Genomic DNA, 71183 nt, shown 5'->3' on the forward strand with positions numbered 1-71183 from the left:
GTGATTTTTAGCTTGAAGCTACCAGGTTCTCTTACTCCAGGACTGTGTCATCCGATGTCTGGCCTTCAAGCATGTGGCCCCTGTAGCAGAGCCAGGAAATACTTCACTGGTTTAGCTTGCAGAACTACATAGAAGGCCACTTACTGCCCCCTACTGGGCTGAAGAACTCAAGGCAGCACAGATGCTCAGCACTGGAGAGTCGAGCTGCCCTTGAGTAAATGCAATTTCTACATCAGCACAGGGGGACTGGCTTAGAAACAGGAGGCTGGAAAGTGAACAGTGCGATCCTCAAGGAATCACTGCCCAAGAGCAAAGAAAAATTGCAACTCTTATCCCCATGGAAGCCCTAGAGGAAATCCCCAGGCCAATCACTGCGGCTTCCCCCATGTCCAGTCCCACCTGACATTGTTGGTGATCATGAGATACCCAACTGGAGACCAGGGAAAGCTAAGTGGGACTGGAGTCTGCCCGTCCTGGAGTCACAGACTAGACTCAGTCCAGACAGTCTGTGTGGTTCGAATTCTCCAAAGCACTGGAGTCCAGACTATATCCTCAGGTTCGCTTTAAAGAGCTATGGATCTGGAGCGCACTCCTGGAAGGCTGGCATTGTCTACTGTTTCCTCCCAGAACCTTAGAAAATGGCATGTTGCTCCTATCCTTGTCATCCCCCATTGAGATGAAGGAGGCCTAGAGACTTTAAATAGCATGTTCACGCTCACACAAGTAGGCCTTAGTGTTGTGATATACCAGGAAATGAACCCAGGCAGCTGAACCCTAAAAAGTATACCTTGAACATACACCCTAAATTTCAAAATACATGCTCCTACAAGTTAATTTACACTATAAATGATGGTGCATTTCAGTACAGCCATCTGTCCCACCAGGACATAAACCCTTCACTGCCCTGGACAATCAAGCCTTGGGCTGTTGACTCATGGCGGGCCATACTAAGAAATCTCCCCAGTGAGATAACAGCAAGAGAAGGGGGGAAACATGAGAGTGATGTAGGTAAGAAAGACTTTAAGAGGTTTTCACACCATGAAAGATATAGGTGGCTGTACACAGGGCCTGGAGAGCACTGTGAACTGTGAGGCTCCGGGGACTTCAGTGCTGGCTTCAGCTGGGTAAGGGAGAAAGCACGGTCAGGGGAGGAAGACAGAAAGACAGGCCTTAGAGACAATGTGCTCTGAGTGCTGGCTTGGAGAGGGACATACCTACACCATCTTCTCTTTGGCTGAGTTCCAGAGCCATGAGGCTGGCACAAAGGAGCTTGACACTGGACTGGGTAACCACCGTCTTCATCGTACAGACGGCCGTGGCAGAACACCCATCTGAACAGTAAGTGCTGGCAGACCTGAGCGCCCAGGAGATAGCAGTCACGCATGGCTTCCTGATGTGCAGGCCGGAGCTGGAGCTGCAGCCATTCTGCACACAGATTTAGACAAGAACTCTGCATTCCTCATTGAAGCGCTGCTGCCCAAGAAGAAGGACGTGATGGAATTTCTGAATAAAGGAAAAATGCATCCTGTGTGTGTGGGAAGCTCGTGTGGTCATTGTGTGTGTGTGTGTGTGTGTGTGTGTGTGTGTGTGTGTGTGTGTGTGCACGCACACACACACACACATGAGCACTCCAAAGGCATTGAGTTTGCTGTGGGGCTCCTGTCAAGACCCATCTACATAAGAGAACTGTCACCCAGGCCAGAGAATCATTAATCTTGGGCGTCTAGATCCATGTGTATAACAGAGTATAGTCTCCTCTGCATCAACAAGTCCACTGAAGCAAGGGAGCCACTGGGCCTGTGCAGTTTTCCCTGGCACTACTGGCGTCTCTACAGGGCTGAAATGGCCAGTGTCTGACCTTCGTGGACCTGGTACACCAAGGTGTGCAGTACAGATGTTGTCTTATGGTTTATGCTGCAGCACATTGTGGAAGGACACATTCTGCACCCTACTGGGCTGGAGATCCTCATAAATAATGGCGTCACAGATGCCCAACTCTGAAATGCGGAACATGCCTGCTGTAATGGCAAGTTCTATAAGAGTCCAGAGGAACTGGCTCAGGAACATGAGGATGAATGTGTGAATGTAGTTGTCCCTGGGAACCCACTGCCTATGAGCATGGAGCAGTCACCAGACTTCTACAGACACCACGTGTCCTTCAGTGAGGTTGACCCCACGTTGGTCCATCCCGGTGGTACTCTATACACGCTATAAGGCAACACTGTGCTCTGTGGAGACGGGAGCTCATTCTCGTCTAGGATGCAGATCTTTAATGTGTGTTTTGAGGATGAGCCTATCGTCTATAAGGTCAGCAAGCAAACAGCCCTTGCACTGTATGAAAAACATACGTACAGGCATAGAGACCAGATACATGGAGGTAAGCTGGGGACTAGGCCACGTCAGGCACAAGTTAACTCCTGCCATTGACTGTGCCAACACACAGTCACCGTCTTGGATATTCCTCAATACTATGACAATGACAGACCTATACATTACCCAAGACCCTCTGTCTCTTTGAGATGTCCACAGAGATGCCTGTTAAACCCAAGTTTAGCACTAACTTCACAGGCAACTTCAGCTCCTCTGCAGAGCTAAATGGACCCAAGCTGGTGCTGCAGACAACCTCAACAGTCTAAGATTTTATCTTCTATCCTAAGGGCATGGTGGAGACCAAGACACACTCCACTGGCAGCTTCTGCACAACCTTCTACACCCCTGAAGGATGGTTCCATGGCGCCCACCTGCTCACCCACCTAACTGGCAATGTTCCCACCCAGCGATGGCATTACCATACTGACCCGGATGTGGCAGGTAAGGCTTGAGATCAACCCTCACTGTCACTCAACTGCTTCTCACCAAAATGCATCCATTCATTCCACAAGAAATGGGGTTGGAATACAATCAGGAATATTTGTTCAGCCTTCTTTCCCACCAAAACCACACAATACTCATCTGGAAGATGACAGCAGCGAATTGTATCCTAGGGGGACCCTGAATGTGGGGTAGGGTGTGCACCTACCATTGTTGGGGTTCAGTAGAATGATGCATAGAGTGGGGGTGGGGAAGTGTCATGGAGGGTAAGAAATATTATTTCTAACACTTTGGCGTGGGTTATGGAGCTATCGATGGATGTTCTGTGTGTTTCTTGGCTACATGATGTCACCACAGAGGAAGGACAAGGTTGACAACAAATCCAATAGCAGAGCAAGGCCACCAGGACCAAATGGGTAGCTTCTACCCAATCAGTCCCACTTCCTTCACTGGACCAGAGTATAATGGCTTGCAGAAACATGATGAAAACCACAGTAAGCTGACTGTGTCAAAGTTCTGCAGCAAACAGTGTGAGGGTCACCCTGAAGCTGCCACTGTTGCTGTGACTGACCCTTGAGCTGTCCTCAGATTCTGGGGTCTGCTTAACCTTCTGCTGGTACCCAGGGCCTTCTCCCAGCACACCTCCTTTCCATCCAGCAACTGACTGTCAACTTGGTCAATGTTGAGGCTCTTGAGCAGAGCAAGGGAGTTCTGTTCCAAAGATGAATTAATGAATTGACCCTCTTCTCCCCAAGCTTATGGGCACCAGGAACAGTTTCTATAAGCCGCAGACCAGACAGGAACGCATCACTAACCCTGGGAACACAAGACACCATCGGGTCAAATCCACTGAACAGACGCAGTACTCTTTGGAGTGTCAGGCCACCTTCCAGACTCAGCCTCAGTAGCTGCTCTTTACAGCCCCCAAAAAAGAGACCTCAAGGGTCACATACACAGCTGCCGCTCACAGATCTGCCAAGGCTCAGAAGGTGTTACCACCAGAATGGGATGGCTGTGCTCTCACCTGGGCCAAGTAAGGATTTCCAGGGAATCTGAAGAGAAAGATCCAGGTCTCCCCTCAGTGACTGGCTGTGTCTGTCCATGCTTCCTGTCTGGGTTCTATGGGAACCTAAGGAGGGAGTGGAGGGACTCAAGGGCTGCTGGACCTTGGGTGGTGATGGGCAGACTTTCAGATTTGAGGAAACAGCTTACTTTCTGAGGAAGTAACATCTTACTCATTTCTTGTCTGCCCGCAGGCTCTGACTGGCAGTGACCAAGAATAGGGAGTCCAAGAAGTCCATCCCTGACCTATTCAACCAGAACCACCCAGGGAGCCCCCTGAGAGTTTTCTTGAGAACAATGACATTGAAGATGAGGTACTGACCCAGTCCCCCTTGCCCACCCCTGACCTTATCACTAGCCTCTACCTGGACCTGGTCCTGCTTCTCAGAGTGTGGTTTGCCAGATGGTGGGCAAGTTCAGACGTTGTGAAATATGGGCCTACCTCTTTTAAATGGGACTGGGAATGTCTCAGGAAGTTTGTAGACACATCTAAAAATTCCCCAGCCAGAGTATTTGCAAGGGGTAAGTACTCAGTATTTACCTACCCAGTGAAGCCTGTGCCTCTCCCACACAGGATCACTGTGGTTTTCCAGCACAGCCCTGATAATGAAGATGTCCCCAACATAGCTACATCTGGAAATTCTGTAGGCTCCTCGTTCCACCCTTCAACGTTTCCTATGGCATTCCAAGAAACCCGTGAACAATGGCCACAACTGTCAGACAATGAACACCCTTTCAGCTATGATGGGGCCTGCAATCCTGTGTGAAGAGCCCAGCCTCTGGCCCTGGATACTAGCCCCAGAGCCCCACAGAGTCAGACAAACTCCCTTCTAGTTTCCACCCTCGTCCACTGCTCCTTAGAAGCAGGGGGAGGACATGGGACACACTTATGGGTGGGCTTGGGTTTCATTCTTGTTTGTGTACAGAGTCCCCCCACCCAGAGACCACATGACCAAGGCAAAGAAAGTCCATTGGGATAGTAGATTAGTGGGGTTTTCCTGTGTCTGTGGGAGTTTTCGGCTCCCTCTCATGGAGGCTACAGAAGAACTGCCCAACATGAATGGTGGGCATAATGAAGGAAAAGACTATGGGGGAATTAGCAAATATGCTAACAGTCCAGCACCTAACAGATGTCTCTAAGACCTCTCAAGCCGTACAGAAGCTGCGTGTGTGTTGCTGCACTGCCCTGTTGTCTGGAACCTCCTTTCCTTCTGCGGAGATAAACATTTCAGTGAGCTGGGACATAGCTTCTCTCGGTCTGCTGATGGGAAACTGAGTCAGGAAAGCCTGTAGACAATAAGGAAAGCCCAGAGGCAAATATTAAGTAGGAGGAAGAAAAATGGCATGAATAGTAAGCTGAGTTTTATGTAAGGATGAGGAAGAAATAAAAGACCATCATTCCGTGAAGGGGAGGTAGAAGGGCATTTAGGAACCCTGGAAAAGCAGGAGAAGAAAACAGACTTTTCCATCATGGCTTCCTCTGAAACACAGCCCCGAAGAATCCCAGAGCTGGGACTATGACAATGGCTCAGTCAGTCGCATGCTTGCCACACCATCAAGACCTGAGTTCAGATCCCAAACATCCTTGTGGTGCTTGTCTGTAACCCTTTCACTGAGGTGGGGTCAAAGGAGAGAAGCAGATGCCTTGGTCTCACTGACCAGTCTAGAAGAGTCGGTGAGTCAAAAAATGAGGTAGATAGTCAGTTCATATCTGTTTCTGCCCTCCACAGGATGCACACATACATTTATGGGTACCCACTCCTGCATGCACACGCTGTGTATGCATGCACACATGCGCTCATGAGCACACACACACACACACACACACACACACACACCCCACCCACAAAACAAACAAATTCCAAACTGAAGAAGTGTTACCCCAAGACATGTAGAGCACCCTAAAAAAACTAAATGGGTGAATGCAGACATTCCTACCCTGGTGCTGTGTACAGAAGAAAACAGGCAAACAAATAAGGAAGCCGGCACTTCTCTCCAAAGCTATGGTTCTCAGATTATATGGAGCTCTCACCATGAAAACCTGCAAATCCAACACTTAAGAAGGTTTCCCAGGACTTACGCCCAGACACCTCCATCCAGGAGACTGACTTGGGAAGTCTACATTAAACTTCAAAACACATCCCCCAAAGGGTAATTGCATCAAACTTTAGTTCTGAGAACCTATAGGCTTCTTTCTCTCTGCATGTTGACCATGAGTCTCTGTCAGTTACCATCTTCTATAAGGAGAAGCTTCACTAATGAGAATTGAGGTGTGTTCTGCTCTACGGGTGTAATACTGTCATGAGGAGTATAGCTGAGTGATGGCCTTGGGTTGTCCCCTAGGACCTAGGACATATTTAGCCACACATTCTTGACCCCTTTAATGGTGGCAGGTATGGCTTCCATCACACTGGAAAAGGCCTTCAATCCAATGAGAAAATGCTTGGTAAGTCCCATAACGTCTGTGTCACTAAGAGGGGTGAATGTGTTCAAAATACACTTCATGAAATTTTCAGAGACCCAATTTGTAAAATTTCATGGTAGGTCTGCTTCTGCCATTGCCAAGACCGGAGCATCTGTTAGCCCTTGATGACCATTGGGCCGCTGTGAGTCATGAACACCTGACTGAAGAATGTTCCCCCACTTAGATAACTCAAACAGAGGGGGTGTGTAAGTTACCTAAGTAGGAAGGATCTAAGAGATTTTCAAGAAAAGGAGGAAATGACACACACAGGGTCCCAGACAGCTCTGGAAACTGTGAATAAAAACCTGAGGCTACAGCTCTGGCTTCAGCTGGGGCTAGGAAGCTCAGTTGGAAAGATGATGGGAAAAGATAAGCCCTTGCTCTTCACTGCTGTGTTCCAGAGCTGTGTGGATGCTGAGGAGCAGCTGGGCACTGGGATGGGTGACTGTCACCTTGGTGTTTAGGGGACTCCAGTGAACTCTGAATGGTAGGCACAGACGTGAGTTGTCACGGGTTATTTGACCAGTCTGGGGAGGTCAGCTGAGAGGGGGGACAGCTGGAGGGAGGAAAAGGCTTCAAGACCTTTGTCTGGGGTCAGAGGTGAGGATGAAGCTGGACGCTTGCCTTCCTCATTACCTGTCTGTGGCCCCTTCCTATCTGTCTGTCTGCCTGAGATCTGTCTAGCTCCTAGTGCCTTGGGCCACGTTGCAGCCCTAGAGGACACAATCTTGGGCCTCTGTGAGTCACAGTGTGCCTGACGAGGAAATTGTCCCCCACTGAAACACTCAGAAGTTTCTCCAGATAAGAAATAGCATAAGAGATTAGCAGGTGAGACAGGAACTAAATAGATGATCATGGGACCTGGTAATGGAGAAGGATGATGTCACAGCCTCCAGTTCCAGCTTCCGTTGTAGCATCAGGAAGAAGCTTGGTGGGTAGGAACAGGACAAGGCTTAGGGACAAGGGACTCTGAAGGAAATACCCAAGTCCTCTCCTCTTCCAGACCATGGAGTAGCGCAACAAAGTCCTGGTACTGTGGTAGAATACCACCATCTTGGCACCACAAACCACCACAGAAGAGGGCTCCATTGGAAGTGGGCCTTAAATGGCAAGGAGCAGGTGTTCTTTGAACTCAGTGCCCATGAGCTGAATGTCCCACACACCTTCCTGATGAACAAGATGCAGCTGGAGCTGCAGCCATCCAGCACACTGACTTTGGCCAAGAACTTCGTGTTCCTCAATGAGATACTGGCACACAAGAAGAATGACATCTTGGATTTTCTGGATAAAGGAACAAGACATCCTGCATGGGAGCCCATGTCCTATTTGGGATCCAGGAACATGCCACCGTCATTGCGATTACTGTGGGACTCTTGCCACAAACATTCTACATGCAAGAATCATCCCCTAGCATAGAGCACCATTGTGGGCGTTCAGACTCATCTCTGAGGCAGAGTGTGGCCTCCTCTACAATACACTGAAGGAGGCCGCCAAGCCTTTATAGCAGTTTCCTCTTAACATCATCGCTCCTCCCTCTAGGTCTGTAACAGCAAGTGCCTGTCTGTTACAGGCAGGCATGTGGGCCCCGCATGGCATCTAATCCAACCGGTACGAGGTGGCTCATCATGCAGCAGCTGTTTCTGAAATGTCTCCGAACTTTGAGAGTGGAGAAAGGGAAACAATGGTCTTTGTGGGCCGGCTGCCCAAGAACACAGAGCAGCCCCCACTCTTCTCTTACCCAGGGGAGTTTGTCTATGTGGCTGGCCCCCTCATGAACCACTCCCATTGTCTAAACTAGGTGTTGGTGAGTTTGAGTCTAGCCTGGTGTACAGAGTGAGTTCAAGGACAGCCAGAACTACTAAGAAACCCTATCTAGAAAAACCAAAAGTTAAAAGCAGTGGGGGATGGGAATGTCTTACAGCTCTCCAGAGAACAGCCTGCAGTCACAGAAACTGCCGTAGTTACCATGACTGACCCCTGCTAGTCTGTCTCTTAGCCTCTCTGATATTGGGCTGCTTGGCCTCCCTGCCCACACTGCTAGCCTGGTGTCTGCACCCAGCACTTCTTCTTCATGGTGATGACTGTGGATGTGGTCTATGTTTTAGATCCCATGACAGAGGCTGTAACATTAGCATAGGTTCTCATCATCCTTCTCCTCCTTCAAGCACAAAAACAACCTTCAGACTCTGATGATCAGCAGGAAAAAAACCTTCACCCAGCCTTGAGGAGACATAGACATCGCCTAGTGCAGCTCACAGTTCAGCAGACCCAACACTCCATGGAGGGCCAACCCACCTCCTACCACAGAAAGACTCTTCTGAAGAACTTCATCTTTAGCCTTCCTCTACCTTTACCTTTGGAGCCAAAGACACACTTGTAGCCTCAGATCTACCTCAAGATCAAGCTGGTGCTGCCCCTGGCTTGCCAGGAATAGAACGGTTTCGCTGGAGTAGCTGTTAGCTTTTCTATTGTTATGATGAAACACCACAGCCAAAGCAATTTATATGAAGAAGCGTTTATTTAGGTGTATGGTTTTCCAGAGGGTTGAACCCACCTTGGCAAAGAAGCATGGCAGCAAGTGGCAGGCATGGTGACAGGAGAGGAATCTTTAGCTATAAGTACCAAGTAGAGAGAGCAAACAAAGTAGGGTGAGCCTTGAGCTCTCAAAATCCACCCCCTAGGGATGTACTTCCTCCAGCAAGGCCACACCTCTTAAATGTCACCCAAATAGCACCACCAACTGGGCACTAAGTCTTCAAATGACCAAGACTGTGGGAGATATTGCTCACTGAAGCCACCGCACAAAGTAGGGAGATCCAGGGAGTATGGAGAGGAGGGTTAGGGACTCACCTAGGCGATCGCGTGAGTCTGTCTATGCTTCTATCCTTGAGGTTCTGTGTCTGTGTTTGCATTTGGTTGTGCATCCTCATGCACTTTAAGAGGGAGTATTGGGGCTTGTGGGGCTCCTGGCCCGCAGATGGTAATAGGGTCTTACAGACTCCCAGGGTGCAAGGCTCACGTAGGGAAACAATAACTTGCCCATTCTTGGGCCTGAGGGTGTTCCCTGGGAAGGGTTCAGAGTCAACTCCAGAGCCCTCCTGGACTCTTTTCAGCCTGAAGGACCCTGATGGTGGCGATCAAGCACAAGGAACCAGAGTGGTGCTCCGGCTACTTCTGTAACCAGAGCAACCTCAGAACTCCCTTGTGGTATTTGAGGACTTCTTTCAAAACCATGAGAACAACAAAAACAAGGTACTGGTCCAGTGCCCCCCCCATAACTCTCTGACCTTGTCACTGGCCTCTGCCTGGATCTTTTCCTGGTCCCAAGATTGTTGGTGGTGCTTAGATGTCATAACAAGTGGGCCTATGTCTTTTAAAAGAGGCTGAGTTCCTCTCAGGAAGTTTAGGCACACGTGAAAATTCCCAAAACCAGAGTGGCCTCAGGCAGCCTGTATTAGCATTTCCCGTGGTCCTTGTAGCTGAAGCCTTCTGCCACAGGATGTGTTAGCCTAGGTCACAATGGGCTCCTGCTTTCTGAAGATATCCTGAACAGGGCCACATCTGGGAACTCTGTGAGCCTGTTGCTCTGACCCCGTAACGTCCATCATGGTATCTCACAGAAAACCATGACAACGGCCACAAGCGCTTCAGGCTTTTCATCCTGAGGAGACAGCCTGCTAGGGAGAACCTCTTCCTTTCAGGTATAATGAGACTGACCTACCATCTTATATGAAGAGTCTGGTCCAAGGCCCTGTCTAATAATCCAGAGCTCCATAAATACACACAGCAAATCCTTCCATTTCCACCACTGTGTGCTGCTTTTTGGACTTGGAGAGTATGTGGACCACATACTCAGATCAGTGGCCATGGGCTCCATCCATGTTTGTCCACCACAAAAAGTCAGAGATTTCCCTGACCAAATACCACGGTATGTCACAAGAGAAAGGTCTAAACATCTCTTCTCTACCCCTTCGTTCTAAGTGAATCTGAAAGCGATGTGGGGGTGAGAGACTGTACTGTAGGAGGCCAACTAGAAAGGACATGAACTAGAAATGCATGCTTAACTACTGAAGGATTATACTCGAGCCTTCGAAAAAGATGGTGAACGCTCAGTGGCTGGTAGAGGCCACTCAGTGGTTGTGAACGCTCAGTGACTGGTAGAGGCCATTCAGTGGCTGTGAACACTCAGTGGTTGTGAACATTCAGTGGCTGTGAACGCTCAGTGGCTGTGAACGCTCAGTGGCTGGTATAGGCCACTCGGTGGCTGTGAACACTCAGTGGTTGGTGGAGACCAAGGTCCAGGCATCAAGAGTTAACACGGAGACTGTTGACAATTTGGGGAGAGGTAAGAACACTCCCCATCACTGCAGGGCAGTTGCCTGTCATCCCATACTCTCCATAATTCCCGGGATGTTCGCCCAGCCTTCGCACTCATCACGGATTTGGGGGAGCAATGAGGTAGCCCTGTCACTTAACAGTTGCCACACATGGCCCACGCTGACAGATGTCAACAGTCGTGGAGGCTATGGATCCTCAAAAAGGATGGCCTGGATTTTCCAGATAAAGGAAAAAGACATTCTTTCAAGAATCCTGTCTTGTCATCTTGGTAATCAGGATCAATGTCTTGAAGTTTGCTGTGGGGGTCCCGCTGCCACATCCTATCTGCGTGGGACAACTGTCCCCTGTGCCAAGGAACATCTCACCTCTGTCCAAAACACAGTAAGCCATGGTAAGCATCAGGACAGGATATGAGTCTTCTGTCCTGTTATCCTCGTTGGTCTGTTTGTGCAGTTTAAATCTTCCCTGCATTGAGACCAGGCTAAGCACTATTCTGATGCTCTGCGTTGTGCAAAACAGCGGTTTTTCTGGGTGGGCCTTGTCCTAAGAAATTCCACTTCACTAGAAACCTTGACTCCATTCTGAGGGAGAAGGATGACTGCAGCCCCTGAGTTGGCCCAGAAACTTCACGCTGTCAGGCTGGTCAATTACTCACTCTTGGGAGCAGAAAGAGAACCACAAGTCAATTGGCTGGGGTGAACTGAGATGTGAACACATGAGCAATGAAAACCATGTCAGAGAAACCAGACCCAGGAATTTATTGAACATATCAAATCAAGGAAAGGGTGATCTTACGGTGATGGAATCCTAGACCTGTGATGGTGTGGCCCCACACCAATCTGTCACCTGACACCTGGGGTGTGCCTCAAGGATCAACAAGAGGATTCCTCACTGTCCTTGGAATTTGGATCCGCTTAATCCCCTTCCGTTGACACAGCCTGTTCAACTGTCTATCTATTTACTCATCTGAAACTGGACCTGAACCTGAACCCGGCATTTCCTGCCCTTGACCCACAGCTTGACCTTTCCCCTTGTGGTTAGCTCATCTTCTCTCAAAGTCTGGCTCCAGCAGCACAGGCAGCTGTCCCTCCCAGCACAGGTTTGGCTTCTCGTCTTATCGTCTTATCTTATCGATCCAGACTCCTCAGCTCACGTCTTGAACTCTGTTTCAGTCTCTTTAACTTGTATTCATTTTGTAAGCCATATATATTAATACAGATATACATATTTATTTACTGTGTGCTGTGCGATATGAGAGTTGATACTGGTAATTAAGACTCGGGCAAATTAACAAGAACCTGTGTGTACCTTGGCTAGGTTTCCAAAGCAAGCAGGGTCATATGACAAACTGCTGTTATTGACAGCATGAATTTATTGTTCTTCCATAAATTCTGATACTATACAAAGACACAAACATCTTCCTCTATGTTTCTTCCATAGCATGGGCACAACATGGGTGTAAGTGCCTTGTGTTCTAGACAAAAACTTCCAACCACACTCAATATTACTGTAGAATGAGACTATGGGAGATCTTTATTTTGTCTTAATCTTTTAGCTGACCTGATTGCTTAACTATACTTGTCTGGATTCCTAGAATGTCATGTATTTGGGACGTTACATAAATTAGAAATCTGAAGCTTGTTGATTTAATTTATGATTTATGCCACTGTTAAACTTTTAACAAAACAATTGTATATATATGTACTCACTCAAGCTGTAGCGTTAGATTGTCCAAGGCAATCCTAAGACCTGTCTTGTTTATGCAACAAGAGAGTTTCATTCCTCTAACTAAACAGATGTGTCTCCCCCATCCATCAGAAAGGACATGACCTCTGTGTCTGACCCTCTCAAGAATGGGAAGTGAGATGTCTCACAGGGAACTTGTTAGTGACTGAGCAAGGCAGACACCTCTCCGTTGTTCAGGGACAGCACCCCTTTGGAAATCATCCCCTTGTTCTCCTTGCAAAGGCCGGTGATGTCTTCTTCCACCCTTTGTCTTAGCTGCGTTTGTGCAGTCAATTCAGTGACCAACATGGAAGTCATGGTGTTTGGTTACACGTCCAGCTCAGATTCTCTGAGAACAGGGCCTGCTTGATGCCTCCCCCATGCCAGTTACAAGAGGACCTATCGATAGAAAAGAGTCCGATAAACTAGGGCACTTCTGCACGGAGGTGTTCAGGGACAGAAGCGTGTGAGTAAGGACAGTCGGGGGAACCACCATCAACTAAGGGAAGAAAGTGGCAGAGAGTAGAATGTGCTGACTTCTCCGTGTGAAAGCGTTGGATCCGTCTTTCCAGGAATGGAAGGTGGGAGGGATGCCAGTGCCCTTTAAAAGCTGAGCAAAACAAGGAAATGGACTTTTTCATGGTGTCTGCATTAGGAGCTCAGCTCTGGAGAGTTCTGGAGCTGGGATTGGGATCATAGCTGAGTCCATTCAGTGCTCGCTGCTCAAGTGTGAGGTCTTCATCGCAGATTCCAACGCCCAGTGTCACATCCATAACTCTAGTGTTGTGAGAAGGGCTGGGAAAGCAAGCGGACCCTGGGACTGGCCAGCCAATGAGGCAAAGTGAGCTCCAGTTCAGTGAGAGCCTCCATTGCAAAAAATAAGGCGAAAGGCTAGAAAAGACACAGTGCCAACAACTGTCTTGCAAACAGATGCACATACACCTGTTCAACTGCAAAAGATGTGCACACAAGACACAGTCACACGTATGTTTCACAAAGATAAAGAGATGGAGAAGGGAAAATGGTAAAAATACATCTAGAACTGGAGAGAAGATGCCAAGGTGTATGAGCATTGCTCAGAGCACCCTGAAGAACTGTTGAGGTGGATTTAGATTCTCTACCCCACACATGCAGACAGAAAAGCAAACAGGTGGGGAACCCGGCCCTGTCTCTCTAACACTGTGACTCCTAAGACAGTGCAGAGATGTCACCCATGATAAGTCTCAGAGTCAGGGCCAACCCTTAAAAAAGGTTCCAGAAGCAAGAGAGACAGTCATGGAAGCCAGGGAGTGGGATGGCAAGCCAGTGGTTCATGAAGAAAGGAAGGCTGCAAATAGCAAACAGTTTAGGAGCACTCACGAGAGACCATGGTAGAAAACAAAGGGCAAATGGTATATGTGGGCACTGCTCGTGTGTGCATGTGTGTGTGTGCTTCATAGGCTCCTCACACCACTTCTGTCTTTTCCGGCTATCTGCTCATGCTGTGCATGTAGAGGGACTCAGTGGCGTCAGCTGAACGGGAGCACAAGGACACCAATGCAGGGCCCACAGATATGATGGGTCACAGACAGAAGAGGGCTACAGGAAGCGTCCCTGGCTGTCAAGTTTTCCTTTGCCCTCTGTGGTTCCACTGGCATTGCGACCCTCTCCCTGCTGCTCATCTTGGGTAAGGAAAGAGGGTTCTAAACCTCTCTTCCACAAAGAAGAAAGGCATTTAGGGATAGGAAATTGTAAAGTGGAGGTCAGTTCATGGAGAACATGAAAGCAGTGGGAATGTACACTGCTGTAAGAGTTACTTAATAAGAATCCTGAGCTATTAGGCCAAACAGTGCTGTAATTAATATAGTTTCTGTGTGATTATTTGGGTCTCGGGTGGCCGGGAAATGAAAGAGCTGTCTCCATTTACAAATGGCACCCAAACGGTTGGGGCTAACATGCACGGCCTGCCACCCTCCTCAGGTTCAGGTCCTTGTACACCCACCCAGGGTTAGGAGGAAGGTAGCTGAGAGCAGTCCAGAAGTTCAGCACTCTCTGCCTGGGCAACCAGCTGGACTGGATCTGCTAGGTGCACACAGGCAGGACAGCGTGGCAGACTCCTGCAGCGATACACAGAGGTATTTCCAGGCCGTGCTTCAGGGCAGATTTAGTTTTTACTCAGATAAAAAAGGGTCTATGTGCTGCATGCTCCTTTCCAGAGTTGAGGTGGCAGGAGCGGTTCCTACCCAGTGGTCCCAGAGCTGATAATAAACGTACCTCCACCATATTAAAAGGCTGGAGAGGCGGAGCCAGCACCAAGCTGCTTACCATTTTAAAATGTTCCTTGTCAGAAAATGATTACAGATACACAATAAAGACAGATTCTTTTTTTTTTTTTTTGAAAAAAAAAAAGACCTCTGAAAGAAATACTAGTGACTGGCACTTTGAGATAGACTACAATGCTCACTCAGGATACACAGTGAGCTTGTAGCTAAATGATGCCTCCATGGAGGAGTGCATCAGTCAGTAATAGAACAAGGTCCCTAAGACCATATACCTGACTGCCACCCACTCAACCCTTCTTGGTCCTCTGTGTAGAGTACAAAAGTCCTCAGGCCTTCAGCTGCATAGCTTGTCCCTTTTCCAAGGTTAAAACTCCAGCAAAAAGAATAGAGCACAGCCCTCAAATAACAGGCTAGGGTGGTACTGAAACTGCCACAGACCCAAGAATGACCCTTGAGATGTTCTCTCTCTCTCTCTCTCTCTCTCTCTCTCTCTCTCTCTGTGTGTGTGTGTGTGTGTGTGTGTGTGTGTGTGTGTGTTGTCTTGACCTCTGTCTGGCACATACTGCTAACCCAGTGCCTGCCCCAGCCCCATTTCTTCCTGACAGTTAACTGGTCATGGATGCAGTCTAGGTTGAGATGCCAAGCTGAGTTGTTTGTCCTGAAATGATTTCCACCCTCCTTCTGACCTAACCCTCAAGGCCCTGAGAACAGCTTCCAGACACTGCGGAGCAGCGCGGGGAAACTTCACTAAGCCCGAAAGGGCAAGTATGGCCAGAAGATCCACTCCATGCTGGCAGGAGGAACCAGTTGTCCCAAGGGCCAGGTGAGGAGATCCATGAAAAGTAGGGAGTAGGAAAGGATCTACACCAGTGGCTTTATATGTCATACACTTCTGTATGAAGACACAGAGGCCTGTGTCTGTGTGTCTTGGTGGGCAGACTTAAGTATTCAGAGGATCAGTAGCTTTGCCCAGAGCTACCTAACTGGTTCTCATCGTGGAGGTGCCCTGGCATTGGCCAACCATTGGGAACTTGACCTGCATGGCAGCAGCCTAAACCTAAACAACCTCTGGGATCCTCCCAGGGTCTTTAGAGAGTTCACTCAGAACTGTGAACACAGGGAAGATGAAGTACTGGCCCTGACCCCACTTCCTACCTCTGGCCTTCCTTATAGCATCTTCGTGAACCTCGTCCTGTTCCCCAGCTGGTAGCTTGCTACGAGGAGGACGAGTTCTACAGTGATGACGTGTGGGCCTACCCTTTCAAATGGGACTGAGGGCGAATCAGGAAACTAGTAGGCACGTCTGACTAAGTCCCAAGACAGAATCCTCTCAAATGATTGGTTCTCAACACCACTCTGCCCACTGAATTCTATATCTCTCCTATAGAGTCTGGTGACATTGGTGATAGGCTTCCCACACATAACCCATTCTGAGGATTCACGGAAAAGTTCACACCAGAGAGCCCCATGGACTTCTTATTCAACCTTCTTCCGCGAGGACCTGCCCATGGCATCCAGAGACTCTGTGATCATGTGGCCATCTACAAAGGTCACAGCTACATCAGACACTGGATCCCTGGACACGGGCCTGCCTGATGCATCCTCCTTCCAGCTACAGTGGATCACATAATGCTGAGTGAAGAGTCTAGCCCCAGCTCCTACCTAAACATCCCAAATCCCCACAAAGATGGTGTCCACCATTGTATGAACCTTCTTAGAGTGGAGAACTAACATACACAGACATGTGGCCAGGGACCCATTTCTATTTTACTACTGTACCCCAAAAGACCTTTGTGACCTGGGCAAAGAAGTCCATGAGATCCCGGATTTCTCTAGCAGATGGGTTTTTCAATGTCTGAGGCTTCTAGCTCCCTTTCAGGCAGGAAATTGCCTCAGCTCAATGATGGTCAGGCAGAAGGAAACCGCTCTGGGAAGTCTAACAAAATGGCCAAAACCTTCACCCGGTCATTGTTCCAGCATCTAAGATTTACCCCAAAGATCTCTCTTTACACACATTTTAAAAAATGTTTGTGTGCACCGAATCACTGCGGTGCTGTCTGTAGCAATGAGAGCCTGGTAACAATAGACTTTCTGTCTATATGGGGGAACAGGTCAATACGTTAGGGCACAGCTGCACCCCGGTGCCAGGTGATAGAAAAACACCGCACGAGTGATGACAGTCTGCAGACTGGCGGGAAGCCCTGCAGGATACAGTGAGCGGGAGCGGAAAATGGCAGGAGCATCGCCGTCAGGCCAGGATCTGCAGGGACGAGGCCTATGACAGGGACAGCAGTCTGTCCTGTGCAAAGCTAACGTTTCCCAGGAAGTCTGTAAGCAGCGGGGCCAGGCAGGAAGCCTCATAGCAGGTACAAGAAAGGATAGGGCAGCCGGCACTGCGCTCGGTCAGTATCACTAGCAACTCTGCCTCTCTAGCCAAGGAGAACTGGCTGTATTGGCAATCAGGCATGAACTCCCAACTACTAAGGGGGACTTAACTACATTTAGATGGCTGTCCATTGCCCCAAGACTGATGCACCCCGCAGGATGTCTTGTCAGGTCATTCTCTGGTCCTCTGTGGGCTTTTCAGTTGAGGAAAAAGTGTTGATTGTTTCTCTCCCTTGGGAGCCTGAACAGATGTCGTGAAACAGTAAGGCCTGGTCTTTCAGTAGGAGACTTCCAGGCCAGATGCAGCTGGACTCCTTCAAGTCTTGTATCTGAAGAACGCAGCAATTGAGTCTTGCCTTCAAGTTGTGAGAAGCAACCAGTGACAATGGCAATAGCCTACTCTCCTCTGGGAGTCTCTTGGGCATCCTGCTGACCAACGACTCAAAGGGAAGCTTCCCATGCCTGGCACTGGGGTTGTTGCTAGTTAGTCGAAAGCTCCTTGGAGGGGGGGGGGATCACTTTAACCTGGTGTGGTGTAATTCCATCTAAGTGTGTTTGTGTGTGACTGTGTCTATGTCTGTGTTCACCGTGTAGTGTAGTGTGGTGTTCAGTAAGCTTATAAAATGTTTCCCTGTGGTTTTTTTCAAACGTTATTATCATTCCATTCCACCTATATTTCTCTCTTGTATCACTACCCCCTTCCTGTACTATAAACATTTTACCTAAATTTCAGCATACAGTCGACTAAATGATCATTTGTCGAATCAGGAAGGGAATTTTGCTATCACTACAGCCCTCTGGGCCACTAAAACACAGGCCATTAGTAGCCCTTGAGGACCAAGCCTTGGGCTGCTGTGACTCACGGTGCACCCTGCTGAAGAATGTTGCCCACTGTTATAACATCACAAAAAGGAAGGAAGCAATGGGAGATGTCCCGATAAGAAAGAATATAAGAGATTTTTCAGATGATGGAGGAAATAGTGGATGCACACTGGGGCCTGAACAGCGCTGTGAACTGTGAGCCAGGACCCAGAGCCCCCAACGCTGGCTTCAGCTGGGTAAGGGAGGAAGCACAGTTGGGGAGTGGGGCTTAGAGACAGTGAGCTCTGAGTGCTGGCATAGAGAGAGAAATACCCAAGTTCTCTCCTCTCTTCTCCAAAGTTTCTGAGCCATGGGGCTGGCACGAAAGAGCTTGAAACTGGGCTGCATGGCCATCATCTTGGTTCTACAGTTGGCCATGGCAGAGCACCCTATCTGGACGCAGAACGACAAGGCCCAGGTGTTCGCAGACCTGAGCGCCCAGGAGATAGAAGCTGTGCATGGCTTCCTGATGAGCAGGCCGGAGCTGGAGCTGCAGCCGTCGGGCACACAGGCTTTAGACAAGAACTCTGTGTTCCTCATCGAAACGCTGCTGCCCAAGAAGAAGGATGTCCTAGAGTTTCTGGATAAAGGAACGAAACTTCCAGTGCGGGAAGCCCGTGTCATCATTTTCTTTAGTGGCCAAGAGCACCCCAATGTCACCGAGTTTGCTGTGGGGCCCCTGCCACAGCCCATCTACTTGAGAGAACTGTCGCCTAGGCCAGCGAAACATCGATCCTGGGCATCTAGACCCATGTCCAAAGTAGAGCAAAGCCTTCTCTACCACAAAATCAAGAATGCCACCGCACCCTTACAGAAGTTTTTCCGGGACACCACCGGCTTCTCACTAGAGGACTGTCACGGGCAGTGCCTGACCTTCACCCTGGTGGCCCCCCACAGTGTGGAGTCTAGACACCGGGCCACCTGGTTTCTTCTGCAGCGCATTGTGAAAAATCAACTGCAGCCGACAGGGCTGGAGATCCTCGTGGATCACGGGAGCACAGACGTCCAGGACTGGAGAGTGCAGCAGGTCTGGTATAACAACAAGTTCTATAGCAGCCCAGAAGAACTGGCTCAGAAATATGCAGATGGAGAAGTAGACACAGTGGTTCTCAAGGGCCCACTGCCCAAGAACACAGAGCAGCCACAGATCTTTAACAAGCCTAGCAGGGAATTCCCATTGCCCCTTAGCAAGTCTGGCCCCCATGTGGAAAAAGACGATGGTCCCAGCTACAGCCTAGAGGGCAACACTGTGACCTACGAAGACTGGAGCTTCTCTTTCCAGCTTCGACCCTCTTCTGGGCTGCAGCTACTGAATGTGCGCTTTAGGAATGAGCCTATAGCCTATGAGATCAGCGTGCAGACAGCTGTGGCTGTGCATAGAGAAAGCACATCTGCAGGAGATCTGACCGAGACCATGGATCTAGGCTGGGGCACGGGCAGTGTGACTCATGAATTAGTCCCTGGCATCAACTGCCCAGAGACAGCCACCTTCCTAGACGCCACCCACTACTATGACACTGATGGACCTGTCCGTTATCCACGAGCCCTCTGCATCTTTGAGATCCCCACAGGGGTCCCTGTTAGGCCCATCTTTAACACTGACTTTCCAGGCAAAATCAACTTCTTTTCGGATGTAATGGGACACAAGCTGGTGCTACGGGCAACCTCAGCCATCTACAATTTTGATTACATCTGGGACTTCATCTTCTATACTAACGGCGTGCTCTTAGCCAAGATGTATGCCACAGGCTATACCTACACCACCATATACACCCCTGAGGGGTTGGGAAAAGCTCATCTCCTAACTCACCAACTTGTCAACAGTCACACCCACCTTGTGCACTACCGTATTGATCTGGATGTGGCAGGTAAGACTTGAAATCAGATCCTCCCTGTCACTCAGTTGCTTCCCATGATGTTGCCATTTAGCCTCCTTCCCCCCAAAAAAGAAATATTATACATATTTGAGAAATAGTGGCCGTGAATGGTACCCTAGTGTTACTCAGAATATTTGGTGTGCATATGCCTTGTGTCTGAATTCAGGGGTGCAGAGCAGAGGGGAGGAAGTGTAATGGGAGAGAGGAATGGGATGCTATTACCTAGCCCTCTAAGATGGTCTATAGTGCCATCAGGGGATGCTTTGTGTGTTTCCTGGGTATATAATGTCACCACAGAGGAGTGTCATGCCTGTGATGCTTGACATTAAAGTCAACAACAGAACAAGGCCACCAGGATCAGATGGGTATCCGTAGTCCATGAATTCCACTTGTCTTTATGGCCCAGAATATATATATCGCCAGTTCTCAGACCTTCATTAACACAAGCTATTCCTTCTCCAGGGTTAAAACTATGACAAACAGGCTGTATCACAGCTCGCCTGAAAACAGCCTGAGGCACACGGAAACTCTCACCACAGCTGCCAGGGCTGAGCCCTGAGCTGTCCTTCAACTCCTCTAGTCTGGGGTTCACTTAGTTTTGCTGCTCACTCTGCTAACCCAGCTTCTGCTCCAGAACCACTTCTTGCTGGCAGCTGGCTGTGGATGTGGTCTATGTTGGAGATCCAGGGTGGATTGAGGAAGCGTCCACGCTAAGTTGGTTCTCAACCTCCTTCTCCCGTCTTGTTTTCAGGCACCAACAACAGCTTCCACACACTGCAGACCAGGCAGAAAAACACCACCAGCCGACACCACCAGGTCCAAGGTACATCACTGAAGACACAGTATTCCCAGGAGCGCCAGGCCACCTTCCCTTTTGGACAGACTCTGCCTCCATTCCTGCTCTTTAGCAGCCCCCAAAAGGATATCTTGGGACACCGGCGCAGCTACCGCCTACAGATCTACTCCACATCTAAGCAGAAGTTGACCCCTGAAACCCAGGAGGACTTAGCTTTCAGCTGGGCCAGGTGAGGAGTCCAGGGAAGGGGGTGCTTCTCCCTGATGGTGAATATTTCTCTGTGCTTCCGTTCTTGAGGCTCTGAGCCACATGTGGGTCTGGGTGTGTGTCCTCACGAGCTTGGGGCGGGAAGAGAGGTGCTCATGGGGATCTTGACCCTCAAATGGCTTTGGGCACTCTTGAAAAGTCCCGGGAGATGACCACACATTGTGAGGAAGCACTAACTTCCCTGTCTGAAGCTCTGAGGATGTACTGAGCCCTAGCTGAGTCTCAGAGGCAGCCCCAGTGCTCTGAGTCACCCGGCTTCTCAATCTTCAGGTACTCCCTGGCGGTGACCAAATATTGGGAGTCTGAACGGTGCAGCACCAGCATCTACAATCAGAACCACCCCTGGGATCCCCCCGTGGTCTTTGAGGATTTCCTTCAGAATGATGAGCATATTGAAGACCAGGTACTGGATAGTCCTTCCCTTTCTCCTCTGGTCTTGTTACTACCCTCTAACTTGACTGTTGCTGGTCCTAGGAGTATGGCTTGCAGGTGGAGGGCAAGCTCAGAGGTCATGAAAGATGAGCCAGCCTCTTTTATTTTTCTTTTTCTTTTTTCTTTTTGTGAGCCAGTCTCACTTCCAAATTTATTTTTTATTTGTTTGTTTGTTTATTGATATGTATTGAGCACTACATTTTTCTCTTCTCCCCTCCCCCTCCAGCCCTCCCCCAAGGTCCCCATGCTCCCGTTTTACTCAGGAGATCTTGTCTTTTTCTACTTTCTCCTTCCCATGTGGAGAGCCAGCCTCTTTTCAATGGGGCTGAGGCTATCTGGGTGAAGTTTGTAGACACAATTTAAAATGACCACGTCCTACTACAAGAAAACCATAGACTCAACTAAACTGGAATCATAGGGGCTGACAGATCAAACAGCCAATCAGAGAGCTTGCATGGGGCTGATGTAGGCCCTCTGCACACATGATACAGCTGTGTCTTTTTGTGGGGCCCCTAACAGTGGAGGCAGAAGTTGTCTCTAACTCTGTTACCTGCTTTTGGGATCCTTTTCCTCCTACTGGGTTGCCTCATCCAGCCTCAATAGGAGAGGAGGTACCTAGTCTTACTGAAACTTGATACGCCATGGCTAGCTGATACACATGGGAGACCTTTTCTGCCCTTTTCTGAACAGAAAGGAAGAGAGAGAGGATGGGGTGGGGAAAGAGGGGAGGTTGGAGGAAGGGACTGGGAGGGGAGGAGGGAGGGAGAGAAGGAGGGGAAACTGTAATCAGGCTGGAAATGATAAAAATGAATTTAAAAAAAAAATAACCCAGTCCTTCCACAATACCTCCTTGCCCACTAAAGCCTTTTTCTCTCCCTCAGGACTTGGTGGCCTGGGTGACAGTAGGATTCTCTCACGAGCCCCGTTCTGAAACTATCCCCAGAATGGCTGCAGCTAGGAATTTTGTAGGCTTCTCGCTCCAGCCTTTCAACTTCCTCTATGCTACTGAAAGACACCTAGACACAACTGCCAAAGATTTGTCAAAAACTAAGTCGCTGAGGACAAGGTCTGCCTGATGCCTCCTCCTGCAGCCTCAGTGGGACCTACAACCCTGCATCAAGAGTCCAGCCTCAGCTCCAGCTCAACAGTCCCAGAGCCCCACAAGGACACTCAATAAACCCTTGGCCTTCTAACCTTCTGTGTGGCTTCTAGAACTGGAGAGGATGTGGGCCATTTACTCAGATATGCGGGCATGGGCTCCATATATCTAACCTGCTGTATGCCTAAAAGACCTCCATGGCCAGAACAAAGATACTGGGTTTCTCTATCTGCTGGGTTTTTCAGTATCGGAGACGTTCCTGTCTCTCTTAGGGAAACTATGAGAATTGTCCCACCTCACAGCTGGGCATGCAGAAGAAAACTGTTAAGGGGAAATCTACAAGATTACCAACATCTCACTCTGTTGCTGCTGTTTTAGCATCTAAAGTTTGCCCCCAAGATCTTTTTATCAACAGACAAACAAAAAAATGTGTGTGTGTGCTGATTCGCAGTAGAACTGTCTGCAGCAAGCGAAGTCTGGAGACAACAGACTCTGCATCTGCAGAAAAGAACAGTTCAGTCAACTAAGGCCCAGCCCCACTGTGGTGCCGGATGATAGGGAAGGTGTGTGAGCCAGGACTATAGGGAAACACCTAAAGGGTGTACTTCACAGCAGAAGAAAATGGCAGACAATCATGCGCACAGTGTGCCAGCTTCTGTGTATGAGTAGGAGGAAACTAAAAACCCTGTGTAGGAATCAAAGTGAAAGATATATCACTGCCTTCAAACAGTTGAAGGGGACAAGGAAACCGAATTTTTCCAGAGTGCCTCTGTCAGGAACACAGTCTTTAACAACCCCAGAGCTGGAGCTAGATTGGTAGCTTAGTTCTTGCCCTGCAGGTATGAGAAGCTGCAGCAGATGTCCAACATCCTCAGAAGAGCGGGAAGCATGGTGGCCCATGTCCTTTACTGCAGCAATGGAGACAGGCAGATCCTTAGAGTTCCCTGGCCAGCCAGTCTAGCAGAATCAGTGAGCTCCAGGTTCAGAGAGAGACCCTGCCTCAAAATGAAGAGGAGAAAGTCAGACAACAGACTTTATTCACTAGGGAGCCACACACAGGAGCTTGGGCGTACACAAAGGCACAGGCGTGATACACAAAAGAGGAGGAAGAGTCAGCTGTGGTGGTACGTGCCTTCAATTTCAGCAGAGAAACAAAGGCAGGTCTCTGCGAATTCAAGGCCAGCCTGGTCTACATAGCAAGTTCTAGGCCAGCCAGGGCTATACAGTGAAATCCTGTCTCAAACGGAGAGAGGGAGAGAGGGGGGGAGGGGTAAGTGGGGATGGAATAAAGAGCTCCTAATCAAGAACTTGTTACTCAGGGCAGGGGGCATTGTTTAGAGCAACCCGGAGAACTGAAGAGGCAGATGTGGACTGTTCTAACCTGTGGCTGGGAACGGAGGAAAACAAGAACAAACAGATAGAGAAGCCTACATTGTCCTCAACACTATGACTCCAGTGCTTCCCAGAGCTGCCACTCATAACATGTCTCAGAGCCTTCACAAAGGCAGTCCTTCCTATTGTGATTTACCAGGATTTGAACCCAGGGCCACTTGACCCTAGAGTCTGAAATCAAATGTCTGTACCGATTTCAAAAGGCATCCCTCTCAAAGGTAAATTGTGTCCTTGAAAGGTAGTTCTGCTTGTAGTACATCCTTCTGGACTACCAGGAGAGAGCACTTTGTAGCACTTGGGGACCAAGCCTTGGGCAGTGTCCCTGGCTAAAGCATATTCCCTCACTAAGATAACACCAACCAAGGGGGAAAGTGGGAGTTTATCTACACAAGGGATGTGCAGGTGAAGGAGGAAATCGATCGAACTTGGCCAGCACTGTGAACTGTGAGCAGAGACCCAGAGACTCCAGCTGAGGCTACAGCTAGATGCAGAGGAGAAGCTGAGGTGTGGGGGAATGTTTAGGTCTAGCAGCAAGGCTCTGGGAGGTACTGGCTTAGAGATGGAAGTACCTGTGTCCTCTCCTGTGTTCCAGAGCCGTGGGGGTGATGTGAAGGAGCTTAGTACTGAACTGGGTGTGTGCAGCCTTGGTGCTATGCATGGCCATTCAGGTAGAGCCTGAATTTCAAACCCCAGGTGTTGGGGCCTGGGCACTGATGGGTGGAGGTTGGCGCTCACCTCCCTGATGAGTACGAAGGAGCTGGAGCTGCAGCCATCTGAGATAATAACTTCAACCCAAGACTCTGTGCTCCTTGTTGAGATGATTCTGCCCAAGAAGAAAGATGTGCTGAATTTTCCCCGTAAAGAAAGCCATCTCCTGGGGTGGCATCCCACATCATCATCACTAATGCCCAGGAGCACTCCAGGTTTGCCGTGGGGCCCCACCGAGTACCATCTACACAACAGCAATTTCCCCTGAGCCAGGGGGATAGCTGTGAGTGTTGAGTTTCAAGACCCATCTCTTAAGCAAACTATAGCCTCTTCTACGAGACCTCAGAGGGCCAACAAGCCCGTGTTGGTTTGCTTTTCTTGATGCTCCCAGCTTCTTAGTACAAAAACGTTATGGCCAGTGTGTGTCATTCGGCCAGTGTGGCCCTCCCATGGTGTAGAGCTCACCAGAGCATGGCAGGTTCATCATACAGCACTATGTGAAGATGCCATCATGAACCCCAGCACAGACCAGTCCCACTTCCCTCAACACAGCCTAGAGAGCAGCAGCGTGTTGTGTGGAGGCTGGGATGCCTCCTTCCAGCTGAGGTCCTCTTCTGGGCTACAAACCTTTAAGATGAGCTTAGGGGTGAACATGTCACCTACAAGGACAGTATGCAAGAGGCTATGGTATTTATAGGAGACATCCACAGCGGTGTGTATTCAGTCACAGTACATGAACATAAGCTGAGGCCTGGGCATGTTACTAGGAGTTACTACCTGCAGTTGACTGAACCACAGCCACATTCCTAGATGGTGTACACAAGGTGCTGAATTTCTCTATCGGATGGGTTTTTCAATGTCTGAGGCTTCCAGCTCCCTCTCGTACAGGGGAATTGGCCCACCTCCATGATGAGCGTGTGGAAAGAGGCTGAAATGGGAAGTCTAATAAAGTCACCAAAGCCTTCACCTGGACATTGTTCCAGCATCTAAGGTTTACCCCCAAAGATCTCTCTTTAAACACATCTTTAAAAATGTTTGTGTGTGCTGAATCACTGCGATGCTGTCTGTAGCAATAAGAGTCTGGTAACAATAGACTTTCCGTCTGTGTGGGGGAACAGGTCAATACATTAGGGCACAGCTGCACCCCGGTGCCAGGTGATAGAAAAACACTGCGCGAGTGATGGCAGTCTGCAGACTGGCGGGAAGCCCTGCAGGATACAGTGAGCGGGAGCGGAAAACGGCAGAGAACAACGGGCATCGTATGCTAACTCTGGGGAAAGAACGGGAGGATACTGCAGATCCGGGTTACAGGAGTGGACATCGGAAGGGGTTGAGGTGCCCTCCAAAAGCTGGAAGGCAAGGAAACTGATTCTTCTCCTTAGAAACACAGCCTTGATGAACTTTAGAGATGAAGGTGGGACAAAGGTCCAGTTGGAAAAGGCGTGAGGTTTTGAGTTCAGCTCCCAATACAAGTAAAACTGAGCACAGAATGGCATCATTTGAAGCTGACTCAAGGGCTGGTAAACAAAAATAAGGAGAGCCACAGAGTTTTCTGGCAGGCCAGTCTCAAAGAATCAGTGGGCTCCAGGTTCGGTGGGAAATCCTGACCAAAAAATAAAATACAGTGAAGACTGAATAAGGCACGTGATCAGAAAACTAGAAACAGATGGAGGAAAAGTCAGAAGTGGCTGTCAGCCCTCAAGCTACCCTTAGCATATCAGGGTAGCAACAGTCTGTCTGTCTGTCTCTCTCTCTCTCTCTCACTCGCACACACACACACACACACACACACACACACACACACACACGCATGCTACAACGAAACACCATAACCAAAGCAACTTATGGAGGAAAGAGTTCATTTGGCTTACGCTTCCACATCATAGTTTACGATAAATGGAAGTCAGGACAGGAAATCAAGTAGGGCAGGAATCTAGGCAGGAGCTGATACAGAAGCCATGGAGGAGTGCTGTTTACTAGACAGCTCAGCCTGCTTTCTTATGGAACCGAACAGCCACCACAGGGATGGCCCCACCCACAATGAGATGCCTCCCACATGAATCACTAATTAAGAAAATGTCCTCCAGGTGTGCCTACAGCCTGAGCTTATGGAGGAATTTTCTCACCTGAGGGTCCCTCCTCTCAGATGACTCTATCTTGTGTCAAGTTGACCTAAAACTAGCCACCTCACTACCCCTGCTAATCTGGGGGTAGCTTGGGGACTGAAATCCACCATTCACCTCTTCCTCATGTTTCATCAGCTTTCTAGTCATGTTGTACATGTTTGGTACACTCAGTGGTACTTGTGAGTGGGGACAGTAATGTGACAGAGCAGAGGTCCCAGGGGCATCTGATGGCAGGGAAAGGGGGTCAGCAAGTGGAGCAGTCGTGGTGTGAGGGGAGCAGAAATAAAGGCAGAGATCAGGAAGAGAAGAGACCAGAAAGAGGCGGCAGGTGGCCTCTCCAGGTCACTCTGGAGGAATGCAGAAGGTCCCTATGAACAGGTGGGTTAAAAGGAGTGGGTATGCTTCCTGTCTGCAACTGGGAGAGTCACTTACTGCCAAGTTCTGCCTTGGCCTCTATGTCTCCTCTGTCATTTGTCCCCCAGCTACCTCCTCATAGCATCCTGCTGCTCCTATTACCTCACATCTCTCTCCAGCATCTCCTTCCTTCCCAGGGTGGGGGAACGGGTACTCGTGGATAAGAGATTGTATAGCAGGAGGACACCAGTCATGAGGGACATGAAGACACAAGAAATATATACTGCCCACTGCAGGATTATAGCTATGCCTTCTAGAAAAACAAACTATTAGTACATGGCCCAGATACAACTTCAGAGAGGGAGGAACAGGGAAAGTTTGGAAGACTTGGGGGCAGGTGGGAGCACTCTGGCATTTCCATGGCAGGTGCTTGTCACACACCTTTGTCATCATCCTCCGGACGCACAGCAAACAGGAACCCTGGCATTCAATATGGATCCTGGGTGGTAAATGGATATTGTGGCACATGGACCAGTGGGTGGATCCTGGTAGCTGGGGAGATGTAAATCCAGGAAGAGAACAGGCAGGGCTCCGGGCTTCCTGTTCAATTTGGGTACAAACTTGAAATGCCTCTTAAAGCAAGACTGCAAATGAAGTCTAGGTCTGCGTGACACTGGGATGATTAGCACACTGTTTGGAAGGAAGAGGAGCTCGTGTGGACCCTTCCATCCTAGAGGGTTTGTATAACTATAAAACGCTTGATGAAGGAAAGAGACCTTTTTTTACAGGGGTGTTGCCTTGGGAAGATTGCTCATGTTCACATCTACAAACCCTGGGCCATGATTAAGCAAACAAACTCATGAAACTCATCGAGTCAGAAAGAAAGAGAGACATGAAAATTGTTGGTTTGCTAGTTGGGAAGAGGAAGGGAATTGGCAGGAGAGGAAAGGGGACAACAATGGGTGGACATGATCAAAACATATATGTACCCATATGAAAGTTTCTAGTATGTATAATCAATATATGCTAATAAAAATCATTTTTAATCTGGAGGCAGGATAGTTGGTTCATTTATGTAAGTACTGGTCTTGCAATAACCAGGACTTGTCCTCCATCCTCAGAATCCAAAAACAAAAAAAAAAAAAAGAAAGAAAACAAGGTTTGGTAGCATATACTTGTAATTCCAGAACTGAGAGGCAGGCAAATCTGTGGCACATCCAGGCCAGCCCACTGGCATACTGGTCTAGTTCTGGGACAATAAGACACTCCATCTCAAAGTTATAAGAGAAAAAATCCAGGTGTGGTGGCCCACACCTGTAATTCCAGGACAAGGAGGTAGAGGCAGCAGGATTAGAAACTCAAGGCCATCATCAGCTACATAATCAGTTGGATTCCAGCCCAGGTTAAATTAAAGCCTATTTCAAGCAAAAGAGGAGGAGGAGGAGGAGGAGGAGGAGGAGGAAGAGGAGGAGGAAGATGAGGAGGAGGAGGAGGAAGACAAGGAGGAGGAGGAGGAGGAAGAAGAGTAATAGGAGAGGAACCAGAACAGTGAACAACACTAAAGAACAACGCTGTAGTGGCATTTCATTTGTATTTTAATAAATAAAGCTTGTCTGAGGATCAGAAAAGTAAAACAGCCACAATGGCCAGCCTTGCAGAACAGGCCATGATGACTCACACCCTTAATCCCAGGAGCCACAGTAGTTTGCCATAGAAACCAAGCAGTAGTGGTGCACACTCTTAATCCCAGAACTAGAGAGGATTATAAAACGGGAGGAGACAGCTCTCTGTCTCATTCTGAGAATTCCTGAGGCAGGATCGCCATTTCAGACTGAGGAAGAGGTCAGAGCCACTCTGTTTGATTTTCAGACCTTCAGGTTGAAACCCAATTTCTTTCCCTGGGCTTTTATTATCTGTGCTTTGTTTCACACTTAGTTTTCTTCTGAAATTCATACCCAATGTGCATAGAAACAACATGCCTCAGCAAATGCACACTAGCACACACACAAGATGAAGTTCACTTTGCTTATCTAAAAAATAAAAAGCAGACTTCTAAAGGTGGAAAGATGACCCAGATGTTGATAGCATCTGTTGCTCTTACAGAGGACCCAAGTTTGGCTTCCATTAGCCACATGAAAGCTTACAGCTGTCTATAACTCCAGTTCCAGGGTATCCAATGCCCTCTTCAGATTTCCATGGTAAACTTAGATGCTATGTACATACATACCCTCATGCACTGACAAAATAAAGTAAATCTTTTACATTGTTTTTCAAAATTAAATGCTGAAATCAGAGCTGAGCTCATGCCCTGCTCTGTCTATGCTATATAGACTCACCCACTCCTGTCAGACTGGATACTTAAACCATAATGAGTTGTGGGTCACAGGCCTTGCCCCCCCAACTCCAAAAGGGGAGAAGTTTCCAACCGAGGGAAGTGCCCAGGCTGGGACATTTCCTCAGAGTCAAATAAGCATTAGACTTCACAAGTAGAAGGCCAGGACGGTGAAAGGACTTCTCAAAACATCCCATGACTATGAACACCGGGGCCAGCAGACACGAGGAGAGAATGCTGAGGCTCCCAGCAGCCCAGCAACTCACAGGCGATGGGGCAGGTGTAGCACACACCTTTTACTTTCAGGAGATCTTGTTCTCTATAAACTAAATACCAAAGTGCCAAGGGGCGGTGAGTGGGACATAGAGTCAGGTCGAGGACTGAGACAGAAGGTCCCTTGGCAGAGGTTCTAGCCAACTTTGACCTTAGCAGCAGGGATATAAACTTGGTGTAAAGAGTCAAATGAAAAAAAAAAAAAAAAACCTTCCTGTACAGAGGAAGCCAACAGGAAAACTGGGCCTTTTGTGAGCACTGCATTGTGTTCCCTAGACTGTGAGCAGGGCGTGTGACATAGGAACACACATTTTCTAACAGGAGCCGTGGTGTCAGCGATTCTCAGACTCCGTGCACAGCTCCCCCTCATGTCCCTGGTGGGTGCCTACGCCTCCCTTTGCCTACATCCTGCTCTACAACTGGGTTTTAGCTGAAGTGCACTCAAGTCCTCACCTTCACGGGAACTGCTGGATGCACCCTGGCTCCCTGGCATAGGCCCAGTAACACAGACCCCTGAGGCCCCTCACTGAGCCTCCGTTGCCAGCTTTCTCTCCAGAGGTTTAGGAGCTGGGTTGTAGACATACCAGGTGGGAATGGTCACGCCAAGATCACATTTTCTCTGTATGTTATCAGTTGTGGATGTCTGTAACCGCTACCATCTGTTTCAGCAGGAAGTTTCTTTGGTGGGGGTGAAAGCTATATTTATCCATGAGCATAAGGGTAAGTATTTAGAATATAGTTAGAAATTATATTGATTTAGGAAAATGACAGTAATGAGTTCTCCTTTAGGGTCTATGACCTCAAATCCATGGGTAGTTGGTGGGATATACAATACCAAGTGTGAATTACCTTCTATTGTGGAAACCTTAAGTCCAATTAGATAGTTATTGTTTACTCCAAGATAAAAATGCCACTATTGCACCATCAGGCATATCTTGACAGGCTGGTCACTCTGAGTGATACAACGGCTCTACAGCTGGGTAGGACTTTAGATTGCTTTTCTCCCTTGGCAGCTGGAATTGCACCTTTGACACTGCGGGAGCTAGTCCTCAGGTGTGGGTCCATTCCAGCTCGATTCCTCCCAGTCCTGTGTCCAGTGTATGAGTGTATTCATCACTAGATTCTGACCTTCAGGTTATAGGAGGCAACCAGGAGCAATGGCAGTCCATATATTATTTGGGGAGTCTCTTTGACCACCCCGACAACAACTTGAAGGATGGTATCCCATGTGTCTTGTCTTGGTTAATATTGCTGTGATAAATGCAATAACCAAAACTAACTTGGAGAGGAAAGATTTATTTCACCTTACAATTTACAGTTTTCCAGGAAGGAAAGTCAGGGCTGGAACATGGAGACAGAAGCTGAAACAGAGGCCATGGAACAGTGCTGCTTCCTGGTTTGCTCAGACTACTCTCTTACACAGCCAGGGCCAACTGTCTACAGGTTGCACCATCCCTGTAAGCTGAGCCCTCTGACATTAATCATTAATAAAGAAAATGCCCTATCAACTTGCCTATAGAAAATTTGATGGAGGCATTTTTCTCAATTGAGATTCCTCTTTCCACATAGTTCTAGCTTATGTCAAATTGACAAAAAAAAAAAAAAAAACCAGCTAGCACACTGTTCCTACACTAGAATTTTTGTTCGTGTGATATTATTATTGGGGAAGCAATATCACCTCAGGTGACATTAAAGTCCTGAGCCCCACTAGGACAGAATCAGTTGGGCTAGCCTTGAGTTACTATTACTCGTGGTACCCCTACATCAGGAAAGCTTTCCAGTTGTTAGGAAACTAAAAAGGAAGGAAGCAATGGGAGATGTCCCGATAAGAAAGAATATAAGAGATTTTCAGATGATGGAGGAAATAGTGGATGCACACTGGGGCCTGAACAACACTGTGAACTGTGAGCCAGGACCCAGAGCCCCCAACGCTGGCTTCAGCTGGGTAAGGGGGGAAGCACAGTTGGGGAGTGGGGCTTAGAGACAGTGAGCTCTGAGTGCTGGCATAGAGAGAGAAATACCCAAGTTCTCTCCTCTCTTCTCCTAAGTTTCTGAGCCATGGGGCTGGCACGAAAGAGCTTGAAACTGGGCTGCATGGCCATCATCTTGGTTCTATAGATGGTCATGGCAGAGCACCCTATCTGGACGCAGAACGACAAGGCCCAAGTGTTCGCAGACCTGAGCGCCCAGGAGATAGAAGCTGTGCATGGCTTCCTGATGTGCAGGCCGGAGCTGGAGCTGCAGCCATCGGGCACACAGGCTTTAGACAAGAACTCTGTGTTCCTCATTGAAACGCTGCTGCCCAAGAAGAAGGATGTCCTAGAGTTTCTGGATAAAGGAACAAGATGTTCAGTGCAAGAAGCCCATGTTGTCAGATTTACTGGTGCCCAGGAGTGCCCTAATGTCATTGAGTTTGCTCTAGGGCCCCTGCCACTGTTCTTCTGCCTAAAAGAACTGCCCCCAGGCCAGTGAAGCAAGAATATTGGGCACACAGACCCATGTTCAAAGCAAAGTATAGTCTCCCCTAGCATGGAGTCACGGAGATCACCACAGCCTTGTTCATTTATACTTTACACCACCAACTTTTCACTAGAAGACTGCACTGGGCAGTGCCTGACCTTCACCCTGGTGGCCACCCACAGTGTGGAGTCTAGACATCGGGCAACCGGGTTTCTCTTGCAGCACATTGGGAACGAACACCTACTGCAATCTGTGGGGTTCGAGAGCCTTATGGATCACGGGAGCACAGACGTCCAGGACTGGAGAGTGGAGCAGGTCTGGTATAACGACAAGATCTACAGCAGCCCAGAGGAACTGGCTCAGAAATACGCAGATGGAGAAGTGGGCATGGTGGTCCTTGAGGACCCACTGTCCAAGAGTTCAGAGAAGCCGTGAGTTTTTAACAAGCTTGGTGGAGAATTCCCAAGGCTGGCCCTATGTGGAGCAAGCCAATGGTCCCCGATACAGTCTAGTAGAAAACACTGTGACCTACCAAGGCTGGAGCTGCTCTCCTTGGGAATCAGCATATTCCTCTGAGGTCAATGTTCAAGAGACTATGGCTGTGTATACTGAAGACACACCTACAGGAGAGCTGAACAAGACCACAGACATGTGCAGGGGTCTGGGCAGTGTCACCTGTGAATTAGCTTCCCTGCCATCGACTGTCCCAAGACAGTTACCTTCCTAGAATCCACCCACTATGGACACTGGTAGCCTTGTCCATTATCCATAGTTCATCTTTGAGAAGGCCATAAGGGTACCTGCTAAGTCCATTTTTAACACCAACTTTACAGGCAAATTAGGCTCATATGAGGAACTGAATGGACACATTTCGTACTGCAGACAACTTTAGTAGTCTACAATTTTTTTACATTTGGGATTTCATTTTGTGCACTAATGTCGTGATCAAAATACACACCTCCAGCTAAGTGCACACCACCCCATACACCAGCATCTACAACCAGAACCATCCCTGGGGTTCCCCCCCATGGTCTTTGAGGATTTCCTTCAGAACAATGAGAGGATTTAAGACCGGGTACCAAACCGGTCCCTCCCTTCTCTTCTCTGGATTCATCATTACCCTCTAACTTAACCTGTCCCTAGTCTTAGAAGTACAACCTATGGGTCATGAAAGATAAGCCAACCTCTTTTCAATGGGGCTGAGGTCACCTGCAGAAATTTGCAGACATAACTAACAATGTCCCAGCTATAGTGTCCTCGGTAGTCAGAACTTCCTTGCCCACTAAAGAGCCCTTGTCTCTCTCACAGGACTTGGAGGACTGAATGACAATGGGCTTCTTCCTACTGAGGTTGTCCCCAACATGGCCTCACTGGAAACTCCATAAGCTTCTTACTCCAGCCTTTCAAAATCTTCTCTATCACCCTTGGGTACAAGGTCTGCCTGATGTCTTCCCCTTTCAACCTCCATAGGACCTACAGCCCTGGGTCAAGTGTCTAGCCCCATCCACTGTCTAATAGCCTCAGAGCCCCACCAGGGCAGACAGTTAACCCTTCAGCTCCTACCACGTGTGCTGTTTCCTAGAGCTGCTGAAGACGTGGGCCATATACTAAGAAGAACGACTGGGCGATGGATTCATGGTTTTCTAGGGCGCCTCAAAAACCTCCATGTCCAGGGCAAGGCAAGCCAAACGAGACACTGAATTTTTCACTGTCTGAGGTGTTCAGGTCCCTCTCATGGAGGCTGTAGGCAAATTTTCCCACCTTAATGATGGTATACCTAAACAAGTTGTATGTGTGCAACTACTTGTGTGTGAATGTATGCATACATGCGCGCGCATGTGTGTGTGTGTGTGTGTGTGTGTTGCCACTCCAGCTACATAATGGATAGCTTGACCAAAAGCCACCTCTGCCTTTACCCTGTCTTTTCCCAGCTGACCAGTGGTGCTATGCGTGCAGTAGGGACTCGGTTATTCTTGCTGACTGGGGGCGGAGTCCGTTGAAGAATTGCTCACGGGCCCACGAAATAAGACACCAAGGGGCTGCAAGAAAGCCGGAAGAACAAAGGAACAAGAAGGTCACTTCGGGCATTCTGAGGGCCCAGACAGCACTGCCAGGAGGTGGGTTGCAGGGAGTGGACATGTCTCTGACCTGAAGCAGGGAGAATCACTGCCTGCTAAGTTCTCCCTTACCCTACGGCTCCTTTGCCACTGTGTCCCTCCCCTTGCCACCCACTTACGTCAGAGGAGAGGGTTCTAAACTGACCGTCCTCATCTTCTTCCTCCTGGGCAAAGCAAAATGTCATTTGGAGATAAGAGATTGCAAAGGGGGAGGTCAGCCGTGAAGGACATGGAGACACAGGGAAAACATGTTCCCTCTGTAGGAATCGTGCTATCTAGAATGGCTGCGACAATCAGTGGTTGGCAGAGGTGTGACTGCCGGAGGGAGAGGACACTCCCCAGCCCTGTGACAGCAGGTACCTGTCATTACACATTGGTCAGGGTTCACTGGATGTATGGCAAAATGAACCTTGGCATACATTATGGGTTTGGGGTGGCAATGGTGTGTCTCTATGGCTTGGCAGTTGTCACACATGGACCATCCTGGTGGATGCTGATAGTGGGAAGGCTCGGGAAAAGGGTCAGAGACATGGAGTAGCTCTCTAATTCCTCCTCCTCAAACAGCCATGATGCTAAAACTCCTCTAAAAAACTTACATGTATGGACCCATAAGCATACTCGCATAGGAGGAAGAGGGAGCAATAAGGCCCATTCGTCCCCGGGGATAATTACCCTGAAAAGTAAATAACCATCAAATGTGCTTGTGCAAGTAACCTCATTAACCCAGTGAGCCACAAGAAAAAGACGCAAAAGTAAGAAAGGGATTTGTTGGGAGGAGAAAGTTGCTTAGCTGGAAGTGGTGCCATAGGAGGTTCCTGGGAGATGGCTAAAGTAGATTTTATAGAGATGGGAAATTGTGAACAAATAAACAAACTTTTAAAAAAACAAGAATTCTGAGTTGGGTATGGTGTTGCATGCTTTTAATCCCAATATTTGAGAGGCAAAAGCAGGCATATTCCTGTGAGTTCACAGCTAACTAGATCAATATAACAAGTTCCAAACTAGTTAGGGCTATATAGTGAGATCTGTCTCAAACCAAAACATGAAGTCTCGGTCTTTATGAAATCTAGCCCATGGAAACCCTGTCATGGAAGGAGGGAGGACCTCATTGGGACACAACATCCCTAAGAATAAGAGAAAGAGAAATTTCTTCAGTCGTATATCCTCCATCTCCCATGCCATTGTAAGCAACTGTAACAAAACTCACTGGGTCACTAAAACAAAAGGATATAAAAGTAGAAAAGGCCAGTTGTAGAGTGGAAAGGGATGTACAGGAGTTAGAAAGGAAAATAAATTTAAACATTATGTATACTATTTTATATTAATTTGTATATAAATTATATTATGTATTTGTAGAATATATTTACCAAAAATATATGTTTATGCATATATGATGTTTTTAAATCAAATCTACTTTCCTCCAAATCTTTACCCCATACCACTACTCTTTCTTCTTCATGTGCCCTTTGTTTTTAACACATACTGGGCCGCCTTAGTTCTCCTTGTGTGTGCATGAGTGTGGGATCCTCTACTGGAGCATTGGTAGCTTCTCAGGGACCACTTTCCAAAAGATAACTGGCTCTCCCCTCCCCAGCAGGCATCAGTTCCTCATGTAGTGGTGGGATTTCATGAGCCCTCCCCTACCTATGCTAGGATTTGGGCTGGCTTGATTTTGAACATATCTTGTGCATACATGAACAGCTGATGCGAGTTCATGTATTCCATGGTCCCCTCATGCCCAGTAAATACTGTTTCTCTGAAGACAGCTACTCCCTTAGCTCTTACAATCTTTCTGCTCCCTCTTCCAAATGGTTCATCACTTATAGCAAGGAAGTGTAATATAGATGTTCATTTCGTAGTCTCTTCTTCTCTGCATGTTGACAGGTGTGGGTCTGTATTATCACCATCAAATGCAAAAAAAAAATTCTCTGATGAGGCATGAGAGATGCACTAATCTATGATATAAAGACATGAACTTAGGGGCCTATGTCTATTTAGGAGAACAGGTTTCTCACTAGGGCCTATGACCTAGCCAGTCATGGGGATTTGACCCAGTTAACAGTATCAGGCATAGGATCCATCCTGAACAAGATAGCAAATGTAAGACCAGTCAGGGCTATGTGAGACAGTGACTCAAAAAAACAGAAAACAGAAAGGAAGGGAGAGAGAGAGAGAAACAGAGAGAGAGCGAGATGAAGAGAAGAGAAGAGAAGAGAAGAGAAGAGAAGAGAAGAGAAGAGAAGAGAAGAGAAGAGAAGAGAAGAGAAGAGAAGAGAAGAGAGGGGAGCTTGGAAACCACACCTGAGATTGTCCTCTGACCTCTGCAGACACACATAAAGTACAAATGCCCCAGTGCAATATGCACATATGTACACACAGAAAGAGAGAGAAAAACATAAAGAAATGAAATATAGTTTTAAATAAAAGAAAATCTTTCCAGAGCTAGATAGTAGACTCACAGTGAAGCTCATGGCCTCCCCTGGTTCTGAGTTTACCCAGAAGCCTCTTATCTCATCCACTCCTGTCAGACTGAACCATCAAAGCATAAGGTAATATGGGTTCCCTGAACTTTCCCACAAGAACCAGAGCAACAGAGGGCAGTCCTCAGGGTGAACTATTTCCAAGAAGTCAAACAAGCATGGTATCCCAGAGGTAGGAGGCTAGGAGAGTACAAAAGACTCCAGATCAGCCTTGACAGTGAGCACCAGAGCCAGCAGACACAGGGACAGAATGCTGAGGCTCCCAGCGGACAGGAGGACAGGATGCTGCTGAGGCTCCCAGCGGACATAAGGACAGAATGCTGAGGCTCCCAGCAACCCAGCAGCTCACAGGCGATGGGACAGGTGCAGCACACACCTTTCACAGTCAGGAGATCTCGTTCTCTGCAGACTAAATACCTAAGTCTTGAGGGACAGTGAGTGAGACGTGGACAGAGTCAGGTCCAAGGTCAGCACAGGGAGTTCCTTGATAGAGTAGGGTTTTAACTAATTTTGAAATGGTATAGGGTGGGCCAGGTGGTGGTGGCACATGCCTTTAATTCCAGCACTTAGAAAGCAGAGACAGGTAGATCTCTGTGAGTTTGAGGCCAGCCTGGTCTACAAGAGCTAGCTCCAGGACAGCCAGGGCTGTAACACAGAGAAACCCTGCTAAGAAAGAAAAATAGAAATAAAGGAAGGGAGGGAGGAAGGGAGGGAAGGAGGGAGGGAGGGAGGGAGGGAGGGAGGGAGGGAGGGAGGGAGGGAGGGAGAGGATAGGTCATAAACTTGGCATAGAGAGTTAAAGGAGAAAGCTTACCTGGAAGCAAGAACCCCCAATTAAACTGGGCATATAGGCTTTTTCCTGACATGTATGAGAGGTTCATACAACACAAGACATTTCTAAACAGAAAACACAAAGCATCCATGATGCCCAGTTCCTGTGGTCCGGGTCCTCCCTCATGTTCCTGGTGAATGCCTATACTTCCCTTTGCTGAATTCCTATCCTGCAAGAGCTTTTTAGGGGAAATCCACCCAAGTGGCCACCCCTGTGCCCCATGCTGATGGAGAACACACAGCAGCATGGAACTCTGAACTTCTTTCTGTGTCTCTGTCTCAACAGAAGAGAGAGCTTTCTCCAGATATCTGTCAATTGAAGAAACTAAAGGCAGTTAACCTGTGACAGCAAGGATCTTCCAGAATCCTTCCATCTGCCCTGAGGACCAAGCCATAGCCCAGGCCTCTGGGCTTCACAAGCCTGCAGGAAAGGGGATACAACCAGAGACCCAGAGGAACCACTGAGTAGGGTTGCATGGTCAGAAAAAGTCATGTGGAGTCAAGGACAGGTTGAGGTCACTTCTGTGTAGATAGGTATACACGAAAAAGTTTCCTGGGGGCTCAGCAGCATCCAAATCAGGTTAGAAGCTGGAAAAACCAGGGCTGGTAGCAGTAACCGCATGCACACAAGAGGCAAAGGCTCCATGCGTTCTACATACAGCATGACTGGACAGCCCACCTCAACCACAAGGACAAGGAATGGCATGACAGCCAGCACGGCAAGACATCCTTCACTCTGCACACACAAAGTAGATCCCCGTTGTTTGGGGGACTTTGTCGAATAGTAAAAACTCTATCCACGTCTTCCCTGATGGAAGGGGAGGAAGGCACACCCTGACTTAGTACCTGGGCTGACCTGGGTAATCCCAGGACAAATAGCCTTGACTACCCCACCATGAGAACAGGGAAAGCTGAGCAGGGCAGAACTCTCCCTATCCTTGCGTCACAGCCTAGACTCAGCCCAGCCAGTGTACAGGGCTCAGAACCTCCAGTCATGAGGTCCAGACTATCATCAGGCTTCCCTTTAAAGAGAAGCATGGCCAACATGCCGTGTGTTCCGGAAGGCTGGTGCTGCTCCACACACTCACACTTACTATCCTCTTTCTCTCCACAGCCTTAGGGACGTGTATGCTGCGGCTATCACTTCCACTTCACAACTGAAGACAATGGAAGCCCAGAGATTTGAACAAAATGGCCACGGTCACATAGTAGCTCTGTGTTGTGGTTGTCCAGGACTTGATCCCAGGCAGGTAGAGCCCAGAACCTGCACTCCGAATAGCCACACTGAATTTCAAAATGCATCCCGATTGAAAGGAAATTTGTTTTAAAAGGGCAGTTTTGCTGTCAGCACAATTGGAGACCCTTCCAGGACAGAAGTACTTTGTAGCCAGTGAGGACCAAGACTCTGCCGCTGTGGCTCACTGTGTCCCTGGCTGATAAACGCAACCCCACAGAGACAGCGCCGATAGGAGAGCATTATCTCGATAAGAGGGAGTATAAGAGACTTAAAAATGAGAGAGGAAACAGCTATATGCACAAAGAGAGGCCTGGACCGCACTGAGAACAGCGCTGGCTTCATCCGGATAAAGGGAAGAAGTTCACCTAAGAACGAGGTACTCTGAGGCCTTAGCTCTGCGTGGGCAATACCTAGGAGCTCTCTCCTCTGCTGTGTTTCTGCCATGAACCTGCTAGGAAGGAGCTTGGCTCTGGTCTGGATGACTACCATCTTGGTACAGATGTCCATGGCATGGCATTCCAGGTGGGCACAGAATCCCAAGCCCCGGGTGTTATGGGACTTGAGTGCTCAGGAACTGGAGGGCGTGCACAGCTTCCTGAGGAGCAGGAGGGAGTTGGAGCTGCAGTCATCCAAGGTACTGACTTTGGCCAAGAACTCTGTATTCCTCATTGAGATGCTGATGCCCAAGAAGTATGAGGTACTGGATTTCTTAGATAATGGAGCCATTCCTCCTTTACGGGAAGCCCGTGTCCTCATCTACTTTGGCGCCCAGGAGTATCCCAATGTCACAGAGTATGCTGTGGGGCCAGTTGAACAGCCCATGTACATGCGAAAATTGAGCCGCAGGGGAGGCCAGGAGCTATCTTGGGCATCTAGACCCATGTCCAAAGTAGAGTCTGCCCTCCTCCTCCATACTCTGAAGATAGCCACCAAGCCTTTACAAGAGTTCTTCTTTGATACCACTGGCTTCACATTACATGACTGTGACGGCGGTTGTCTGACCTTCACCAATGTTGCCCCTCGTGCTATGACATTCAGAAAGCGCCGTAGCTGGTTTCTCTTGCAACGCTTGGTGAATGGCTACTTCCTGCAGCCCACGGGGCTAGAGATTCTTTTGGATCACGGGAGCACAGACATCCAGGACTGGAGAGTGAAGCAGCTCTGGTATAATGGCAAGTTCTACAGCAGCCCAGAGGAACTGGCTCAGAAATATGCAGATGGAGAAGTGGACACAGTGGATCTTGAGGATCCATTGTCCAAGATTACACAAGAGTCAGCACAGCTCTCAACCAACAGGCCCAGTTCTGAGTTCCCCATGCCCATCAGCAAAGGTGGCCCCCGAGTGTTCCAGCCCAGTGCTGAGTTCCCCATGCCCAACAGCAAAGGTGGCCCCCGAGTGTTCCAGCCCAGTGCTGAATATCCCACCAGCAAGGGTGGCCCTCGAGTGTTCCAGCCCAGTGCTGAATCCCCCACCAGCAAGGGTGGCCCTCGTGTGTTCCAGTCCAGTGCTGAGTTCCCCATGCCCATCAGCAAAGGTGGCCCCCGAGTGTTCCAGCCCAGTGCTGAATTCCCCACCAGCAAAGGTGGCCCTCGTGTGTTCCAGCCCAGTGCTGAATTCCCCGTGCACACCAGCAAGGGTGGCTCTCGAGTGTTCCAGCCCAGAGATGAATTCCCCACCAGCAAGGGTGGCCCTCGTGTGTTCCAGCCCAGAGCTGAGTTCCCCACCAGCAAGGGTGGCCCTCGTGTGTTCCAGTCCAGTGCTGAATCCCCCACCAGCAAGGGTGGCCCTCGTGTGTTCCAGTCCAGTGCTGAGTTCCCCGTGCCCACCAGCAAGGGTGGCCCTCGAGTGTTCCAGCCCAGAGATGAATTCCCCACCAGCAAGGGTGGCCCTCGTGTGTTCCAGTCCAGTGCTGAGTTCCCCGTGCCCACCAGCAAGGGTGGCCCTCGAGTGTTCCAGCCCAGAGATGAATTCCCCACCAGCAAGGGTGGCCCTCGTGTGTTCCAGTCCAGTGCTGAGTTCCCCATGCCCACCAGCAAGGGTGGCCCTCGAGTGTTCCAGCCCAGAGATGAATTCCCCACCAGCAAGGGTGGCCCTCGAGTGTTCCAGACCAGAGCTGAATTCCCCATGCCTATCAGCAAGGGTGATCCTAGTGTGTTCCAGTCCAGTGCTGAGTTTCCCGTGCGCACCATCAAGGGTGGCCCTCAAATGTTCCAGTCCATTGCTGAGTTCCCTGTGCCCACCAGCAAGGGTGTCCCTCGAGTGTTCCAGTCCAGTGTTCCCCAATATAGCCTAAAACACAACACTGTGCTCTATGGGGACTGGAGGTTCTTCTTCAAGCTGCACTCCTCTTATGGGCTTCAACTCTTTAATGTGTACTTCGGGGGCGAGCGCATTGCCTATGAAATTGGCGTCCGAGAGGTTATGGCACTGTATAGAGGACAAACAGCCGAAGGCAGGGAGACCAAGTACATAGACGTGGGCTGGGGCCTAGGAGGCATCACTCGCCAGTTAACTCCAGGCATTGACTGTCCCGACACAGCCACCTTCCTGGACGCCATCCACTACTATGACAGTGACGGCCCTGTCCTCTATCAACGAGCCCTCTGTATCTTTGAGATGCCCACGGGAGCTCCCCTTGGGCAGCACTTTAACTCCAACTTTAGATATAGCTTCAGTTCCTCTGCCAGGCTGAATGGGCCTATGCTGGTTCTAAGGACAACATCGACAATCCACAGTCATGATTACATCTGGGACTTCATCTTCCACCCCAATGGCGTAATGGAGGGCAAGATGCATGCCACTGGCTACATTCATGCCACTTTCCACACCTCAGAAGGGCTGGTCTACAGCAGTCACCTGTACGCCCATTCACTTGGGAATGTCCACTCCCACCTAGCACATTACCGCATTGACCTGGATGTGGCAGGTAGGACTTGAGGCCAGACCCACCCAGGTACTTCATATTTCCAATAGCTTCATAACAAGAGATTGGGATACAGCTCTATAGTACAAAATAAGTCTACACACATAAAGAGACACGGCTGTACCCCTAAATTTGGGGTGTGGGTTCCCCTTGTTGGGTCTGAGTGGAATGGTATACAGTATTGGGGGAAGACGTACCATGAAGGGTAAGAAATGCTACTTCCCAGCACTAAGACATGACTATAATGCCATCTGGTTGTTCAGTGTGGCTCGGGTAAATGATGTCACCAGAGAGGCATGGCGTAGCTATGATGCTTGACATCAAATCCTATATCAGAATAATGTCTCCAAGACGGTTACCAGGACCAGATGGGTAGATGCCACCCTCTCAGGCCTACTTGCCCTCCGTCCCAGAGTATACCAACAGTCCTCAGGCCTGAAAGACATAGGCTACCGTGTCTACAAGGTTAAGACCACAGGAAGCAGACCGGAGCTCTAGAAAACAGGCTAAGGTCACCCTTCGGACACAGCGGCCATGACTGGCCCTGGAGCTGTCCCCAGCTCATCTGTTATGAGGGGGCTTGGCCTCCCTTCTTCCTATAGTGTATCCCAGTGCCTGCCCCCAGTGCCCCTTCTTCCTATGGGCTGCTGTGGATGTGGATTAGCAGGGGGAGCATGTAAGAAAGAGGAGGCTTCTATCCCAGCCCTTGACTCTCTCCCGCCTTTCACAATGCAGGCACCAAGAACAGCTTCCAGACCCTGAAGATGAGACTGGAAAACATCACCAATCCCTGGAGCCAGAGAAGCCAGCAGGTCAAACCCATACTCGACAAGACTCAGTACTCCTGGGAGCGCCAGGCAGCCTTCCACTTCAGGCAGACTCTGCCCAAGTACCTGCTTTTTAGCAACGCTGGGAAAAGAGTGTTGGGTCACAGTCGCAGCTACCGCCTGCATATCCCCTCCATGGCTGAGCAGCAGCTGCCCCCAGGCTGGCAGAACTCACCAGCTTTCGCGTGGCCCAGGTGAGGGGTCTCAGACAAACTGGTGAGGAAGGCCAGGAACTCCCTCAGTGACTGAGTGTATCATCAGACTCAACCACGAGGCCATGTTTGTGTTGGCCTCTGGCTCTGCCCCCTAATGCCCTGAGGGAGGGGAGCTCACAGGAATCCTGACTGACAGGTGGGGATGGCCAGTCTCTCGGATTCCTAGGAGACAGTCACTAGTTTCTCTATCCTTGGCTCTGAGGGCATTTCTATGGAGCGAATCAGAAGCAGACCCTAATTCTGGTGTTCCTTGGATTCTTCTCTGCCTGCAGGTACCAGCTGGCAGTGACCAAGTACCAGGAATCTGAGCGGTTCCACAGTAGCCTTTACAACCAGAACCACCATTGGGCTTACCCTATGGTCTTTGAGGACTTCATTCACAATAACGAAAACATTGAAGACAAGGTACTGATCCAGTCCCCTTCGCCCACCTCTGGTCTTGTCACTCATCAATGACTGGAGCTTTCCCTAGTCCCAGGATTGTGGCTGCTGGGTGGAGGGCAGGTTCAGAGGTCAGGACAGATGGGCCCACCTCTTTTTAAATGGGGCTGGGAAAAATCTTGGGAAGTTTATAGACCAAGAATCCTTGGGCAGTCAGTATTCAGCACTGCCCTGCCAACTGAGGCCCATGTTTCTGCCATAGGACTTGGTGGCCTGGGTGACAGTAGCCACACAGCCTCCACACAACCTCCAAACTGAGGATGCCCTCAACATGGCTGTACCAGGGAACTCTGCAGGATTCTTGCTCCAGCCATTTGATTTCTTCCACGGCTTCCAGCGATATCCAGGTACAAAAGTCACAACTACGTTAGGCACTAGATCCTTGGAAAGACCCACTCTGTGCCTCCATAGACACACAATCTTGGGTGAAGTCTCTGGCCTGGCTCCTGCCAAATATTTCCAGAGCCCCACAGAGACAAACAGCAAATCCTTTACTTCATATCATTGTATGCTGCCTCTTAGACGCAGGGAAAGGGCAGGCTCACATGCTCAGATGGGTAGCTATAGGTCTCATCATACGTCCCTACTGTACCCCAAAAGACCACCACGAGCAGGGCAAAGAAAGCCCAGGGAGATTCGGATTTCTTTCAGGTGAGTTTTCAGTGTCTGCAGCTTTCTGATCCCTCTCAGGGAGGCTTTAGGGCAGTGCTTCCCAACTGTCCTAACACTGTGACCCTTTAATATAGTCTTCATGTTGTGGTGACTCCCAACCATAAAATTATTTTTTTTGCTACTTCATAACTATAGTTCTGTTACTGTTATGAATTTTAATGTAAGTTCCTGATAGGCAGGATATCTAATATGTGACCCTCCCCGAAGGGGTCCTGGCCCACAGATTGAGAACCACTGCTTTAGGGGAATTGTCCCACCTCAATGATGGATATGCAGAAGGGAGCCGCTACCAGGAAATCTAAGAGAATCACCCACATCTCTGACTCTAGCATCTCTCTTCTAGCATCTCTGACGCATCCCCAGTGTGTGTGCTGATTCACTGTGCCGCCGCCTGTACGCTGGAGATACTGACTTTCCATCTGTAGTGAAGAATAGTTCAATAAACTAGGGCACCACCCCACTGTGCAAGAGTTCATGAGTCTTCCAGTCTGTGGACTACAAGAGAACCCTACAGGACATAACAAGTAGCAACGGAAGACGGAGACTAACGTGTAGAGTGTGAAAGAGGTAGATGTAGATATGTGTGTATACACACACACATATATATATATATTTAATACATACATATACGTGTAAGGATGGAAGGAGACTAAAATTCACTTTTTCAGGACTGAAAGGTAGATGACATACATACAGGAGCTCATGAAGAGTGGAAAGGGGCAAGGAAACAGATTATTCCCCGTGCCTCCTTTAGAAACACAGCCCTAAAGAGCTGCAGGGCTGGAGATGGGACAGAGGCTCAGTAGGTAATGCGCTGGCACTCAAGCATGAGGACCAGAGTCCAGATGTCCAGCACACATAGAAAGGGGGGTGCATGGCCCACGTCTGCAACCCAGCACTGCTTTTAGGTGTGTCAAAGACAGGAGGTCTCTGGAGCTTGACGGCCAGCCACCCTAGAAGAATCCAATGAACTTGAGTTCAGGGAGAAATCCTGCTTCAAAAAATAAAGTGGAGAACAAGACACATAATATTGACTGCTGCTTGGCACCCCGAGGCACATACGTCAAAGAACACACTGCCTCACGTGTAAGATACACAAACGCACATATATAGCACACACAAACGAAAAGATGAAAGAAGTGAGAGCCCCTTCTGCTTGTCCTGTCATTCCCTCGCTATCTGCCTGTACTGTGTGTACAACAGCATTCAGTGGCGCCTGCGGAATGAAGCAGAGGCAGACAGAGCAGAGCTCACTGTATAACCAAGGGGGCACTAAAAAGTCTGACAGGGAGGGGTGGGAGGAAAGGGACCCGGTATGATGCAAGGGACAAGAGAACAGAAGATGCAGAGACCACGAAAGCAAGAACCCAGGCCAGTGGGGACAGAGGACGGCACTGTAAATAAGTGTATTGGGGGAGGGGGGTAGGTATGCCTCCTGCCTACAGTAAGGAGGGTCAGTGGTGGTCCCATTGCCATTGTGTCTTTCCCTGTGCCTACCCATGTTATTTTGGAAGATACTGTTCTCAACCTCTTCCTCTCCTTCCTTCTGGACAAAGAAGAAAGACATCTGGGGAGAAGAGATTGGAAAGCAGGAAGCTAGCTATAAAGAATAGGAAAACATTGGAAATGCATGCTGCCCGATGTAGGTGCCAGCCCCCTTCTGGAAAGACAGCAAACATCAGTGGGAGGTAGAGACCAAACTCCAGGCAGGGAGGAGTGAGGAGAACTTGGAGAATTGAGGCCCCGTGAGAACACTCCCTGGCATTGCAATAGTGGGTGCCTGTCACACACCTCTGTGTGCCTGATCCTCTGAGGGCACGGCAAGTGGGTGCCTGTCACACACCTCTGTGTGCCTGATCCTCTGAGGGCACGGCGAGTGTGTGCCTGTCACACACCTCTGTGTGCCTGATCCTCTGTGCGCACGGCAAGCAGGAACTCTGGACTGAATATGCCATGGACTCTGGGTAGGAATGGAGCGTCTCTGTGGCTCAGCATTTGTGGCACACAAACCACAGAATGGATGCTTAGAGGGGGAGATGCATAAGGAGTGGGGAAGGGATGAGGGTGATGCTCTACACCTCCTCCTCAGTGTGACCACAAACCTAGAACAACAGCCACAGATGAAGTCTGGGTCTGTACAAGATTAGGCCCAGCAACACCTTGTCATGGACAGGGGTGGCTCATTGGCCTCAGTGGTATAGCCCCTGGCAAGTCACCCACGTTCGTGTGCACAAAGCCTCACCCATTGTCAAGGCCACACTAATGAAACCATTGGATTAACAGAAAGGATAAAAAGAAGGAAAGAAAGAGGCATGAAAGTAGGAAGGGCCTAGCTGGGAAGAAGAAAGCGAGTCAAGTCCTTTGAAAGAGAGGGTAAGGTGGGAGCCCGCGCTGCGTCCATACATAAAGATAGCAGCACAAATTATATATAATTAATATTTTCTCATGAAAATATTTTACATGAAGTCTAGAGATAGGACAGTTGAATTAAGTGACATCCTTGCAAATAAGGACAGCACCCTAATAGCCAGAGCCCAGAGGACCGCAGAGGGTGTGGTGGCTCACACTTGTAATCCGACCTGGGGAGCCAGGCACACACACAGGTACCTGGAGCACCCGAGCCACCCGGCAGGCCTGTCAACCTCTAGGCCAAGAGATCCTACTCCAAACGGAAATAAAGAAAAGTATAGTGTGGTGGTATTTATCTATAGTCCCAGAACTGGGGAAAGCAGGCGAAAAGCACACAGCTAAATTAGATCCCAACCTGGCCCACATGATACGGTCTACAAAAAAATAAATAAATGAATAAAAGAAAGTAAATAAAAGGAACAAAAATAAGGGGAGTGGGGAGTGGACGGTGCCTGGAGATCAAATCCTTTGTCTCCTGACCTTCACACATGTGTGTATAACAGTGAATGTACAGCAGTATACACATACATATACACATATACATGCACACACTAGTGGGGGGGGGGGTGAAATCCAGTTTATAAAATTTTTCTAAGAGCAACCAGTACGACCAAATTTAACTACAGCTGATGCTCTTCGCGCTGTCCTCCTGACTTTGGATTTACCCAGGCCCCTTGTCTCACCTACTCCTGCCAAGACGAACCCTGAAAGCATGGAGCATTGTGATTTTTTGATCAATAACAGAGCAAGGCAAGGTGAGCAGAGCTGCAAGATGAGAGAAGAGAGGAGTTCCTGGAGCATGTGATGTCCATGGAGACAAACAACCATAACGATCCTCAGGTAGGGGGCCAGGAGAGTGCAAGAAGCCCCCAAATAAGTCTTGACAAAGACCACCAGCGCTAGCAGACGTGAGGACAGGATGCTGAGGCTACCAGCAGACAGGAGGATGGGATGCTGAGGAGGATGGGATGCTGAGGCTCCCAGCAGACAGGAGGACAGGATGCTGAGGCTCCCAGCAGACAGGAGGATGGGATGCTGAGGCTCCCAGCAGACAGGAGGACGGGATGCTGAGGCTCCTAGCAGCCCAGCGGCTCACAGGCGATGGGACAGGTGCAGCACATACCTTTCACTTCCACAGACAGGATATTCCATTCTCTGCAGACTAAATACCTAAGATCTGAGGAGCAGGGAGTGGGTCGTGGACAGAGTCAGGTCCAAGGTCAACACAGGGAGTTCCTTGATAGGGTAGGGTTTTAGCTAATTTTGAAAAGAGACAGTGTAAAACTTGGCATAGAGAGTTAAGTGCGAAAGCTTATCTGGAAGGAAGAATCTTCCAGAAGATTTGGACCTCTCACGTACACACAGCATGTGTTTCCAGACCCTTAGGAAAAGCATATGGTCAACGAGGAAACACATTTTCAAACAGAAAACACAAACGTTTAGGTTCTGTGGCCCAGTTCCTTGCTGGCATGCCTGATGCGTTTCCCTTGCCTACGTCTTTCCCCGCCACTCATCTGAGGTTAAATTCACCCAGACTCCAGCCCCTATTCCCCCCCCCCCGATAGTGGAAGGCACCCAGCAATGTAGACATCTGGGCCCCTCTCTGTGCCTCTCTCTCAGCAGGAGACAGTTTTCTAATCAGCTAAAAAACAAACAGAACAGCAGGTCCTGTGGGAGCCTTCCACTCACTCACAGCCCCAAGTCAGAAGCCAAGACTGAGTCTCACCCGAGCCTACTGGAGTGAGGACTGCAGCCAGAGACCCTTGAATAGAACTCCACGGTCTACGAAAGCCTTGGTGGCCCCCACACCCCCTGGCACCAAGAAAAGCTCCCAGACCCTTGGAGACATCGCCAAACTCTGGCACTTGAGGCACCACCTGGTCCCCACCCACAGAGCGCTCTCTGGAGCGGCAGGAAGCCTTCTGCTTCAAACAGAAACTGCACCAATTTCTGCTTTTTAAAAGTCCCTTAAAGAAAACCTGGGGCCACAGGTGCAGCTACTCACTACAAATCCACTTCATAAACGAAGCAGTTGTTGTCCCCACCTGGGCCAAGTGAGGAGACCCAGGGAGGCTGGCAACGGAGGCTGGAGCTTTGGTCACTGCTTTACGTCATCTTTGCTTCTGTTCTTAAGGCCGTGGTGTGTGTGTGTGTGTGCGTGTGTGTGCGTGTGTGTGCGTGTGTGTGCGTGTGCGTGCGCGTGCGCGTGCGCGTGTGCGTGTGTGTGTGTGTGTGTGTGTGTGTGTATCTATGTATCTGGATGCTTAGGGTAGGGATGGGAGCAGAGACATTCACACCGGTCTCCTGACCCTCACATGCAACAGAGGGTCTTACAGACACTGGAAGATAAACGGTCCTTGTGGGGCACAACAAATTCCTGACCCTGGGCCTTGAGAATGTTCCCTGGGAGGAATTCATTTGCAGCCACTCTGACTTCAGGTATCCCTGACAATCATCCAAGCGTTAGGAATCTGAGCACTGTAGAAGTAGCCTCTACAACCAGGACAACCCCTGGGATCCCTGGGGTCCTCAAGGACTTCATCAGAACAATGAAAGCCTTAATGATGGGCTTCACACCCTGTACTCCTGCCCACGCTGTCCTCCTCACTAGCCCATACCTGGACAGGCCCCAGGATTGTGACTGGCTGAGTGGAGAGAATGTTCAAAGGTTGTAACACATGGACCTACCTCTTTTAAACAACTGAGGCCATCTCAGGAAGTTTATAGGCACACCTAAAAATGTCCCACAGCAGCGTGTCCTCAGGTAGCTAGTATTCAGTATTACTTGCCTGGTGACGTCTGTGTCTCTTCTGTAAGATTTGATGATCTCGGTAACAGTGGGCTTCCTCCACATCCTGAATTCTAAGGATGTCTCCAACACGGCTACACCTGGAAACTCCATGGGCTTCCTGTTTCAGTCACTTGACATCCTCCATGGCATCAAGAGACATCCAGATATACTGGCTACAACTACATCAGGCAATAGATCCCTGAAAACAGAATCGGCCTGATGCTCCCTCTTTTCAGCTCCAATGAGACCTCCAGTCCTGTGGAAAGAGCTTGGTCCCGGATCCTGCCTAATAACCCCAGACTCCAACAAAGGCAGGCAATAAATCCTTCAGCTTCCACTATGCTGTTTCTTAGAGACAGAGCATCTGTGAGCCGCATATCCAAGTGGAGTGTCCATGGGCTCCATCATGGTTTTCTAGTGTCCCTCAAAGATATCTCCATGAGCAGGGCAAAGGAAACCCACTGAATTCTCCATCCGATGAGCTGTTGACTATCTGGATCTTTCAGCTCCCTCTTGCGGAGCCTACAGGCGAATGTCCACCTCAATGATGGCCATGGAAAAGGGAGCTGCTATGGTGTATCTACCAAAATTACCAACACTCTCCTCAGCTGGCCACTGTTCTGTCATCTCCAATTTACCTCCAAGAACTTTCCACAAAAACAGGAAAATGTGTGTGTGCTGCACAGCAGTACCGTCTGTAGCAACAAAAGTCTGCAGACAGGCAGCTTTCCACCTGCAGGGAAGAGGGGTTGGATAAATGAAGGCACAGCTGCACAGTGGTGCAGAGTGATGGAATATGTTGTGTGAGTGAGGACAGTCTATGGACTGTAGGGAAACCTGAAGAGCCTACTAAAAAGAAGAAAATGACAGACAATAGCATGGATAGTGCTCTGACTCTTGTGTAAGAACAAGAGAAGGAGCTGGAGAGATGGTTCAGGCATAAGAACACTTGGCTGCTCTGGCAAAGGACCTGAACCAGTGACCCACACTGGGCAGCTCACAACTGCCTGTAACTCCAGCTCCAAGGGATCCAGCACCCTCTTCTGGCCTCTGCAGTCACTGCACTTACATGCACATACACACAAACACACACATACACAATTTAAAAATAAAATCAATCACTTTTTTAAAAAGAATAAAAAGAGATTAAAGATTATTTTTTCAGGAATTGAATGTAGAGGGCACATAGGTACCTTTCAAAAGCTCAAAAGGAAACTGGTGCCTCGTGCCTCCATTAGGGACACAACCCTGAAGAACTACAGAACTGGAGCTGGAACAAGGCTTCAGTTGTACAGGAAGCAAAGGATCTGAGTTCAGATCCTTAACAACCATGTGAGGTTCAACACTGTGGCCCATGTCTGTAACTCCAACACTGGGCTCCAGAACAGGTGGAGACAGGGGGATCCAGCCAGTCCAGCAGAATGGATCAGTGAGCTCCATATTCAGTGAGTAAGAAAGGCACACAGCATTGGCCTCTGCCCTCGCTATACATGTCTAAGCTCACCTCTTCATTTGCACCAAAAAAGAACAAGGAAGATGTGGAGGCAGAAAGTGGGCTAGTTAGGGTGGGGGGAGTGTATTGGAAGTAGAAATGCAGTAAGAGAATCTGTAGGTGAATCCACAGTGATCAAAAGGTATTATATGCATCTATGAAAACCCCGTGTGAAACCCATTATTATGTATAATGAATATGTACTGTGGGAGATTTGTTCGTGTTGCCATTCCGAGACTGCCAAAGAAGTCAGACCTTGGTTCGAAGGGCAGAGTCTGCACTAAGCTGGCTGGCGTAGACTACAGAGTTTTCTGGTAGCCTAAGAGGAAGCTAGAAAGACACACAGAGGAGGAAGAAGGAAGGACCAGTGAGAAGCAGTCTTTTCTCAGGGTGGAGGAGAAGAGAGCAGGTGATTTTTTTTCCATCTTTCAGGATCTCTCAGTTTTATTTTCCTAATATTTAACTCCCGAGTTTCATTTTTTTACAAAAGCAGTAAAGGAAGTCATGATACATATGTGCCAATATAAAAACACTTCTTTTCTTTGTTCTTTTAGAGACAGGGTTTCTCTGTGTATCTCTAGCTGTCCTGGAATTCACTCTGTAGACCAGGCTGACTTCAAACTCACAGAGATCCTCCTGCCTCTGCCTCCCTGAGTGCTGGGTTTAAAGACGTGTCCCACCACCACCCAGCTATAAAAACACTTCTAAAAATAAACTCTTGAGACAGACAGAGGTCAGTTGTGCAAGTACTGGCCTTGGAAACCTGAGGATGTAAACTTGGTCCCCAGAACTCACAGGGAAAGTGAGCTGATCCTGGCCGCCCCAGAGCTGAGTGGCAGAGACGAGGCTCCTAGCTTACTTGTCAAGTTCTAAACCAATATTAGACCCTGTATCAGAATGGGAAAAAGAAAAAGTCCTTTGTGACAGACCAATGTGCCCTTGGTAACCCAACACTATGGAGGCAGAGGCGGGGGGATCAGAACTTCAAGGCCATTGTCAATAACACAGCACGTTTGAGTCCAGCATGGACTACTGAGGACCCTGATTCAAAGCAAAATTAAGGGAAGAAGGTAAATGTCCCAGAGAAATAATACCTTAGGTTATCATCTGACACCCACATACATTTGGATCCACACACTAACACAAAGAAAGAAAGAAAGAAAGAAAGAAAGAAAGAAAGAAAGAAAGAAAGAAAGAAAGAAAGAAAGAAAGAGAGAAAAGTTATATTTAAAAAAAAAAAGACTAGGCAAAATAAAATAGCAGACCAGCGTTCATCTCATGTCTCCTGCTGGCTCTAGGTTCACCCAGAGCCTTGTGTCACCTACTCCTGCCAGGCTAGACTGTGAGAGTACAGGGTCATGTGTGTCCCAAGGCCTGAGGAGCAAGACAGGACCAGCAGGGGAAAGTCCCCCTAGTGAGCCATCATGAAGTCAAAATAAGCTTGAGAGTCCATGTGGGGGTCTGGAACGTGGAGACAGCATACCAGATCAGCCTTTGCCCAAGGACTTCTTTCTATTCTGGGCAACTAATTACCTATGAGACAGTAAGTCCTCTGAGAATCTTCCCACTCATTTGTAGTCCAAGCCATAAGTCAAGTCTCTGGATCTCACCCTCACCTAAGCTAAGATGTAGAGCTGGACACCGGAGGGACCCTTGAGTAAAATGTCACTGTTGCAAAGAGGCTTTAGGCCCCAGGTACAAGTGCAAGGAAGTCCCTCTACAGAGAAATGAAATATGAAACGGTTTCCTGTTGAGGCCCTGTGTGTCAGGAAAAATCAGGCCTGGTGAGTGTGACAGCAGCCAGGATGTACCCAAGAGCCCAGGGCATCAGGGAACTCATTGCACAGCAAAGCCTGGCAGGTACAAAGGAGGGTGGGGAGACACCACCGAGATAGCCAGCATCCCTGCCCTGGTGTGTAGACGACGGTTTCCTGGTAGCTTGGATCAGAATTAGGAGGTAAATACCCTGGCTATGCTGTCTCCCAGATAGGAAAGAGGGAAAGCATCTCCCTGACTCACTAGCTGGAATGTTTCTATAGCCTAGCCAACACTATAGCTGATTCATCTTTTCATGCTATGTGGAAGGCCATTTTTCTTAACCCCACGGGGCTGGAGAGCCTTGTGGATCACAGGAGCACAGATGTCCAGGACTGGAGAGAGGAGCAGTTCTGGTATAACGGGAAGTTCTACAGCAGCCCAGAGGAACTGGCTCAGAAATATGCAGATGGAGAAGCGGACCTGGTGGCCCTCCGGGACTCACTGCCCAAGAACACAATGGGGCCAACACTCTTCCCTTCTTACATGGCCTCAGGGGCTTCCCTAGCCATTACTGCCTCCAGATCTCTGGAAGGCAACACTGTGCCCTAACAAGGCTGGAGCTCCCCCTTCCAGCTGTGAGCTCTGAGCCTTTTCTGGGCTGCACATCTTGAACATGCACTCTGAGAACAAGTGCCTGATATACAGTGTGCAAGAGGCGATGGCACCGTAGGAAGGACACACATACACCCGAAGGCACGCAAGTCATAAACATGGGCACAGGCTGCCGCTTGTGCAGCACCCATCATGAGTCAGCCGTTGGCATCCATTGTTCCCCCAGAGCTACATTCCTGAATGCCATCCCCTAGCACAACAGTGATGGCATCCTTCCTGAGTACCCTCCCTCTCTGAGATACCCACAAGGGTGTCCCCAATGGCACTTAAATTGCCATCTTAGCAACAGCTTCAACTCCAACGTGGAGCTGAAGGGGGACACACACTGCTTCTGGGGACAACTTCGACAATTTCTGTTATATCTGGGACTTTACCTTCTGCAGTGGCAAGGTTATGGAGGCCAAGATGCACACACGGCTCTGATCAAACCACCTCGTACACCTCCGGGGGTCTGGGCCATGGCATTCGCCTACACATTCTCCTTAACTTGGCAGCATCCATACCCATCCAGCACAGCAGCGTGCTGACCTCCATGTGGGAGGTAGGGCTCAGCATCAGACCCTCCTAGTCACTCAACTGCACCCCACCAGAGACAGCACTGAGACTCCGTGGCATAAAAACAGTCTTGCTTGAGACTGAGATGATGGTGTGCGTGAGCTGGGGGATGGTAAGTGCCCAGAAAGCTAAGAACGGTCACTGCCTATCACTTCGACATTGAGGACAATGTCATGTGGGGATGCCCAGTGTGTTTCCTGCATAAATGTCTCCACACAAGAAATGCGAATTTAGAAACCCTGTCATGGAGTAAGACCACTGGGACCAGATGGGCAGTTCACCCCCGTCAGCCCCACTTAACCCACTGTCCCAGACGGCACAGACTTCCCATGTTTGCTGAAACATGACTGTCTATGCGCCAGGGATAAACCCCAGCAAACAGACACAGAGAGCTGCCTGGGTCACACTGAAACTGCCACCATTGCCAGCACTGACCCGTGAGCTGTCCTCTAGCTCTGGTTTTGGTCGCCCTTCTGTCCACACTGCGAGCCCACGTCTGTCCCTACCTGTGCTTCTTGCTGGCAGCTGGCTGCAGGTGTGATCTGTAGCGAGAACCCAGGGAACTCTCCTCCCCGCTTCATGCCTTCAGGCCCCAAGAACAGCTTCTAGATATTCCAGACGAGGGTGAAAAACCACCAGTCCCCAGAGCCCCAGACTAAGCCTGGTCAACCCCACCCTCAGACAGGTGCAGTCTGCTTCAGACTCTGCTTCAACAGCCCTAGAATTGCTGGGGCTGCAAGCACAGTTCAGCCTCAGATGGACTCTGAGGCACTGCTTCCCCATGCTGACAGGAGGAGTGGGCTGTCACCTCAGCCTGCTAAGGAGACCCAGGGTAGTTGTGGCAGGGGGGCAAGAGCAAAAACTCCCCTCAGTGATTGCGTGTGCCTGTGCTTCCACCATCCAGGTTCTGTACCTGTGTATGTGTGTGGTGTGCATCCTCGTGCACTTAGGGAAGGAGGAGGGACACTAACAGGCCTGGTCCTGGTCCTCTGATACTGAGATCAGTCTTGCAGACTGCAAGGCAACAGTCGTAACTCTGGGGACACGGTGACTTTGCCATCTTTGGTCCTAAGGCTGTTCCCTGGAAAGGACTATGAGTCAACCCTGGTGACCAGAAGTACCTGGCATCTTTTCAGCATGCAGGAACTCCCTGGCAGTGACCAAGGACTGGAAGTCTGGGCACCATGGCAGCAGCATCTCCAAATATAACAATGTCTTAGATAGCTGGTTCCCCACACTGCCCTGCCAGCTGCATCCTGTCTTTCCTATAGGACTTGATAGCCTGGATGACAATGGGAACATGGCTGGGGATCCCAGTGTGACCACAGTTCCAGTCCTTTAACTTCCTTGCAGAGTACCTGCCTATGGCCTCCAGAAACCAAAGTAACAGCCATGTCTGGCACTGGATGGCTGAGGACAGGGCCTACCTGATGCCTCCTCCTTTCAGCTACAATGGGACTTGCAATCCTGTGCGAGGTACCCAGCTCCAAACCCCACCGAACTGCCCCAGAGATTCTCACGGGCAAATAATAAACCCATCAGATTCCTGTACTGTCTGCTGCTACTGGCAGATCGTGGAGGGTGTGCACCATGTATGTGGATGGATGGCCATGGGCCCCACTCGTGTTTATCTAATGCATCACGAAAAGATTTCCATGACCGGGAATTGTAGAGTCCTGTCTTCCCAGCAGAACTGTCACCTGCAGGGAAGTAACTGGGGCTACTTGCAGGAAACCCTTGAGATCAGGCACGTTACTTGTTGATAGTCCTGCAGAGGAGAAGGGAGTAGGCAGGGTCACTAGGCTCTCACCTGAGATGCCAGCCACTCCTGCCTGCACCCTCCAGCTAGTTATGTATAATTCTTCCTTATAATTACGCCTGGCCCTATGTGCTAGCATATAGTGTGTTGGGAAGGTTAGCCAAAGGTGGGGACTCCATCTATGGAACTATTGGGAAGAAGCCACCCACGCTGGTGAGGCTGCTTTGCTGTTACTCATGTCCTTGGAAGTATCCATTTACCCGTGCTCTGAAAGCCTACTAAACCCAACAGTTCCCCGGTTGGACTCCGGTAGAATCGTACTTTGGTCTACCATCATTGCTCTATCCGGAGAGAGAGCAGCAGGTGTTTGTTTACATCTCTCCAGAAAACAGCACAGCACCCAGGCAAAGAACCCACAGAAATGCTGGATTTCTCTATCAGGTGAGTTTTTTCAGTATCTAAGCACTCTCTCTCTCTCTCCCTCCCTCTCTCTCTCCCTCCCTCTCTCTCTCTCTCCCTCTCTCTCTCTCTCCCTCCCTTTCTCTCTCTCCTTCTCTCTCTCCCTCTCCCTCTTTCCCTCTTTCTCAATCTCTCTCCCTCTCATTCTACCTCCCTCTCTCTCTCTTCTCTCTCTCTCCCTCTCTTTGTCTCTCTCTCTCCCTCTCTTCCCTCCCTCTTACTCCCTCATTCTCTTTCCCCATCTTCTTCTCTCTTTCCTTCTCCCTCTCTCCCCCCTCCCTCTCTCCCTCTCCCCCCCCCCACTCTCTCAGAAGCTGTAGGGGAACTGTCAATTCAGTGAAGGGCATGTCTAAGGAAGCTGCTACTGGGACACCTAATAAAATTACCACCATCTTCATCCTTCGGGTCCATTGTCTAGGGTTTGCCCCCAGGATCTTTCCATTAACACAGGAAGCATATTTGTGTGCTCCCTCATTGAAGCTTTGAAGACATCAGCAGTCCCACAGGAAGAGAGGTCTGAAGGATGGTAGGGCAAAACCTGACATGGGGGTGCTGTGGTACCGAAGTGGGCGTCTTCACACTGCATCTCCTGGAGGTTATATTTGTTTGAATAAAAAAGTGTAAATACGGCCTGACTGTAGAGCTACAAGCTCCCACTTGGTGAGCTAAAGCCTGGTCTCTGAGAGCTCATTCAGTTGTTTATTGTGTGACCCACACCCTTCTCAAATCCATAGCAAACCAAGTTCTTCTGGGGACCACGAGCTCTTGGAAGGCAGCACTGATCCTGCTGTCAGCCCTCCTCAGATGGATGAATTATTCCTAGTCAAGACCCCAACCACACCTAAGAGTGGTACACCCCGGAAGCGAGAATCTGCATCTGGTCTTCTCAATCTCACCCACAGTTCCCCGCCTCAGCTATCTCCGGCCTGATCAAAGAAGACTTTCTCAATACACCAGATGCCACCAGCATCTTCTTTATGAATATTGAGTTGTGGTGCAGAAGAATTGTCTGTATTCGGTCAATCATGTTTTAAATAAATGCTGATTGGCCAGGCAGGAAGTATAGGTGGGACAACCAGACAGAAAGCAAAGGTGGGGCAATGAGAACAGGAGAATGCTGGGAAGGAGGAAGCCCATTCCTCCCAGTCCTGCCCAGATCACCAAAGAAGCAGGATGTGACCTGCACTGCTAAAAAAGGTACCAAGCCATGTGGTAACATAGATAAGAATAATGGGTTAATAAAGTTATAAGAGCTAATACAAAGCCTGAGCTAATGGGTCAATCAGTTTATAACCTAATGTAGACTCTCTGAGTGATATTATTTGGGGACTTATTGGATGTGGGAACTGGGCAGGACATAAACCCCAACAAGCAGCAGGCCCTCATGTTACAGAGTTGTAGCTCAGTGACAGGGGCTTGCCTAAAGTCTGACCTCTTGGGAGGAGAGATGGGGGTGAGAGGCATGCAGGGAGGGAAAGGAGGAGAGGACCTGGGAGAAAACACATCAGACCTCCTTAAACAGTCCCTCTGCCTCCAGCCTTGCAATCCTCCCCACTCAATCCCAAGAGCACAAAGTTCTCCCTTCCGCCTCTGGTCCTCACTAGTTGTCCCTCAGTCGTCTCCAGATGCCTCTCCTGCATCATCTTCAGATGGTGCTTGTTGCTCAGTGCATGTTAGAATCACCTGATGGATCAGCAAGAAACCTGGCATTAGGGAATTTCCCAGGAATCCACAAGGATGACCCCAGCTAAGACCCTAAGCAACAGAGGAGAGGGTGCCCGAACTGGCCTTGCCCTGTAGTCAGGTAGGTGACTATCTTAATTGTCATCATAGAAATGCCATCCAGCAACTAATGGAAGCAGATGCGGAGATTCACAGCTAAACACTAGGCCAAGCTCCAAGAGTCCAGTTGAAGAAAGAGAGGAGCAATAATCTGAGCAAAGGGGTCAAACCATGATGGGGGTACCCACAGAAACACCTGACCTGAGCTAGTGGAGCTCACTGACTCTGGACTGACAGCGGGGAAACCTGCACAGACCCAAACTAGGCCCTCTGAATGTGGGTGACTATTTTGTGGCTGAGGAAGTCTGTGGGCCACCAGCAGTGAGATCAGGATTTATCCCTAGTGCTTGAACTGGCTTTTTAGAGCCCATTCTCACCAAGGGATACCTTGCTCATCCTAGATATGGCGGGGTGGGGGAGATTGGTCCTGCCTCAAAGCAATATGCCAGACTTTGCTGACACCCCAAGAGAAGCCTTCCTCTCCCTGAGGAGTGGATGGGGGGGGGTGAGGTGGGAGAAAGGTGGGGGGAATGGGAAGATGGGAAGGAAAGGGAACTGGGATTGGTATGTAAAATGAGAAAATATTGTTTTAAAAAAGAAATATAAAAAAGAAAAAAGGAATCACCTGCTAGCTATTTTTTGTAAAGACAGGCCTCCAGTGTCATGGCAGCAGACTGCCTGAGAGTGTGTCCTAATGTGTATGTGAGAGTGAGCTCATTAGGTCACTCTACTGAGAAAGGAGCCAGGTTTATAAGGAGAAAGGAGCATTTAACATTACAAAAATATTATTCAAAAATATTCATTTCTCTGAGTCCAGAACAGTAGTGACCATAGGATATCAATACTTGGGTTCCAGAGTGACCCTTAACAGTAAAATGACGGTAGGTGTTTAAGCTCCTAAAACAAACCAGCAAACTTAGACTCTCGGTGCCTGACAAATGACTGGTGTTTGTCCCTTCTCTATATCACCATGAGAAGGCTTTCCTCTGGAGTAGGGTCTGCCCGCAAGCTTGCTACATGACTTCGTGTGCTGGTCCAGTAGATTCAGGCCTTGACCAGCACCCTGATGTTACCCAGGCTGTCTCTAAGATGGAAAACTAACTAAAAGAAGGAGGTATAAGGTGATGAGGAGAGCGGAGTGTGGGAGGGCAGTGAGACATCCTGGGCTCCCTGGAGCTCCTCTGCCCATATTCACAGTCATGGTTTCCCCTTCAGTCTTCAGAGTCACACAGCTCTCCACCTTCTTCCTCACATAGCCATCTTGCCCTGGTACATGACCCCTCTCATTTTGGGATGCAACCTACACCAATCCTGTATATCCAGATCTTAACTCATTCTGGACCCTATTTCCAAATAAGACCACATTCACTGGAAGAGAAGGCTAAGACTTAAACAGGTTTTGGAGGATCATAATCCAACTCACAGCACAAACCTTCCCTGCATCTCTAACTTTCAGGGCACAGGTGGGGAGGATTGCGCACAGGCTCCCAGACCTCAGCTCACAAACTGCGATGCATCAGACATTCCCTTAGCTTCAGCCCACTTCCCTTCTAATGTGGTTCTCTGGATAGCAGAGGCCGGAAAATGAAAGCTCTAACTTCCAAGATTCTTTTATAGACAAAAATAATTTCCAATTCCATTTTTAAAGCCATCAGGATGAATAAGACATTTAGGAATAATTTAACAAGAAAAACATTTAGGAATAATTTAACAAGAAAAGAACACAATGTATATTCTGAAAATTCCACAACTTTGGTGGGGGAGGTCAAAAGATTCTTAAATCAGAGGAAAGACGCTGTGTTCATGAGTCAGAGAAATAACATTGTTGAGATGGCAAGATATGCAATACTGATGGACAGATTCAGTGCCAGGCATGGTGGTGCACGTCTTGAATCCCAGCACAAGGGAGGTAGTGGCCAGTGGATCTCTGTGAGTTCAAGGCCAGTCTGGTCTACATAGTGAGTCCTAAAACATCTGGGACTACATAGTGAGACCCTGTCTCACAAACAAGAACAAATAATTAAAAATCAATATAACTTCTATCAAAAATATCAAGTATAAGGCCTTCATGGTGATGCATGCCTAAAATCCTAGCACTCAGGAGACTGAGGCAAGAAGATCATGAGTTCAAGGCCAGCCTGTGATATACAGCAGGTTCTGGTAATAGAATAAATAAAAGCCTCTGTCAGATTGTTGGTAGAAATTCACAAGCCAAAATTCATATGGAAACTCAAGGGATCCAGAGAAACCAAAGCAATTTTGACAAAGAGTAAAGCCAAAAGACCAGTGCCTCCTGATTCTAAAATTTGCTACAGAAGGGAGACAATGTGTCAAAGAGCAGACACGCAGATCAATGAAGCAGAGCAGGGTCCAGAAATAAAGCCTCACACTTCCAGGCAATTGATATTTACAGTGGTCCCAAAATAACTCAGCCGAGAACGGACAGCGTTTTCAACAAGCGGCACTGTGATAACCAGACATTCACATGTCAAAGGATGGAATTGGAATCCTGTCATATAAAAAATAACCTGAAAATGGATCAAAGACCTAATGGCAGCAGCTAAACTAGGAATTAAATGAAAGCTTAACTCTTCATAGCCTAGGACTTGACAATGGTTTCTGTGACAGAACATCCAAACACAAAAAATAAAAAACAGATACACTGAATTCCATCAAAATGATTTAAAACTTTTAAGGTTCAAGGGACATTTTCAAGAAAATGTTCCCAGTCTGGTGCTGTAGGCCTAGAATCCAGCTATAGAGAGGCGAAGGCAGCCTATCACAAGTCCAAGGCCAGCCTGAGCCACAGGGTCCTTGAGAACAGCCTATGTGATTTAGGGAGCGCCTGGGTCAAAACAAAAGGGGGAAAGAGGAATATAGCTTGTTGGTAGAGAGATTGTGTGAGGCTCTGGGTTCAATCCCCGTTTCAGAAACAGAGACAGAACCACAGGAAAAAAATACTTTCAATCACACATCTGATATAACTTTGCATCTAGAATATATAAAGAACCCTTACAACCTACCAATACAAAGGCCAATAGCTCAATTTAAGATTCACAAATTTTCTGAATAAATATTTCTCCAATAAAGGTATAAAAGTAGCTAACAGTACACGAGAAGTTGTTTGGTGTCATTAATCGTAAAGGAAATATAAATCACAAGGAGATGTGGCCTCATGCCCACCATGATGACCGTAATTTTAAAAAATTGATACAACATTGTAATAATGGTAGGAAATTATGGATTATGTCATGACTGATAGGGATATGGAGTGTTAAGGTGGGGCTGGAGCGATGGCTCAACAGTCACATGCACAAACCCTGCCAGGGCACCTGGGTTCAGTTCCTCGCACCCAGGTACGCGCACAGCCGTCTGTAACTCATCCCTGCGGATCTGGTGCCCTCATCTGGCTGCCACAGGCACTGCATGCACATGTGCACATACATGTAGGCAAAACACATAAAATAAAACAAACAACTCTTTAGAAAAATAATGAACATTTTTTTAAAATGTTTGGTGTGGGAGAATTGTCTGTATTCTGTCAATCATGTATTTTAATAAAATGCTGATTGGCCAGGCAGGAAGTATAGGTGGGTCAACCAGACAGGAAGTGGAGGCGGGGCAATGAGAATAGGAGAAGGCTAGGGAGGAGGAATCTTCCTCAGCCACTCCTGCGCAGATCACCAAAGAAGCAACATGTAAGCTGCCCCCGCTGGAAAAGGTACTGAGCCATTATGGCTAACATAGATAATGATAATGGATTAATATAAGTTACAAGGACTAATAAGAAGCCTGACCCAATGGGCCAATCAGTTTATAATCTTATGGAGTCCTGTGTGTGATTTTCTTTGGGAGTTGCCGGCTTTGGGGTACCGGGTGGGACAGAAACCTCAACAAGCCAGCCCTCGTGTTACAAATGTTAAGGCCTATTTGGTGACCAGTTCAGCGGTTCTTCAGAGATTGAACACAGCTATCCCACCATACAGGAATTCCACATTTAACCATGTACAAAAACGTAAAAACATATGTGAACTTTTACATGTAAATTCATAGAAGCAATATCCACAAGAGTCAAAAATGCTAACAACTAGGATATAAAGAATGACTGGATTCAGGCAATGAATACAAGTTATAAAAGATATAAAGTGAATTGCCTTCTTACTTCTAACTCTGTCACAGATTTTTCATAACAGGGTAATGAATAAGTGCATCAAAATATACTCAATAGTGAAATTGTAAAATCCAATGTGAAGCTCCACAACTTTTGTTCCAAATAGCTACTCGAACTTTATAAAGGTTCATTGAGTTGTACAGTCTTTGGGCTCAATTAATTTCATGTGTGATATCTTTTTATTAGAATATTTTTATAATAAAGTTTAAAATGTTTTAAATAGAAACAACCAAATAAGAACTGATGAATGAACCATTTAAAAGGATGATATTTTGTGAGTTTTAATATTTTTATATTTATTTATTTATTATGTATACAATATTCTTCCTGTATGTCTGCTGGCCAGAAGAGGGCACCAGACCCCATTACAGATGGTTGTGAGCCACCATGTGGTTGCCAGGAATTGAACTCAGGACCTTTGGAAGAGCAGGCAATGCTCTTAACAATTGAGCCATCTCTCCAGCCCCGTGAGTTTTAATATTTTATAATCATTTATTCAGATATTGCCTTTGTACTCTTGAAAAGGCTTAATTATCACAAGATAGCAATCCTAATATGGAAAAATAAAATTAGTAGTGAAAAAATGCCAAAGGGACAGACTTAAGAGGCGTACCAACCAATTACAAGTACAAACCTTATTAACATTAAGTGAAGAGAATCAAATTTATGAGACAGTGGTAAAGTTTTACTAATAGACACTTGGCGTTATTGAAGATCTTCATTTTTTGAGACACGACAGTGTTTGGTTACATTTTTGACGAATTCATTTTTCATAAATAAATGCTAGTATTTATATAATTGTTAAAACATTTTCATTTACTTCAAATTAAGATGTAGAAGAGTCTCTAATATAGCACAGCTACGGGTTGTCAAACTGATGGCAGATTTAAGAGGCTCTTTTTTACTGTAAATTGAGATAGGCATGGTGTATCTTTATAAACAAAATGAGAGCTAAAGATACAGCACACATGTAACTAACAACATTCTCAAGGATAAGAGCAAAAAATAAACCAACAGCATGGTTGAATTTGCTATGGAACTCTCAGATACTGCCAGGCATTATAAAAACGTAAGCAAAGATGCAGGTTATCAGAATGACATTTAACAAATGCAAACTAACATATTGAGCCTATATCCTTAGCAGATTAAGAATGCACACACAGAGTGCATGTATTCCAGTAAACTGACCAAATAATATTATAAAAGAAGTCTCAAATTCTAAAGTTGTGAGAACACACCAACCATGTTCTGTCAAAGCCATTGACCATGAAAAGATGTACTGCAAAGAGAACCATATTCTTCGGGGGAATCGTCTAGCATTTGTTGTGAAGGCATCCAGCCCCAGTCTAGTCCTTAACTATAATAATGGCTTTCACTGAGTTCATTCTAAGATATTCGAAGAGATCAAACACACACATAGTAAAATGGAATGTGTCCTATAGGATACTAAACTGTACAATAAAGCCATAGAATTCCCTAAAAACCATGGTGTTGGCTCGAACACAGACCAACAGAACAATGGAAGCAAAGAGAGACATCAGACTCTAAACCGTAAATACACAAGAACAGAAAACTAGGCATCTGATGGAGCCTAATGAGAAACGCTCCTGCCGTCTGGCTAAGAACAAAGCAATGGACTCAAGACAGAGTGAAGGCCTTCGTGAGAAGTCAGTCCAAAGATGGAGAAAAAAATTCCCTGTCTAACAATGGAAGTTTTCCTACAAGACCTAAAAAAGCCTAAGTCCCAAGTAAACCAAGGGAGGGGTTAGAACTTGTGTTTTAAAGAGATGGCTCAGTGCTTAAGGGCACTTGTTGCTCTTGCAGAAAACTGGGATTTGGATCCCAGTGCCCACATGGTGGCTCACAACAGTCCTTAACTCTGGTCCCAGGAGATCCAACTCCCTCTCCAGACTCCACAGACACTGCATGCCCATACATACATGCAAGTAAAACACCTATGCACAGTCGTACATGCAAGCAGAACACCTATATACATGGGGAGATTAAAAACATTTAAAGACTTCGTTCAATAAAACAAAATCACAAAGTTGATGGACTAAGAAAGGTGCTTTTAGTACCTCAAATTAACAAAGGACTGGGGATTAAACTATACAAAGAATGTCTGAAAATCAATAAGAAAAAGCCAGCAACTCACTATATAAATGGTAAAGTACTTAAGTGATCTATAGGGAGCCCACAGTGAGAGCAAATATATCAAGCAAGACTCAGAGTCAGACAGGTGCTGTCAAATAAAAGCGAGGCACAGGGAGACAGGCAGAAGTAGGTCAGAGACGAGTGCCCATAATACAGACTGATGCAGACCTTTTAGAGCAGAGCCTGAATGTACATTACGAACTTGAACATGTCTACATCCCATAAAACGCAGGAATCACATTTCAGGGAAAAGCTGATTGAAGGAAATTCCCACTCAGGACTAGGAGATGAGAGGGCTGTTCATCACAGTGTGTGTCATGGTGTGGGCGTTGGAGGCAATTCAGATCCATCACCAGAGAACAGATGAGTCAAATGTACTGAGTACGAACCATGAAGTACCAGGAAGTTCTCCAGAAAGCAGACACTGGGATGCTGCAATGGCGTTGGATTGCCTAGGGAGCTAAGGCCTGGAAAAATTAAAGAGAAAGAAACCAAGTCTGGCCTGGGGAACCAGACGACATGACTCTTCCTACCAAGTCTCTTCCAGTGCCCAGAAGAATTCAGGGACAAAGATGGCCTGATGGGAAGAAAGCACGGGGTGGAGAGGGCCTGGCCCCTGGTCCTCAGTCATGGCTTGGGTCATATAGAAGACAGAAGGGCCCCATTCAGAAACCAATACAGACTCCAAAGAGATTAGAAGTAAGAATCATTCCCTGAAACACACACACACACACACACACACACACACACAACTGTAAAATGCAAATTAAAGCCTTATGAGATTCCAAAGCACATCAATTAGAATAGTTCACTTAAAAATTGCAATAGTGAGCTAAGGAAATGGCTCAGCAGGTAAGAGTACATGGTAAACAATCATGAGGACCTGAGTTCAGATCCCCAGTGCCCACATAAAATGTAGGGCATGGCCACAGGAGTACCTAAGGTGTCAGCTGTAGGGACCAGAGATAGGTGGATCACTGGGACCCACTGGCTGTCGGTGAGAGACCCCATCTCGAAGGAATATGGCGGGATGGAATAGCACAGGACACCTGACATCCTCTTACACTCAATCACATGCATGTACCACACACACGTGAAAAATAGTGATAGCATCAACTGATGGGGAGGAGTCTGAGGAACTCGGTTCGCTGCATCCCACTTCATCTGAACAGAAAGAACCTGACAGTCCTGTATGACTAAACGCTCACTCATCATATGGTCCTACAACCACATTTTGGGCATTTGTCCCAGAGAAATGAAAACGCATGTTCGCACGAAAGTCTTATGATCAGAGGCCGTAGCAGCTTTACTCTTGCAGCGGATGAGGGGTGACATGGTGGACGGCGGGTTGAACACGCCAAACTGCTACTGCTGGGCAGTAAGGAACCGCTGACAGATGGACATCACTGGGTGTGAGGGGTCAGAAAACACTCACAGGACGTTATTCAGACAGAGTTCCCATGAGAACTGCAGAGAAGGGGTGGAGTTTAGCTGGTTTGAAGATGGACAGAGGTGTGAATGAAGGAGGCCGCTGGACAGAGCTCTTACACCATGATGGAGCAGTTCGGCATCTTAATTGAAATCGGGGCTAAGTCAATCTACAGGGGAAGCAAAAGGTGCCTAAAACTGGAGGAGGAGACAGAGCAAGGGTGTGGGAAAATAAGAGAGGTTAGGGGAGGGACAGGAGGGAGGACAGGAGGGAGGGGTTTGGTGAAGCTGATGACTTCTGAAGTCTGTACTAATAATGTCTGTCTTCTGGTCTTGACCCTGTACCCCAGCTATATCCCACATCAGTTGTGACAATCTTATTATCACAGGATCTGGAATCAGCTAAGAGACAAGCCTTCCTGGGTGGGTCTATGAGGACATTTCCAGAAAGGAGTAGCTGAGGAGCGAAGACCTTTGTTCATCACGGATGGCACGTTCCAACATGAAGAGACCCAAGGAAAGTAGTGGCCTCACCAGTGAGTGCGTCTCCCTGCGGCCACTGTCACTCCCATGGGACAACACAGTCTGAAGCCCAGCAACGCTCCGAGAAACTTCCAGGCCTTCAGCCCCGGATTGGGACTACCAGAGAATCCAGCTTCACCAGTGAGCAGGCACTGGGTTCACCATCCTTCCACCGCACACAGCAATTGCTGGCTGCTGCCATGGTTTGAATGACAAATGCCCCAGAGTCTCAGGCATTTGAATACTTGGTCCCAGTTGTTGGAGCTGTTTGAGGGATTTAGGAGATCTGACCTTGATGGAGGAAGTATGTCGCTGGGGGCGGGCTTTGCGAGCTTGAAGCTTCACCTACTGCCTGTTCACGCTCTCTGTCCAAGCTGTGAGCCCTCAGTTTCCTGCTCCTGCTCCCTGCTGCCATTATAGAGTCTAATCCTCCGGAACTTAACCCAAATGAAACTCCTCTTCCAAACATTGCCACAGTCACCGTATTTTATCACAGCAACTGAAGAGGGAGTAATCCAGCTGCCCAGCTCCCATAGCGCAAGCCAGTGTAAGAAACCCCCCTTTCCAGCATAGGTGTGTGCTGTCCGCGCCATCCCTATAGAGTGCCCCCTCTAACACACTGAGTGACTCTTAACAGCAGGGATACATTTGTTCCTCGTGGTTCTGGGAGCTAGAAGGCCAAGGCCAGGGCACCAGTAGATTCCGAGTCTGGGAACAGCCTGTGTCCTGGTTCACACACTCTGTCTTCCTTCTGACTGTGTCCTTGAGTGACAGAAATGACAAGAAAGCACTCCAGGGTCTGGTTTATGAGGACACTAATCCCGTTTGTGAAGACTCCCTCATGACCTGATCACCCCTCACAAAGGGGTGATTCTAATCCCATCCCAGTGCCATTCCTGTAGCAGTGATGATGTCTGGGCGTGAATTTTAGAGAGATATAATTTTTTTCTTCACTGCAACTGTCACTGTTGGAGGAATGGAGCGAAGGGCACACAGAATTGGGTGAGTATCGCATCGTCTGCTTTTTTTCAGTTCCCCCATGTGGTTATTGTCTCGAAGCTAGAAGTCTCCTTTTTAACGCATACACAAGTCCCAAGCACAGTCACCTTTTCAACCTTGTGGCGTCCTGTGCTGTGAGCTGTAGGAGGTGACGCGGTAGCCGATCACTGTGGCGACCATGTTGCACCAACTCTTCACTCCCTTCATTTCAGACTAACAAGACAGCCTGCAGGCAGCAGATACCTGGAAGCCCTGCACTGGAGAGGTAGAGGCAGGAGGATTGCAACAAGTTCAAGGTCAGTCTAAGGTATCTAGTAAGTTCTAGACAAGCAGGGCTACATTGCAAGACCCTGCCTCTACAAAAGAAAAAGCCAAGCAGCCCAGAAATTACTACTTCGTTAAAAAATAACAAAGACCGGGCAGACAGAGGTGAATGAAGCAGTATTTTAAATATAAAGCTTTACGTTCATCTGTAAATACATATCAGACACGGTTCATATTATTTTGTCAGTCTGCATTTGTGTGTGCATACGTGTGAGCGCACATGCAGAAGTCAGAGGCTAACCTCAAGTGCTGGTCCTCATCTTCTGCCTTTGTACCCCTGGGCACACCAGGCTAGCTGGCCTGTCAGCTTCCAGGGACGGCCCATGTTGTCACAGACGTGTACCACTGTGTGTGTTCTGGAGACCCACGCTCAATTCTTCACAATTGCGTGGCAAGTATTTTTACCCACTAAACTGTCTTCCCAACCCGACACCGTTTTTGAATCCAAATCTTACATCAATCTACAAACACAAACCAGATAAGCCTGCTATCTATATACTCACGTGCTATTTGTACATAAATTCAGGGATTCTGTGTTGTCTCCTAAGAAGAAAGTAAGCTCTCAGACGGCTCCAGGCCACACTGCCACCCATCCTCACCCTGAACCAGGTTCCACCTTAACTTGAGTATGCCTTTCACGCACCAACATCGACTGGGCAGTAGGTGGAGCCCGTGCACCCCTACTGCTTTAACTCCTGCCAGAACCAAAACCTCAAACCTAAGGCCTAGACAGGAAGGACGCTGGGAAGAAGCCAAAGCTAAAAACTGAACAGTCTCCTGCCTGCCCTTCTGCATCCTGTATCTCCACTGAAAGCCCCACAGGGACATCTTATTTTGCCTGGGTCCTTCTCCCCAGCCCCGAACCCAGGAATCATCGTCTCCAACCCTCTCTAAATACATTAGTTAACCTCTTTCCACATCTGGGTGCTGTGAGGCCCGGGTTCAATTCTGAGTCAAAAGAACAAGAAAATGTGAACATGTGTCTTACAGCAAGGAAAAGCACTGATTTGAATTTGTAAGTTGTTTTAATTTTAAGTTCATTTCCTCGTGTCTTTTCCTTGTTAGAAACATCTCAAACCAGCTTAAAGGACTGGTGTGGTGGGGAGGAGGGGCATAGAAAATAGGCAGGTGGAAAGCATGGGCTTGCAGACACAATTCAATCCACAGTAGGTATGTGCAAGATATACAGGGCAAGCCGCTCTCTGGAGTCCCCCATCGTTGGCCAGGGGACCAGCCTTATCATTCAAGAGGGGTAGCATTAGGCTAATCTCCCTGTCTGGCTATCTCCAGTGGATTTGAACTTCTGACAAGAAGTAGACTCCAGTTCTCAAGTTCATGTAGGTTTCACGACCTTGAAAGTTCCAAGGCACGGGCGCTCCCTCATCCCTACTCCAGGCAGACACATGTAAGCTCTCAGGGTCATTCCTAGAGGACCCTCACTAACTAGCCATGGAGAGAGGAGCTGGGGCACACTCCCCCACACACTGACCTCTTCCCTCACATCAGTGAACTCCTTCCTGCTCCAAGAGGCTGGAGGTGGTCAGTGATCCCAGGCTACCTCAGCAGAGCCTGAGAGCTGAGACTGCTCCTGTTTAGAACGTGTGTTCAGGCAGCCTCCGTCTGTCCATTAGTGAGGACAGAATCCCCAGGACTAGAACAATAGAGGCAGACACACAGCAACTGCCATCAAGTCACATCGCCTAAAAGCTCTGGGGTAGGGCTTTTGGGGTAGGGATGCACCGTGGAACAGAGGGTGCCAGCAACGTCAGTACGAAACAGGCTGGGCAGCAGCGAGAGGGCAGCCAGTCTCACTGGCTCCCACAAGAGACTATGGTGGCTCCTCTGAATGATTTCACAGACAAGGTGAGTGAGTCAAACCTGAATTGCCAGTGAGAGCAGACTCTGCTGGCTGGGGAACTCGGTGGGTGGAGTCTGCACAGGGTGGGCTCACATCTGGAGACAGCCCCAAAGTTCACCATTACAGGTCATAGGCTGAAAAGTGCTGGATGCTCTGGACTTTGGGCTTTGGGAAAAACAAAATCCCAGACTCTGAAGAAAGCTCCATTCCCCGGTCTGTTGCCTTTTTCTCATTCTTCTTTTTAATGAGCTTCCCTAACAGCAAGAATCCGGGACTCTGTTTGGGCTTGTGAAGCCCGAATCTGCCTATAAATCGCCTGGCCTGCCAGATGCGGCCTCTGTGGGCCACCCACGACTGCAGTAATTCCCTCTGGCTTGCCTTCTCCTTTCTTCGTCTCTTCTCTCTTTTCCCCTCCCTCCCTTCCTCTCTCCCTCCTTTCCACACAGAGAGACACATATACAAAAGAAGTTCACAGGCTGGAAAAAGAACTCAGCAGTTAAGAGCACTGATTACTCTTCCAGAGGACCCAGCTCAATTCCCAGCACCCACATGGCAGCTCACACCTGTCTGTAACTCCGGAAGCCAGCACCCTCACACAGACACACATGCAGGAAGAACACCAATGCCCACAAAATAAAAAATAAGAAGTTGGAAAACAAACAAACAAAGTCCACAAAAAGAAAAGGGCTTGGAGTGATGAGCTGGCTGAGTGGGTAAGATCACTCGTTGCTCTTACAGGGGCTCCAGCACCCACAGGGCTCACAAATGCTTGTAACTCAAGTTCCAGGGGATCCAATGCCCACTTTTGACCACCAATAACACCCATGGTGCACATACATGCTTGCAGGCAACATACACACAAATTAAGCAAATAAAAAGAAAAGTTTAATGATAGAGACAGTCAAGTGCGGAGCCATATGCCCTATGATCCCAACCCTCAGAAAGCTGAGGTTGGGAGATCACAAATTTAAGTCCAACATGGGCTAAATACTGAGGCTCTATCTGAAGGGAAAATAACATAAAAGTGAAAATAGATGTGAGATTAGAGCAATGCCGCCATGGATCGGTGGCCTTCTGGAGGTCAGCTAGCACAGGGAATTTAGGATCTTCCCCTAAATGTTCTGTTAAGAGCAAGACCCTGCCAACACTTGGATCTCAAAAGCCAGCCTCTTGGACCCTGAGAAAATAAACTCCTGTTATTACAAGGCACCCAGTTTGGGCACCGTGTAATGATGGCCACAAGTGTCAAGAATGATATTCCTAATATGTTAGATCATGTTTCTGGTTTAGTGGACATAGAGGCTCCGTGGGTAGGGACTGCAGAGTGGATGGCAGGAGGCAGGTATCAGAGTCCGCGGGCACCAGGAAGCTCCAGGTTCCATGATGTCCTGGAAGGAATGCAAGCAAAACAATGGAACCGTACTCGTGTATCTTCCAAGCAGAGTCTGCGGGCTGTGTGAGCCAGGAGATACCTCCTCCAAACTCAGGGGCAGTGTCAGGTGAAGGAAGGGCTGACCCGGCATAGCCCTCGAGCCTGGGGTCAGGCTGACCTGAGAAGCCTAGAAAAACTGAAGAGGATGTCAGATAAGCGTTCTCTGTAAGTCTGGCAGGTTCATAGACAAAAGGCAGGGAGAGGAGCCGGGGAGATGGCCGGGTAGGTAGGAGCAATTGCTGCTGAAGTACAGGGACCTGAGTTCTAAACCCCGGGCATCAACATAGAAATCTGGGAGGCCACTTATGTCTGTAACTTCTTTACTGTGTGGGGTAGAGAGGAGGACTGGGTGGCTGGTGTTCAATGACTGCCACTCTAGCTCTAGGTTCTGCCAGAGACCTTCTCCCAAGGGAGTGGAGCAGACAGCAGCAGAGCAAGAACTCAAGGTCCCTCTCTGGTGCGCGTGCGTGGATCTGGAGAAAAGAAGCTGTCGAGTGTTGAATGCAGAGCTGTGACCTTAGGGAACTTGTAACTTAGGGCAGAAAGGGGCCAAGGACATTCCAGAACTGACATCACAGCTGAGGAACAGCAAGGGACAGAAACGGGGGAGGTACCCCCAAGGCCAGGGATGGGTTACCCCGGGAAGTTGGAACATCTGTTGTCTTGTCTGTCAATCCTAGAAAGGAACAGGAGGAACCGACGTCCGTCCTGCTGTGGTCTCCCACCAGCACCTCCCAAGGATGGGAAAACACAGACATGGCCTGCAGGAGTCTGGGAGGACAGGGGAGGGTTCCGGAGTCTTAGAGGCCTGAAGGTATCAGACACACCACACGTGACTGTGAGTCATAGGA

The 71183-nt window shown here is 48.5% G+C and overlaps 2 protein-coding genes, 1 long non-coding RNA gene and 1 pseudogene across 3 annotated transcripts in view; 3 read left to right on the forward strand and 1 right to left on the reverse strand.

The window, feature by feature from the left end:
- Nucleotides 1–18217: 18217 nt before the first annotated feature.
- Nucleotides 18218–22472, forward strand: LOC146894404 (diamine oxidase [copper-containing]-like). Its single transcript, XM_085690095.2, has 4 exons — nucleotides 18218–19775; nucleotides 20536–20809; nucleotides 21118–21250; nucleotides 22161–22472. The coding sequence occupies exons 1-4, from the start codon at nucleotides 18218–18220 to the stop codon at nucleotides 22353–22355; spliced, it is 2160 nt and encodes a 719-aa protein (XP_085546221.2). The 3' UTR covers nucleotides 22356–22472.
- A 9149-nt stretch (nucleotides 22473–31621) lies between these two features.
- LOC125404285 (diamine oxidase [copper-containing] pseudogene) lies at nucleotides 31622–32991 on the forward strand (annotated as a pseudogene).
- Nucleotides 32992–39130: 6139 nt separating this feature from the next.
- On the forward strand, nucleotides 39131–52826 carry LOC125404284 (diamine oxidase [copper-containing]-like). Its single transcript, XM_085691340.2, has 5 exons — nucleotides 39131–41615; nucleotides 42348–42633; nucleotides 42927–43059; nucleotides 43298–43461; nucleotides 52592–52826. Exons 1-5 carry the CDS (start codon nucleotides 39131–39133, stop codon nucleotides 52824–52826), a joined length of 3303 nt encoding a protein of 1100 aa, XP_085547466.2.
- A 12225-nt stretch (nucleotides 52827–65051) lies between these two features.
- LOC148121952 (uncharacterized) overlaps nucleotides 65052–71183 on the reverse strand; it is an 8945-nt gene continuing 2813 nt past the window's right edge. The window contains exon 2 of the long non-coding RNA XR_015738194.1: nucleotides 65052–71183. This exon is cut by the window's right edge and continues 1945 nt beyond it. This is a non-coding gene — a long non-coding RNA (uncharacterized LOC148121952).

This window comes from Myodes glareolus, chromosome 6 (assembly GCF_982192425.1).
Source record: "Myodes glareolus chromosome 6, mMyoGla1.1, whole genome shotgun sequence".
Lineage (NCBI taxonomy): Eukaryota > Metazoa > Chordata > Mammalia > Rodentia > Cricetidae > Myodes > Myodes glareolus.

What these genes read in the sequence shown, in the direction of transcription:
- LOC146894404 (XM_085690095.2), top strand. Translation starts at nt 18,218, where the DNA reads ATGGGGCTGGCACGAAAGAGCTTGAAACTGGGCTGCATGGCCATCATC. An exon ending in TTAGCTTTCAGCTGGGCCAG is followed by an intron (nt 20,810 to 21,117) that starts GTGAGGAGTCCA and finishes CTCAATCTTCAG; the next exon opens with GTACTCCCTGGCGGTGACCA. An exon ending in ATGAGCATATTGAAGACCAG is followed by an intron (nt 21,251 to 22,160) that starts GTACTGGATAGT and finishes TCTCTCCCTCAG; the next exon opens with GACTTGGTGGCCTGGGTGAC.
- LOC125404284 (XM_085691340.2), top strand. Translation starts at nt 39,131, where the DNA reads ATGAACCTGCTAGGAAGGAGCTTGGCTCTGGTCTGGATGACTACCATC. An exon ending in CATTGACCTGGATGTGGCAG is followed by an intron (nt 41,616 to 42,347) that starts GTAGGACTTGAG and finishes TTCACAATGCAG; the next exon opens with GCACCAAGAACAGCTTCCAG. An exon ending in ACGAAAACATTGAAGACAAG is followed by an intron (nt 43,060 to 43,297) that starts GTACTGATCCAG and finishes TTTCTGCCATAG; the next exon opens with GACTTGGTGGCCTGGGTGAC.